The 72,089-nt window shown below is 36.0% G+C and overlaps 1 protein-coding gene across 6 annotated transcripts; it reads right to left on the reverse strand.

Annotated features, from left to right (window-relative positions):
• Positions 1-21,808: 21,808 nt before the first annotated feature.
• On the reverse strand, positions 21,809-50,527 carry PWWP3B (PWWP domain containing 3B). Of its 6 annotated transcripts, none has more exons than XM_011772486.3 (7): positions 50,382-50,527; positions 50,203-50,273; positions 47,688-47,819; positions 30,534-30,717; positions 28,943-29,050; positions 26,588-26,773; positions 21,809-25,535 (listed from the first exon to the last, which is right to left on the reverse strand). In XM_011772486.3, exon 7 carries the CDS (start codon positions 25,320-25,322, stop codon positions 23,241-23,243), a length of 2,082 nt encoding a protein of 693 aa, XP_011770788.1. In that variant the 5' UTR covers positions 25,323-25,535; positions 26,588-26,773; positions 28,943-29,050; positions 30,534-30,717; positions 47,688-47,819; positions 50,203-50,273; positions 50,382-50,527; the 3' UTR covers positions 21,809-23,240. The 6 variants fall into 6 exon arrangements, with proteins under 6 accessions (XP_011770788.1, XP_011770787.1, XP_011770783.1 ...); XM_011772485.3 differs by having other exon boundaries at positions 28,943-29,074; XM_011772481.3 differs by lacking the exons at positions 28,943-29,050; positions 30,534-30,717.
• Between the last annotated feature and the right edge of the window lie 21,562 nt (positions 50,528-72,089).

A 72,089-nucleotide genomic window follows, 5' to 3' on the forward strand; every position in this document is an offset into this window, starting at 1 on the left:
TCCTATATGAATAAGGAGATTATATCAATAACTAAAAATCTCCCACCAAAGAAAATTCCAGGACCAATGTTATGCCCACTGTTGCCACTTTTATTCACTGTAGCACTAAAAGCCCCAGCAAGAGCAATTAGGCAAGGAAAAGAAATAAAAAAGGCATTCAACTTAGAAAGGAATAAGTAAAATTGTTCCTGTCTGCAGATGACATGACCATATATATACTTGTAGAAAACCCTGAAGACTCCACCCAAAAAATTTAGAATAAACAAATTCAGTGATGTTGTAGGATGTAAAATCAACAGTCAAAAATGAATTGTATTTCTATACATTAAGAATAAAGTATTTAAAAAGGAAATTAAGGAAACAATCCCATTTACAACAGCATCAAAAAAGAGTAAAATATTAGAGTGTAAATTATAGAGGTAGTATATGAAAACCAGAATGAGGGTTCCTTAAAAAATTAAAAATAGACCTACCATATAATCCAGTAATCCCACTTCTGTATACATATCCAAAGAAAATGAAATCACTATCTTATTAATAATAACATAGTGCATACTTGAAGTTTGCTTAGAGTGATCTTCATTATTATCACCACAAGAAAGATAACTATGCGAGGTGACGAATATGTTAATTAGCTTGATTGTCATAATTACTTCACAATGTATACATACATCAATATGTCATGCTCTCCACCTTAAATATATATAGTGTTTACTTGTCAATTATATCTGAATACAACCGGGAAAAAACAACTGCCACCTGACCACTTCTAACTCTTCCGGTCTCCAAATCAAAACACAAAGAAGTGAGCTATTGTGCTGGCTGGGGTGATTGATCCTGACCACTAAAAGGAAATTAGACTTCTACTTCACAATAGAGGTATGGAAGACTATGTCTGGAATACACGAAGTCCCTCAGGGCAGAAGTCCCCCATTTTTTTGGCACCAGGGACCAGTTTCATGAAAGACAATTTTTCCGCAGACTGGGGGTGGTGGCGATGGGGGTGGATGGTTTCAGGATGAAACTGTTCCACCTCAGATTATCAGGCATTAGATTCTCATAAGGAGCATGCAACCTAGATCTCTTGCATGAGCAGTTCACAATAGGGTTTGCGCACTTCCATGAGAATCTAATGCCAAGGCTTATCTGACAGGAGGCGGAGCTCAGGTGCTAATGCTCACTCGTGTGCCACTCACCTGCTGTGCAGCCTGGTTCCTAACAGGTCACGAACTGTTTCCAGTTTTGAACCAGTCCACAGCCCAGGGATTGGGGACCCCTCCCTTAGGGTGTCTCTTAGTATTACCAAGCCTTGTGATTTAAGTGAATAGAAAACTATAACAACTGAATCCAGACAGGGCTACTAATGAACCCAGACCCTTCAGAAATGCAGGTTTTCGTCACCCCACCAGATAAAGAGCCACAACCAGCTGAACTGCTTGCTAAAGGCAAAGGGAATACAGAAGGGGTAGCAGAAGAAGGGGGTTATAAATACCAGCCATGACCATGTGACAAGTTACAGAAATAATGACTGCAATCGATATGAGTATTCCTCCTTATTTCATGAATATGTGCATGTATATATCTATTTTCGTAACTCTCTTATTCCCTTATTGTGCAACATAAGATATGTTGACAGTACATAACAGTATTTAAGTATTGTTAAATTTACTTTATAGTATTTAAGTTACAGGGTATCAAGGAGAGGAGTAAACATCACTCAAGGGCTTTACCTCCTTTTCTGGGGAAGGGGTTAGTGTGTTTTTGGTTGTACACAGGATAGGTACATCCTGTTAGGGAGAATTATGACCTAATTGTTGTCTTTATTTGGAGATTAAGTATGGTTTAAGGAGATGTATATGGGTGCCAAGCTGAAAAATGGTTGAACCTGTGCTTGTTAATTTTATGTGTCAACTTGACTGGGCCACAGGTCCCCTAGATAGTTTGTTAAACATTATTTCTGAATGTTTCTGTGAGGGTGTTTCTGGATGAGATTAACATTTAAATTTGTGGACTGAGGAAAGCAGATTACACTCCCCAATGTGGGTGGTCCTCATCCAATCCATTAAGGACTGACTAGAACAAAAGTCTAAGTAAATAAAAATTATTTATCTTTGCTTGACAGTGTTCAAGCTAGGAAGCTCGTCTTCTGCCTGCAGACTTGGACTTGGGGCTGGAAATTACACCATTGGTTATCCTGGTTCTCACGCCTTGGGACTGGGAGTTTAGAACTATACCATTGCGTATATGTGCCACATTTTCTTAATCCAGTCTGTCACTGATGGACATTTGGGTTCATTCCAAGTCTTTGCTATTGTGAATAGTGCCGCAATCAACATACGTGTGCATGTGTCTTTAGAGCAGCATGATTTATAATCCTTTGGGTATATACCCAGTAATGGGATGGCTGGGTCATATGGTACTTCTAGTTCTAGATCATTGAGGAATCGCCATACTGTTTTTCATAATGGTTGAACTAGTTTACAATCCCACCAACAGTGTAAAAGTGTTCCTATTTCTCCACATCCTCTCCAGCACCTGTTGTTTCCTGACTTTTTAATGATTGCCATTCTAACTGGTATGAGATGGTATCTCATTGTGGTTTTGATTTGCATTTCTCTGATGGCCAGTCATGATGAGCATTTTTTCATGTGTCTGTTGGCTGTATGAATGTCCTCTTTTGAGAAATGTCTATTCATATCCTTTGCCCACTTTTTGATGGGGTTGTTTGGTTTTTTCTCATAAATTTGTTTGAGTTCTTTGTAGGTTCTGGATATTAGCCCTTTGTCAGATGAGTAGATTGCAAAAATTTTCTCCCATTGTGTAGGTTGCCTGTTCACTCTGATGGTAGTTTCTTTTGCTGTGCAGAAGTTGTTTAGTTTAATTAGATCCCATTTGTCAATTTTGGCTTTTGCTGCCGTTGCTTTTGGTGTTTTAGATATGAAGTCCTTGCCCATGCCTATGTCCTGAATGGTATTACCTATGTTTTCTTCTAGGGTTTTTATGGTATTAGGTCTAACATTTAAGTCTCTAATCCATCTTGAATTAATTTTCGTATAAGGAGTAAGGAAAGGATCCAGTTTCAGCTTTCTACTTATGGCTAGCCAATTTCCCCAGCACCATTTATTAAATAGGGAATCCTTTCCCCATTTCTTGTTTCTCTCAGGTTTGTCAAAGATCAGATGGCTGTAGATGTGTGGTATTATTTCTGAGGACTCTGTTCTGTTCCATTGGTCTATATCTCTGTTTTGGTACCAGTACCATGCTGTTTTGGTTACTGTAGCCTTGTAGTATAGTTTGAAGTCAGGTAGCGTGATGCCTCCAGCTTTGTTCTTTTGATTTAGGACTGTCTTGGAGATGCGAGCTCTTTTTTGGTTCCATATGAACTTTAAAGCAGTTTTTTCCAATTCTGTAAAGAAACTCATTGGTAGCTTGATGGGGATGGCATTGAATCTATAAATTACCTTGGGCAGTATGGCCATTTTCACAATATTGATTCTTCCTATCCATGAGCATGGTATGTTCTTCCATTTGTTTGTGTCTTCTTTTATTTCACTGAGCAGTGGTTTGTAGTTCTCCTTGAAGAGGTCCTTTACATCCCTTGTAAGTTGGATTCCTAGGTATTTTATTGTCTTTGAAGCAATTGTGAATGGAAGTTCATTCATGATTTGGCTCTCTGTTTGTCTGTTACTGGTGTATACGAATGCTTGTGATTTTTGCACATTAATTTTGTATCCTGAGACTTTGCTGAAGTTGCTTATCAGCTTAAGGAGATTTTGGTCTGAGACAATGGGGTTTTCTAAATATACAATCATGTCATCTGCAAACAGGGACAATTTGACTTCTTCTTTTCCTAACTGAATACCCTTGATTTCTTTCTCTTGCCTGATTGCCCTAGCCAGAACTTCCAACACTATGTTGAATATGAGTGGTGAGAGAGGGCATCCCTAAAAGGATGAGTTCGTGACCTTTGTAGGGACATGGATGCAGCTGGAAACCATCATTCTCAGCAAACTATCACAAGAACAGAAAACCAAACACTGCATGTTCTCACTCATAGGTGGGAACTGAACAATGAGATCACTTGGACTCGGGAAGGGGAACATCACACACCGGGGCCTATCACGGGGAGGGGGGTGGGGGGAGGGATTGCATTGGGAGTTATACCTGATGTGTAAATGACGAGTTGATGGGTGCTGACGAGTTGATGGGTGCAGCACAGCAACATGGCACAAGTATACATATGTAACAAACCTGCACGTTATGCACAGGTACCCTAGAACTTAAAGTATAATAAAAAAAAGAAAAGAAAAGAAAAGAAAATACCCATGAAGTAAATTCACCAAAAAAAAAAAAAAAAAAAAAAAAAAAAAGAAAAAAGAACTATACCATTGATTTTTCTGGGTCTCCAGCTTGCCTACTGCAGATCTTGGAATTCTCAGTAGGCACCTAAAAATTTACTTTATAAAGTCTCTTAGGGGATATAAAATGATATATTGAACATAAGTGAATAGACACACCACAGCAGTAATAAATTATACCCGACCAAATGCAATTTAAGACCAACCATTCTCGAAAGTTCTTTGAGGGCTATCTCATATTGGTTCAAAGAATTTTTAGATATGAAAATTTATGTATCAAACACATAGCTTTAAATTTGGAGAGCAAAGTCTGATAGAACTAAAAAAATTAAAACTGATCCAAAAGAATGTTCTTTATCCCAGAAGAAAATTTTTTGAAATGAAATACCTAAAATGATTTTTTAAATAATGTACCCAAGGATTTTATTCAATAGCAGCTTAGACACAGTAAGTGGTATAAAAGCAATTTGAAAGAGAGGTAAGCTATAATCCGAACAGCAACATGGAGTGACAACAAAGTTGGAAAATGTGGAAGAGTTAATGAGTGATTTACAGGACAAAAAATTAAGAGATATGTAATTAGAGTGTGAAACGGAGAGGGGAGAGAGAATTTGGAAAATGCATTATTTGTAGGATATGTGTTCAAGAACTTTCCACAAAGGATAAAAGGCATCAAGCAGTGGATTTAAGAAGTGCTAGAAAACTCACACATACCACATTAAAAACAAAGAAGTATTTAGTTTATGATTATTCTTTAAAGAACTGCCAAACTGCTTTCCAAAGTGACTTTGGATGTACGATTTCACACTGCCACCAGCAATAAATGAGAGTTTCTGTTGCTCTGAATCCTCATCATCATTTGCCATTGTTAGTTTCTTTGATTTTTAACTATTCTAATAGGACTAAAGTGGTAAGTCATTTATGCTGCCACAACATGTGTTTTTTTGCAATTTTTATATCTTCTTCGGTGAAGTGTCTACTCAAATCTTTTCTAAAGCTACTATTGGGATGTTGTCTTCTTGTAATTGAGTTATGTGTGTGTGAGTGTGTGTGTGTGTGTGTGTGTGTGTGTGTGTGTGGACATATGCTTTGCCAAAGTTTATCCCAGTTTGTGTCCTGCCTTTTCATTTTCTCAGTTGTGTCTATTGAAAAAATAAACTTAAAATAATTGGCTTTGATGAAATATAATTTACTTTGTTTCTTTTTATCATTCCTGATTTTTGTGTCCCATTTTTAAAATCTTTACCTAAACAAAGTTCGCTATGATATACACCTTTGTCTTCCCCTAGCAACGTTATAGTTTTCCTGTTATACTTAGGTCTATGATCCCTTTGAAGTTAATTTAAAATATTTAAAGTTTTATAAATGTATATATACACACTTTTTTTGAGCAGTTTTAGATTTAAAGTAAAATTGAATGGAAAGTGTAGAGATTTCCCATAAAGTCCCTGCACTCATAAATTCAAGTTAATTTTTTATGTAAGGTAGGTATAGGTCAAGGGTCACTTCTTTTCCACACATAAGATGTTCAAGCACCATTTATTGAAACGACTATCTTTTCTTTCTTGAATTGTCTTGGTATCTTTGATGAACAACGACTGACATTATGTGTACAGTTATATTTCTGGATGCGCTCTTTTGTTCCATTGTTCTACGTGCCTATATTTTTGCCAATAGCACATTGTCTTGATTATTGTAGCTTTATATAATCACAGATACAGTGAGTCCTCCAAGTTTGTTCACTTTCAAAATTGTTTCGGCTATTCTACGTTCTTTGCTTTTCCATTTTCTTAGTTTGTTTACTGTTACTATAAAGGAATACCTGAGGCTGGGTAATTTATAAAGAAAAGGGTTTATTTGGCTCATGATTCTGATGTCTGGAAAAGTTAATGTTTGAGCATTTGCATCTGGTAAGGACCTCAGGCTGTTTCCACTCATAATGGAAGGCACATAGTGAGATAGGACGCAAGAGAGAGGGGAAGGAGGTGCCAGGCTCTTTTTAACAACCATCTCTCTCAGAAACTAATAGGAGTGATAATTCACTTACCCCCTCTCCCAGGGAGAGTATTAATCTATTAATGAGGGATCTATCCTGATGACCAGAACACTTCCCATTAGGCCCCCCTCTGTCAACATTGGGGATCAAATTCAACATGAGGTTTGAGGGCACAAACATTCAAATTATGGAATTCATAAACCTTCTAGAATCAGTACTCCCATTTCTAGAGAAAAAGCCTATTGGAATTTTGATTAACAATGGGTATTTGATAACAACAGGTGTTTGATAACAATTTTGATCTAAGTATCAATGGATCCAGTCTGGGACATTTTAGAAATTTTTAGAATTCCAATGATAACTCCTCTCATGGAGTTATAATCTGTGAACACATTATAATTCTTTTTTATTCGGGTCTTTGACTTCCTTCTGCAAGATTTTGTACTTTTTGGCATAGAAGTCTTGCAAATAATTTGTTAGATTTATGCCTAAGTATTTCATCTTTTGATGCACTTGTTAAATTACTTATTGTTCATTTCAATGTCCAATTTTTATTGCTGGTATATAAAAATATCATTGATTTTTGTATATTTTCCTTATATCCTGAAATCTTGCTAAACTCAATTTATTAGACAGAATAGCTGTTTAATAAGCTCTTTGGCATTGTCTGCATAAGGAGTCATGACATAGAAAATAAAGAGAGTTTTATTTCTTCCGTTCAAATCTTTGTTTTTTAATCTTTTTTTGTTTTCCTTATTGCAATATCTGGGAACACCAGTATTATGTTAAATATATTTGGTGAGAGCAGACATCCTTGTGTAGCTCCCAAACTTAGGAGAAAAGCACTCAGTCTTCTATCATTTTATATCACTAACCATTACAAGTTGGAGGAAGTCCCTTTTTATTTCAAGAGATTGAAGATTTTATCACAAATGGATGTTGAATTTTGTGAAATGCTTCTTATGTATTGGTTGATATTCCCTTGTATATATATGGGTATAGTAAATTGTATTAATTGATTTTTAAATGTTTGAGCAAGTTTGGATTCTTGGGTAGTTCTTATCTTTGATAATATATTATCATTTTATACGTCCTTTAAATAATTGCACTTGATATTTTCTTAAGGATATTTGCATCTACATTAGTAAGAGTTATTGGTCTGTAGTTTTCATTTATTTTAATGTTGTCTGTATGTCTTCAATGAAATTCTGTTCTCATAAAATAAGATGTAAACTAATACTTTCTTTTCTGTTTTACAGAAATATTTCTATAGAATTAGTAATATTTATACCATAAATATTTCATAGAATTCCCCAGTGAAGATATCGGGATCTGTAGTTTTTATTGTTGGAAAGATATTTACTATGAATATAATTTCTTTAGTAAGTATAGAACTATGAAGGCTATAAATTCCTTTTCGAGTGATCTTTGGTAGTTTCTTTAAAGGAATTAGTTCATATCATTAATGTTGTTAAATTTGTTAGCATAAACTTTTAAATAATATTCCCTTATTATATTTTTAATGCCTGTAGTACCTGTAGTGATGTTAAACCCTTAATTTTATAATTGGTAATTTGTTTTTTCCTTATAGTTTTTTTTTGTACCTTTTAAAACAGTAAGCTTGTGAATTCATTCATTTTCTTTATTGATTCTCTGCTTTTCAGTTCTTACTTTTACTTCTGCTCTTACTTTTACTATTTCATCCCTCTTTTTTCTGTAGGTACAATTTGCTCTTCTTTTTCTAGTTTCTTAATGTGGAAGCTTAGATCATTGATTTGAAATCTTTATTCTTTGTTATTCTGAAAATGTAATGCTATATATTTCCCTCTAAGTATTGCTTTAGAAGCATCTCAAAAAACAAGAATTGTTATGTTTCATTTTTTTTCCTTTAATACATTTTCTAATTCTCTTATGTCTTCCCCTTTGACATATTGAGTTATTTATGAGTACTGCTTAATTCTGAAATGATGAGGATTGTGAAATATATTTCTATAATGTATTTCTAGTTTGATTCTGTTTTGGTCACAGTAGGTACTTTGTACAATTTTAATTATTTTAATTTTGTTGATGTTTGTTTAGTGGTCCAAATAGGGTCTATCTTGGTAAATGACCCATGTGCACTTGAAAAAATGTTTATTATGCAAGTTGTTGGGTGGAGTGCTCTATAAGTATTAATCAGATCAGTTAGTTAATAGTTTTGTCTAGATCTGCTTCAAGCTTAAACTCTTTATTCTATTAATTAAGATAATCTTAACAAAATCTCCAACTATAACTGTATATTTTCCATTTCTCATTTAATTTTTGCTTTTTGCTAAATATATTTTAAAGCTTAGTTGTTAGGCACATATCCATTTAGGATTTTTAGATCTTCTTGATCAATTTATCCTTTACTATTGTTATGTCTGTCTTTATACTTGTTAATTTTTTTTTGTTCTGAAATCTAAGTTTTCAGATGTTAATATATTCACTCTAGCATTCTTTTGCTGAGTATTTGCATGGTATGTATTTTTCATTACTTTATTAAATGGCTTTAAGTGGATATAACTGACATACAATAAACTGTATGTATTTAAATTACATAATGTAGTTTTTGACACAGGTATAAACCCATGAAACTATCAGCACACTCAAAATAGTGAATATTTCAATCATTCCCAGAAGTTTCCTCATTCGTCTTTGTATTGTCTTACTATTTCTAGTCCCTGAAACTCCTGTCTTCTTCCCCAGATACCTACACATTTTGCATTTACTGTGATGTCATATTAATATAATCATATAGTAGCTACTTTATTTTGTGTGGCTTCTTTCACTCATAATAATTATTTCGAGATTCACCTATGTTGTAATATACACCAACAATTCATTTGAATTAATCAGATATATTGATGGATGATAGTTAGCTAACTGGATACATGTAGCTATATCAAAGTTTGTATTTTATTCATCTACTTCTTAATAGACATTTGGGTTCTTCCCAATTTACAGTATTTGGCTAATTTAAGTGAAGTTGCTATGCACGTTTGTGCACAAATTTTTCCCACCAGCAGTGTATGAGAGTTCTAGTTTTTCCATATCCTCACCAGAACTTGGCATTGTCAATCCTTTAATTTTACTCATTTTGATAAGTGCACTGTGTTAATTCATTGTGGTTTTATTTTTTAATTTTATTTTATTTCTTTTTATTTTTCTTTTTTATTATACTTTAAGTTCTAGGGTACATGTGCACAATGTGCAGGTTTGTTACATACGTATACATGTGCCATGTTGGTGTGCTGCACCCATTAACTTGTCATTTACATTAAGTATATCTTCTAATGCTATCCCTCCCTCCTCCCCCCACACCCCATGACAGGCCCCGGTGTGTGATGTTCTCCTTCCTGTGTCCAAGTGGTCTCATTGTTAAATTCCCACCTATGAGTGACAACATGTGGTATTTGGTTTACTGTCCTTGCGATAGTTTGCTCAGAATGTTGGTTTCCAGCTTCATCCATGTCCCTACAAAGGACATGAACTCATCCTTTTTTATGGCTGCATAGTATTCTATGGTGTATATGTGCCACATTTTCTTAATCCAGTCTATCATTGACGGACATTTGGGTTGGTTCCAAGTCTTTGCTATTGTGAATAGTGCCACAATAAACATATGTGTGCATGTGTCTTTATAGTAGCATGATTTATAATTCTTTGGGTATATACCCAGTAATGGGATCACTGGGTCAAATGGTATTTCTAGTTCTGGATCCTTGAGGAATCGCCACACTGTCTTCCATAATCGTTGAACTAGTTTGGTTTTAATTTGCATTTCCTTAGTAATTAATGATGTTAGGCATCTTTTGATGTGCTAACTTATTGTGTATATCTTCTTTAACAAAATGATTGTTGAAAATTTTCTCATTTTATGTTGTGTTGTTTATCTTATTATTGAATTTTTAGATATTATTTTATGCTAGGGTTTTGATCTTCATATTGAGTTCTGAGGTTTTTAAAATATATTCTGGATATACGTCCTTTATCTGATACCTGATTGAAAAGTATTTTCTCTCTGCAGCTTGTCTTTACATTCTCTTAACCATATCTCTTGAGGAAGATAGCTTTAATTTTTATCATGTCCAGTTTGTTTATTTTTTCTGTTTTGAATCTTGCTTTTAGTGTTACACCTAAGAAAACTTTGGCCTATCTTTTCTTTTAGATGTTGTGCAGTCTCAGGTTTTACATTTAATTTGGTGATGCATTTTGTCAAAATTTTTCATATATGGTGTGAGGTATGTATCAAAGAAGGAAAGAAAAAGGGAGATTATCTGCGCTCTCTTCAAATATTAGGCATTTGCAATTCCTTGAGCCAGAACTAGATGGCGTTCTCTGGAGTTCTCATTTTCTGTGCCACAAGGCTCACTTCTCGGTTTCCGAGTACATTACATTTGAGTTGGAGGATGCCAAAACAAGAAAACATTAAACTCGCTGCCAGTTCAGGATACTTTGAATGTGGGCGTTCTTTCCCAAATTGCCTTCTGCTATTTACATTTCAGAGTCCTTACATAACTGCTCCATGCATTCTATTCAAGTTTTATGTTGTAGTCAGCGGCAGAGATGAATGAAGTGTCTTTATTTTATATTACCTGGAATCAGAACTGATATTCTAATTTCAAAACATTTCTACCACTACTTTTATCTCACAAACACACACACAACCAACAAACCAATGCCTTCTTTCCAAAGAGAATGAAATATCAGTGTTGCGCATACGCAGGAGCCAGTAACCAAGGCTGGCATTAGATGACAGAAACCCTGGCAAGTAAAGATATGTAAAATACTCTCCATTATTCAATGAACAGTCCCAGTAATACAATGGAAGAATTCTGTTTATCACAAATGTGCCACATAAAACTCTCCCTTGCATTAAAAACAAAATCCTCACATTTTATTATACTAAGTAGTTCAACCACATATTTTTTAGCTGGACTCTCAATCCAGAAGCAAAATGTTTTTATTATTTTATGTCAGTCTGTGCCAGTAACTCACTACAAACTTTCCAAATTTAGAGAAAGATTTTTTTAAACTTCTCATTTAATACTTCTTTGTATCCTAAAATCCCAAATAAAATTGAATGTTCCCTTTTAATACAACGGCAGATTTATATTAAATGATATGTAAATACATCTGAAGATAATTGCTTTTGAAGTACACTTTGGGATTAGAAGTATCTCAGACTAATTGTTTCATCTTGCTCGTTAAAGAATAGAACTGACAAAAGCCTCTCAAGGGAAATCCCACAGAAAGAGGAATATGCTCTCATGTCCAGTAGAGTGATTTTTATATTTCAAACTTTGTCTGAAATATCCCCCAAAGTTTCTAAAAAGTAATAATCCACAAAATTGTATTTCTCACATTTCTCTTCATGCTTATTATTTATATTTATATTAAGCCCTTCTGGAAAACTCATGAAATTTAAACTACCTTTTTTTTTTCTTTCTGAGATTAATACAACAGAGATTTGCTAAATACTTCTGTGTTCCCTAGGTCAGAATTGACTAAAAAATAAAACTTGAGTGACAGAGAGATAGACATAAAAATTTTGGCTTTATTGCTAATAATCTATACCCAAAATGCTTGCAAATACTTGCTCCCTGAACTAAACAGATTTACTTATCCCGTCTCTGGCACTGCTAGAAAATCACTGCTTTCACCATCTTTCAGATGCACAGGACAGGTCCATTTTAAATTATGGCATAGAGAAAACCAGAATGAATCCTCCTTGCAGACAGCCAAAAACAAAAGAAGGGTCTAATCCAGTCATATTTAATTTTTTCTCCTAAAGTTCACCAAGCACTTCAATCATTCTTCCTAAGGAAGGAAAGTTGGGAGAGAGATTAGGAGTGTTGCTCTGAAATCAGTTTCCTTCAACAGTGAAACAAGCAGTAAGGAACATGGAGGATCTCCATCCCACTCTCATTCCAATGTTCCACCAGGTTTTTGCTATTTTAACACATATCTTAACCATTAATTAAGTTTTTGGTAAACCAAGTGTGTAGCTGCAACCTCCTGTCACCAGATCTAATTAGAGGTAACTTTTCTTCCTATCCAGCATATTTAAACTTTCCTACTTGTCTGTTGAGCCTTGTGTTTCTGGCACTACAGTCCTGAATTGACTGTGAACTTCATCTAGCCACTTCTCCACACTCTCAGAAGCAAGATTTCCCACATCTCTAGCAGCAGACTATCCATTTACAAGCATAGTCTTGCTGTCTCTGTAGTCTCAATGTCTTGCTGTAAGTTTACTCCCTGTTCTACTTCCCATCCTATGTCCAGCTATGCTTCTCAGTGTGGTACGTTAGAGGTTCTAAGATTATAAGATCACATTTAGATAGACCAATAATAAAATGGCAACAATATGGAGATGCTCCAAATTTGGAAAAAAAAGCTCTTTTTCCTTATGAATTTCCAATAAATAAATTCCAAAAATTAATAAAATTATTCTGCTTTTGTGTGAAATTAAGTTAAAACCCAAAAAAATCTTAAAGTATTGCACCGTATCTTTTTTTCTATTTACTTTTGGCCAAAAGTTTTCCTGATGCTTGGATGGTGCAGAGCTTGCTTTAGCAGCTACATTCTGAGATGTGTTCTATTGGAATTGGATAGTGCTTTTAAGGTCTCAGAAATCACAGGAATTTTACCTTTTTTCCACATGCAAGAAAGAGCAGCATTCAAGAGATTTGACATCTATACTACTATACTACTCATTCATTCAATTCTTTCAACAAATACTTACTGGGTACCTCTTATGTGCCGGGCACTGTTCAAGGCACTATAGATGGAACAGAACAAAAGTAAAAATCTCTATAGTCCTGAAGCTGGTATTCTAGAAAGCTCTTCGTGGGTATGAGTAAAAAAGGAGAAGCAACTTCCAGAGTTTAAGACAATTATCCTATGCCAAATTATGTTCCCAGAACATAGTACATGGTTGTTGCCAAAGACCGTAGCAGCAATTGAATGATATATGATGAAAGGGGGGTACATGGGCAAAATATTGGCTTCATTATTGCCAAGTTGTTTTGATGATAAAACCTAATCAATTCAGTGTGAGATTCAATTCTAAAGTTCCAAAAAATGTTGATTCTGACAGTTTTTGCTAGCATTTGTATTGCCCCTGTGGGTTGATAGATCTTTGGAGTTCCCTACTCCACAATTTCAGTGATTCCAATAATTTTTTTTTTTTTTTTTGACAGAGTCTCACTCTGTCACCCAGGTTGGAATGCAGTGGTGTGATCTCGGCTCACTGCAACCTCTGCCTCCCGGGTTCAAGCGATTCTCCTGCCTCTCGAGTAGCTGGGACTACAAGTGTGCACCACTACGCCTGACTAATTTTTGTATTTTTAGTAGAGACGAGGTTTCACTGTATTGGTCAGGTTGGTCTTGAACTCCTGACCTCATGATCTGCCTCCCTCGGCCTCCCAAAGTGCTGGGATTACAGGCGTAACCCACTGTGCCCAGTCTCCATTAAATAATTTTTAAACTTCTACATCACATATTGAAATCAACATTGTAAATGTTTATAATGTATTACAATTTTTATTTTTAATTATCTTGAATGAATGTCTATCTCTCTATTAAAACATTAACTTACTAAGTGACAGGTAAGTGGGTAATGTCCCATCAAACAGGAAATGCAATATAATTTTTATTAAGGGAGTTTCTGCAAAGTGAAAGGGAAATTATGAAAGAGGTCTCATTTCCCCCATAAATCCAGGAGGATAGACTTCAACTATAATAGTCATTACTGTGAAAAAAAGAATATGTGTCAATGTCATCACAAATAAGGTGCAGTTGACTTATTCTACGAAGTAAAAATGCAGGTAGGTCTGGGTTAAGACCTTAGCATTTGTTTTCACATTCAGTTTTTTAAATAAATTGGACTTTCTAACATTTATTCTCACAAAAATCTTATTTCAAGTTAGGAAAAACAATTCATTTCAGATTTTAACTTTTTAATTGTGTGTATTTAACTATATTAATTGTCATATTTCCCCAAATGAAGGCTTTTTCTGTGAGCTATTTTCAAAATTCTAGATTCTGGTCCATATACTCCTTCTAGCAGTTTGGAATGACTTACTAGTCAACATTTGTATTATTGGAACCAATTCAAACTATTCTACAATTAAGCAAGATGATAAACCTTGCTTGGTTTGGGACAAATGACTATTTGGAGCTAAAAGACTCAAAATAAAGTGCTTGCTTTTTCTACAGTTTATATTAGAATACAGGAACTCTTAAGTCAGCATGGAGTCATAGGTCAAGAGCAGCCAGTTCATGAATACAATGATGCTAGCTGCCTTCCACATAGGAGTAGATGGCTGTATTAAGAGAATCTCCCTCAGTGTCAGTGAGGAAGACAGCCAAAAAAGGCTGTCTGTTTTAAGAAACAATTCAATTGTTGAATAATGGATACTCCCAAAAATGGAATTTCAGGAAAATGTGGATGAACGATCTTGCTGACGGCTGCCCAAATGATTTATTGCATGCTGAGATTTTATTCACACACATATAGACTGCATACAGATAATGCATCAACTATATCTTTTAATTGCAGGTTGTTTTCTTGCAAAAACTGTTGAAATTAGGGATAATATATAAGAAAGTTTCTCTGCCATTGTTTTAAATTTTCAGAAATTTTCTTAAAAATAAAATCTAACAGTTTATATCAATGAGGTAAAAAATTCAATTAATATTTCTGAAAAAATGCATTGAAATTTTAAATTATTGTTGCTTAATATCTGACATCAGTGCTTTTCATGTAAAAAACGTGAATTCCATATTAAAATATCAAGTGTATTTCAATGAAATATTATAAAATAAAATGATATTTTCTTTAAAAATATTTGAGGACTTGGTCCATTTCATTTAAATTATTAAATTTGTGTGGATAATGGTGTTGATAATATTTTATTATTCTTAACAACCATAGGGTTAGTAGTGATGTCTCCTGTTTTATTTCTGTTATTGATAATTTGTGACTTTTCTTTCTCTTCCCCTTTTTTTGGTTACACTGGCTAATGTCTTACCAAATATATTAATCTTTTCAAAGAAACACCGTTAGGTTTTACTAATTTATTCTATTTTTTCCTGTTTTTAGTTTTGTGGATTTCTGCTCTAATAATTATTTTCCTTCTTCTGCTTATTTTAGATTTAATCTACTCTACTTTCTCTAGATTCCTAAGGTGAAAAGCTAGGTTATTGATTTTAGTAGCGGGAATGGGGTGGAAATGTGTATACTTCGTCTTATCCAGAAGTGGAAAACTTATTAACTTTTAATAGCTTTCATTTATGAATGTTTAAAATGTTTATTATGTTACTATACAGTGGTACCTATTTATATTTTCTAAAATATACACATCATTATTGTTTTTCATCATTGCCTAAGTGTCCATAAAACAGAGCCTGATACAAGAGTTTGCATGCAAATAGTTTATTTGGCAAGTGGTTTTAGTAAGTCAGAGTGAGAAAAATTAGTGGCGAAATAAGGAAAGAAGAAAATTCAAACAAGGATGTACTATTAATTTAGACATCACTACAGGCCGGTCATGCTCGATCTTATAGGATAGAAGTTGGTATCCACTTTTATTAGGATGAATAACTACTATGGGTGCAGTGCATTCAACATGGATCCAAGTAGCTGGATGGTGTCTTTGAAGGAAGGTATAGAATTGAGGGCACAGCGTCAGATGTTGCTCTTGCAAAGATATACATTGAGCAGTGGCAGTAGCTTGATCACCTTTGACAAGAGCAAACCAATGCTGTTGAGCTCATGCTTAGGCTTAATCCCTGCCACCAAGACAATTCATGGATTTATGTGCCAGAAATAAGATAACTGAGGAAAGAAGTTGTTTGACATTCATGGCATGAGTCATTAGATCCACTTGGTTGTTGAGTGCCTTCTCTACAGTCAGTTCTCTTGCATGGCTATTAATATTGAGTCACAGAGATACATATGATTTGTTTTCATTCCCGTAATTCCATCTATGTGCCTTTAATCCAGATTTTCTTTTTTTTTTTTCAGTTTCCAGCCCTTCTCATTCCAAGACTCAGACACAGCAGCCACGTTGTTCTCCACAGTCCAGGAAATAACTTCAAGCCACTAGTCCCTTTGTAAAGTGAAGTAGCAGGTGTACTGTTCACAGCTTTGCCAACTAAGAGTTTCTCCTTCGACACTAATCTTTAGGGCTACTCCAACTGAGGCTAAAGTGTAGTAGTAGTACATTTACAGCTATCTGTAGTGCTGACATCTGTGCATTCAGCTTGACATTTTCCTCTTCCGTCAGTTGGTCATAGATAACCTCCTAACCCATGATCATAGAAGTGTTTTGAGGGGGGCATTGTTGCAACAATGGTCAATGTCATGGCGGTTTTGTGTAATCTGCTGATTTATTGATACCTTCTCATGCTGGATCTCATATATGGCATTTCCATCATGGGGTGGATTGCTGTTTACCCTGTCAGACCTTATCACTTGGTGAATCTAAATGTACAACTTATGATGGGCCGCTCATGTCACTTGCTATCTCTTGATTAGGCACTCTATTTCTATTATGCCTTAATAGCATATGAGGGTATGTTTTTAAATGGCAAGTCGTTACAGGAGATATGGGTTTTCTTCAGAACCTCAGAATTCTGTGTTATAGCACCTGTATAATGGCTAGATACTTCATCCTTAACCACCATAGATACCTTAAGCATTATCAGTTGTGCTGAGTCATATGGCTTAAGTAGCAGGACAATTGAGATGGTCTCGATCTCCTGACCTTATGATCGCCCGCCTCAGCCTCCTAAAGTCACATCTTTTATTTTTGTATGAAAGAAGTTGTACAGCCAGCTGTCTGTACATCTAGCCCTGGAATACTACTATCTATAAGGCATTGTCACAGCTTCTGACATTTCTGTCAGTCAAGTTAGCCAGACTCCACTCTGACCTTGCTTTCCATTATGGTAATGATACCTACCATGCCCCTGAGGTTTTATGCTGTCACCTGAGCCCTACCATCCATTTTAGAATCTTATAATCTCCATTGCAGCATAGTTTACTTCCAACCATGGTTTGCAGAGGAGAGCCAACATCAAGCTTCTAAAAAATGTCAGTATTCCTCCTCATCAACACATTCCTTATCGGAATATCTTCTCTGCCCTCTTAGGGAAAGTAGTTCAGAGATAGGTCCTCTTGTCTCACTCAGTAAGTCACTTCTAATACTGCCACTTCATTTCACCTTCTCACCAATTCCTCAGTACTCTGGCAAGAAAGTTTGGGTGGGCTGTCATGTTAAGGCTTAAAGATGACACCCTAGCAGTGTATTAGGCCAGCTCCAAGTCAGTGAACTCTGAATCACAGGTGTGTGATCCCATGCCAATAAGTTCTCCCCTATGATTGCATATTCTGCTCCCTTTCCTTGCTAGTTTTACAATCTCAAAATCCGTTCTAACATATATTATCCTAGTTGATGCTAATGCATATTAGCCAGTTCCTGTATTTCCTTCTAAATATAAGGTGTTTTCCACCTGTTTAGAGATTATATTTTGCTCCTTGTGCTGTGTAACATGTTACTTTTGTCATGGGTTGGAAGCAATTAAAAATATCAGTGCTGGATATTAACACAAGCTATTTCTTTTGAGGTAGGTGTCTTAGATGAAGTTATTGGCTTGTCTCCAGGAACAGGGAGGCTGCTCTCCAATAGCATGGGTTTAAGGGGGCTGCTTCTGCTAGGCTGTGGGTTGAGGGGATTGATTCTTACACTCGGCTATTACCAGATTCATGGTTTTATTCTTTCCTTATCAGGATATCTCTATTTCTATGTATCTATGTATCTATGTATCTATCTATCAATCTATGTATCTATCTATCAATCTATCAATCAATCTATCTATCTATCTATCTATCTATCTATCTATCTATCTATCATCTATATATCGATCGATCTATCTAAATCTGTAAGCATTATGTATGTGGTGTTCTTGCAGCTCTGTAGACCTGGGCCAGATTAGAAGCTGGGCCTGATATTCAGCAGTCTGCCTTATGACTAGAAAAGATGAGGGTTTCCTTAACCCAGTGGGTTAGGGTGGATAAGAAGTCAGGCTCTCCAATCAGACACACAAACCTACATTAGAGATCCAGCTTAGGGCAATCTTAGAGTTGCCTTAACAGCTACTCAGGCTGGAAGGGATCTGAGTCCACAGTGTGTTGGAAGCCAAATTCATCCATTTTCACATCTCAAATGCCATTCAGTGATTCATTCAAAGAGGAGAATGGATGCATGTTTGAGGCATTCCTCCCTTAACTTCAATATGCCCCAAAATAAATGACATCTTAAGAGGGATCAGGTGTCCAATCTTTACCACAAACAAAACAGACACTTGGGAACTCACAGATATGAGGAAACTTGGGCTCTGGTTTTCAAGTACAGGCAGTCTGTGCACAAAGTTAATCAAAATTTCTCACTATGATGATGTAGTGCATCCTACTCATCTTAGAAATTAGATTTTCATCTGGGTCACAGAAGTAATATTTCCCTTCTATGGCACCTGAAATCTACCCTTGAAGTTGAGCTTTAGTCACATATCACTTGCTCTCTTGACTCACAATGCTATGAATGAATGAATGAGGTAATAACACAAATATTAGAACCAGGAGACAGAGATAGCTCCACTGAGAGAACTAAAGGTGGGTATTATATTGAAATCAGAGGGACACAACATTATTGATATGGTTTGGCTGTGTCCCCACCCAAATCTCATTTTTAATTCCCATGTGTTGTGGGAGGGACCCAGTGGGAGATAACTGAATCATGGGGGGAAGTCTTTTCCATGTTGTTCTTGTGATAGTGCAGTCTCATGAGATCTGATCATTTTATAAAGAGGAACTCCCCCACACGAGTTCTCTCTTTGCCTGATGCCATCCATGTAAGATGTGACTTGCTCCTCTTTGCCTTCTGCCATGATTGTGAGGTCCCCCACAGCCATGTGGAATGGGAAGTCCATTAAATCTCTTTCTTTTGTAAATTGCCCAGTCTCTGGGATGTCTTTATCAGCATTGTGAAAACAGACTAATACAGTAAATTGGCACCAGTAGAGTGGGGTGTGCTGTAGATACCTGAAAATGTGGAAGCAACTTTGGAACTGGGTAACACGCAGATGTTGGAACAGTTTGGAGGGCTCATAAGAAGACAGGAAAATGTGGAAAAATTTGAAACTCCCTAGACTTGTTGAGTGGTTTTGACCAAAATGATGATAATGATATGAACAATGAAATTCAGGCTGTGGTCTCAGATGGAGATAAGAAACTTGTTTGGAAATGGAGCAAAGGTGACTCTTGTTATGTTTTAGCAAAGAGACTGGTGGCAATTTGCTCCAGGCCCAGAGATTTGTGGAACCTTGAACTTAAGAGGGATGATTTAGGGTATCTGGTGGAAGAAATTTCTAACCAGCAAAGCATTCAAGAGGTGACTTGGGTGCTATTGAAGGCATTCAGTTTTATAAGGGAAGCAGAGCATAAAAGTTCATAAAATTTGCAGCCAGACAATGTGATAGAAAAAAACCCCTCCATTTTCTGAGGAGAAATCCAAGCCAGCTGCAGAAATTTGCATAAGTAATGAGGAGCAGAATGTTAATCCCCAAGACAATGGGGACAATGTCTCCAGGACATGTCAGAGGTCTTCACAGCAGCACCTCCCATCACAGGCTCAAAGGCTTAGGAGAAAAAAGTGGTTTCAGGGGCCAGGCTCAGGATCTCCATGCTGTGTGCAGCCCAGGATCCCTGTGCAGTGTGCAGTGCTGGTGCCCTGTGTGCCAGCCACTCCAGCTATTGCTGAAAGGGGTCAATGTAGCACTCGGGCCATGGCTTCAGAGGGTGCAAACCTCAAGCCTTGGCAGCTTCCATGTGGTGTTGGGCCTGCCAGTGCACAGAAGTCAAGAATTGGGGTTTGGGACCCATTGCCTAGGTTTCAGAGGATGTATGGAAATGCCTGGATGCCCAGGCAGAAGTTTGCTACAGGTGTGGGGCTCTCATGGAGAACTTCTGCAATGACAGTGCAGAAGGGAAATGTGGGGTTGAAGCCCCAACACAGAGTCCCTACTGGGGCACCACCTAATAGAGCTGTGAGAAGAGGGCCACCATACTCCAGACCCCAGAATGGTAGATCCACCAACAGCTTGCACCGTGCACCTCGAAAAGCCGCAGACACTCAATGCCAGCCCATAAAAACAGCCAGGAGGGAGGTTATACCCTGCAAAGCTGCAAGAGTGAAGCTGCCCAAGACCATGGAAACAAACCTCTTGCATCAGCATGACCTGGGTATGAGGCATGGAGTCAGAGGAGATCATTTTGGAGACTTAGGATTTGACTGCCCTGCTGGATTTCAGACTTGCATGGGGCTCATAGCCCCTTTGTTTTGGCCAAATTCTCCCATTTGGGATGGCTGTATTTACTCAATGCCTATACCCATATTGTATCTAGGAAGTAACTAACTTGCTTTTGATTTTACAGGCTCGTACACAGAAGGAACTTGCTTTGTCTCAGATGAGACATTGGACTGTGGACTTCTGAGTTAATGCTGAAATGAGTTAAGACTTTGGAGGACTGTTGGGAAGGCATGATTGGTTTTGCAATGTGAGGACATGAGATTTGGGATGGGCCAGGGGTGGAATGATATGGATTGGCTTTGTCCCAACACAAATCTCATCTTGAATTCCCATGTTTTATGGGAGGGACCCAATGGGAAATAATTCAATCATGGGGGGATGTCTTTCCCATGCTGTTCTTATGATAGTGAATAAGTCTCATGAATTCTGATTGTTTTATAAAGAGGAACTCCCCTGCATGAATTCTCTCTCTCTTTGCCTGCTGCCATCCATGTAAGATGTGATTTACTCCTCCTTGCTTTCTGCCATGATTGTGAGGCCCCCACCCAGCCATGTGCATCTATAAGTCCATTAAACCTCTTTCTTTTGTAAAATGCCCAGTCTCTGGTGTATCTTTATCAGCAGTGTGAAAATGGACTAATACAATTATAGAGCAAATAAGTGTGTTTTATCCAGGGTATAAAATCCACATACAGTGTGATGATGGTTTGTTGTAAATCACTTCTTAGGGCAATGAGGAAGGTATTTGGATTGATAGAGGCTGTATGTCTAAGAAGTCTTGGTCTTTTTTAGTCAGGGTCCAGAGAGGTTTTGTGGGACATGCGGCTTATAAAATTCAGTAGGCTTTCTATTAAAGTAATACAAAATCAACATGAAAGGGAATACTTATTTAGAATGACAACTTATAGCAAGTGTTAAGATGATGGCAACTACAAGAACCAAAAATTCCAAACAAATCATATATATACATTTTATGTGTGTGTGTGTGTGTTAAATTTGGAGAAACACCACTTATGTAGCTGCACAGTTTCAAGTAGGATGATGTAAAAATCCAAGGTGAATAATATAATAGTTTTATTGTAAATCAAAACACCAAATTTTTGCAAACTTTACATAAACGCGTAGCCATGTGAATGTATAACAAGAGCCCAAGGGCGACCATTGTCTAACAGGTAAAAATGCAGACAGCTTCATGTTAAGCCCTTAGAATTTCCTTTCACAGCAAGTTTTTTAAATAAACTAACTTTTCTAACATTTTTTCTCACAAAAATATATTTCAAGTTAGAATAAACAACTCGTTGGCTTCAGACTTTTAATTGTGTATGTTTAACCATACTCAGACATTGTCATATTTAGCCAAATGGAGGCTTTTTCTGTGACCTATTTCCAAATTCTCAGATTCTGGTCCATCTACTCCTTCAAGCAGTTTGGAATGACTTGCCAGTTGGCATTTGTATCATTGAAACTATTCTACAAATAAGCCATTTTGATAAAGCTTGCTTGGTTTGAGACAACTATGTATTTGGAGATAAAAGACTCAGAACAAAGTGCTTGCCTTTTCTACAGTTTATATCAAACGAGATGGGCACTTAAGCAGTCAGCCTGGATTCATATGTCTAGAGTGGCCAGGCTGTAAATACAATAAGTCTAGCTGCCTTCCACATGTGGTCAGACACCTATATTAAGAAGACCCACTCACTGTTAGTTATGAAGATAGCCAGGAGCTTGACTGATTTAAGGAACTATTCAGCCATTGAAGGACAGACACTCCCAAAAATGGAATTTCAGGGAAGTGTAGAATGAACAATTCTGTTAAAAGCAGCCAAAATTATTTTCTGCATGCCAAGATGTTATTCACACACATAAATACTACATGCAGATAATCTTCATTTTTGAATTACAAGTTGTTTTATTGCAAAAGCAAGTGTAGTTATAATATATAGCAAAGCAAATCTATCTTTGGTTCTATACATCAGATAATTTTTTTGCAAAAATAAATAGGCATGGCAAGAAAAATAATTCAACTACGTGAGGGAAAACCCAATATTTTATAAAAATTAAGCGAGGAATATAGAAATGATGTATCTTTTAGACTTTTTTCCAATCATCTTGGTTAATATCTAACACCAGTGCAATTTTAACATTAAAATAATTGTGCACAATATATTTAACAATACAGCATAGATTCTAAAGTGTCATAAAACAAAATGGTACTTTCCCTTCTAAATCATTTAGGAATTATGCTTTCTAAAAATGTATGGGAAAGTAGAACTGCTGAAATATGTTGACAAAATTAACTTTGAAGAAGCGCAAGAAAAGGAAATAAAGATGTAATTATAACCACAGATCCTAGGTATCTCAAAAAAGAAGTGAACACATTATCCATTCTCCCATTTGCAGAAAATATGTATTAAGAGAGAATTGTTCAGAGATTTTTTTCAACTAGTATCTATGAGAGCTCCCTGTCATGGTTTCAACTTTCAGCACATTTAGTGAGCTTCATTTGTTGGTGGTTTTCGTCTCTTTTCATATATTATTTTTGCATCAAATAATTCTCTTTCCCTGTAGCCTAGACATGGTCCTTTTAGATACTTTGCTTCAGCTGCCTCGTAATCTAACCCATCAACAGCAGAAATTGAACAAATAATTGCTTCTGGCAGAAGAACTTCTAGGATAAATTTAATTTTGTCATCTTTTATCCAAGTTGGCATTATTTTATCTATTTGATTGTAGACTTCTTGTAAATATTTCACCACTTCATCCAACTGATCTTCATCCTCAAAGTATGTTTCAATACAGGGTGTGAACCTATTTGCATTCAAAAATGATTTCAGCCATCTGGATCCTTTAGTGCCATTTACAATGGCCAGAAGATGGTTCTCTGCTCCCTTCGCATTCACAATGAAGTCCACCAGGTTCTTGTTGGCTCGGTCCCGAGCAGCCTTCATCCGGTCAGGGAGAATTTTTTGGAAGGACATTTTCTTGGTCTGGGAAGTCACAGCCATCGGTTCCCTGGCATCTTCATTATGCAGCTTTGGAAATTTGTTCCTGAAAGTATCCTGTTTTATTTCTTTCCTAACTGGGTAACTCATATCAGCAGCATAATATTCAAGCAAAGAGCCTGTGAAAGAACCACAGCCTATTCTAACTCTGTAGTCACAAATTAGTGAGATGCACCAGTCAATACTCTCACTATAATCCTCCCTGGCTTTGTCCACTAGCATTTGTTTCTCTTTACAATCAAATTTCTTTAATCTTCTAAAATTTACTCTAATGCCCTTCTTTTCAGAATTCATGTTTGCCTCAATAAAAAGCACACTTGCTTTCCTCTCTTTTCGTCTGATACTTTTAATCACTGCTGGCCAAAATGGGTATTTCTGATATTTAAACCAGACTATCATTCCTGCTTCAAATGGACGTGTCTCATAATGTAAAATGAAGCGTGGAAGTTCTTCGTCTTCCTCATCATCATCTAATAGAGAAAGATTAATGCGACTTGGAAGCAATGACTTGTCAGAGGCTTGACCGTCTTCCTCAAGTTCTTCAAAATCCACTCTCTGAAAATTTCTTTCACTATTCATAAGACGTGAATAATCCCAGACAGGGTTAGAGGCACTAAATGAAACCTGGCATTCCCTTGAACAACTCCCAGGGCATGCTGCAGCCCCCATCTCTGATTCCACAGAAGGTTGATTCTGACTGGTATCTAAGCATGGATTTGAGGGACCCTCTCCAGGATCTTCAATATTCTCTGAGAAAGCAGAGCATTCAGAAGGAACAGCCAGGGTCTCTGGGCATGTATCCTGGCTCTCTTCTTTCAAAGTTTTGGGCATAGTGAGGATATCTGATGACAAGGGTGGAGCAAACTTTTCATCTTTAACATATGCACTTTCCTCTTTTACTGCAGAATGCACAGACATAACTGCTGAGATATCAATCTTATTCTTGTTCTCTTTTTCATCATTATCTTCTGAAAGTGAATGGAAAGTCTCGCACCAGCTAGAGTTTTGTAATGACTTTGTTTCCACTTCACTTGGAATAGTATTGGCCATTGTGTGCACTTGTGATTTATCATCATACAGGGAATCATCACTCTCTGAAGATGCTAATAAGCATGCTGAGTTTTCACTTTCCTGAAGACACTCTGGTAAGTCGGCTTCATCCTTCCGGTATTTTTTATGAGGGGGCGAATCAGACTGTTTTTGTGGTACATTTTGAGACAGCATAGTGATCTCCTCTTCATCTGAAGTGCTTGCTTGACTCAAATTTGTTCTCTCATTCAGAATATCCAGTGCCACTTTTAGTGATCTTCCATAGGCAGTTTCCTCTTTAGGCAGAGCACTGTCCTCTGACTGTAGTCCTAATGAGGCAGCAATGGCTTCAATTTGAGATTTATTTAGGATTTCTGTTTCTGTGCTGTCCATTTTAATTTTTTCATCTAGTGAGAGTATTTGAACTTCCAGAGAAAATCCCATTTTCCTCTTACTGTTTGATGAAGTTTCAGATCTGGACAAAACTTTTGCTGGCCATAACTGGTCTTTCCAGTGGCACAGGACATACTCAGACTCCATTATGGTTTATATTTGTGTGCCAAGGGTTATTACCAAAGTTGAGGTGGCTGTCTTTGTAACTGCTAATGCAAGTTCTACCCAAAACAATACTCTTAACAAAGCCTCTTTCGTCTTATGACTACAAAGGGTTTACAGTTTGTGTGGCCTGTTCTCCACCTCAATTTTCCAAGGAAGCTTGAAAACGTTGTTTGAATGGGACAATACCGGAAGATACTGAAATAGGGAAAAGGAAAAGAAGAAAAGTATCAGCAAATACAATTATTTTGCCAAAACAGAAGGTGAGTAATTACAAGTGGAGAGTAGATAAAAAAAACAATGCTCAGTGGGGCATGAGACAGAGGAGGCAGCATAATATAAGATTGCAGGGGCGGGGGTGGGCAAAAACCAGAAAAGTTGTTTTATAATACCTCAAATTCAAGAATTTGCCCTCATTATTGAACATGCTTACTAAGAAGGGAATGCATGTACATGGAAGGAGAGGTGGGAGAGCTTGTGATGGGATGTCAGGAACTCTATTTATGTAAGTACATACTTTGGTACTTTTGTGTCCCTAATGTCATACCTATAGCAGTGGGTCTCCAAACTTAACATGTGTCAGAATCATCTGGAGGACTTATATTTCTAGGCCCCATCGTGAGAGTTTTATTCAGAAGGTTTGGCTTGTGCTCAAAAGTTTGTATTTCTAAAAAGTTCTTAAGTGCTTCTAATGCTACATGTTTAAAAATAACTCTTTGAGGAGCAGTGTTCTAGTTGAAAACACAGCTTTATGTTTTTTAAGCTGCAAGTGCTCCACTGTTCACCCAGAGCAGGCAGACAAAGACAACAGGGTCTGTATCTCCTGGACCCAGACAAAAATACAATGACTCTTCTAAAAGCATAATTTTAGAAGGCAGAGAGTCAGAATTACTGCTATGACAACTTGTTGGATAGGATCATTACAAAGGATTGGAGAGTCAGGCCATTGGCCTGAACCTCAGGAAGACACCTGAATAGCCTCTTGGGTGATTTCTTCATAAAGGTTTAAAAAGTGAGATTCTTCTCCAAACTAGAAGTTACAACTTTTAATTATAAAGTGTCATGGATGCAGAACAGGGAGCAAAATGAATTGTACCCCAAATTATCAACCTAACATGATTCTAACAGGAAATATGACTTTTAATTTAAAATGCTAGGATGGCTGTAGAGCAGGAGGCAAAATACATTATTCTCCAAGTTCTCAACATGTTTCTACCGTGAAATGTTTTGTGACATTGGAAGAGTCTTACCCACTGTCACGTGGATCCTGGTGGGTCTGGTCCTGTGGTCCAGTTGTCTTGATTCTCACTCCAACTGCTTGTCCAGAAGGGCCTTCACCAGACTCAGCACTTCTGTGGCTGTACTGTCTTCCCGGGGCTTGGCTGGTATCACATGCAGATTGCCCAGGTCATGTGCATCTCTGATATTAACCTATGCTGTTCAAAAGGAAGGCAGGGAATAAAACCAACGAAATGGGAAAGGTGTCAAGAATTTTCCCTACCTAAACTCTAACAGGTATGTAATTCTAAAACATAGGAATGAGGCAAAATTTCATCTGTGATGTAGATGCCATGTTTATTTTCCTTCTGATTTTTATAATTTGAAATGCTCTCTGGGATAAATTTATGCTATTTAGTTTATGTTGAAATCATCTCTGAAGAAAAGTATGGTGGAGTGGTATGAGTCAGCATGTAGATTTTGTTTGAATACTCACATCAGTTATCATGTGGAAGTTTTCTTCTTTACACATACAGTTTTTTTTCAGTGGAATTGCAATTACATGCTGTCTCATAGTTTACTAATACAAAATAGATTCATTGCTTTGTTTGTCTACTTCATAACAATGGTTGGCTGGAGAAAATTTAGAAAATCTGTCAAGTGCCCTCTTATGATGACAACCAGAATTACTCATGAGTTGAAGGGAACTTCACTCACTATCAGATGTAGTTTCCATCCTTATTCCATAAGGACTACATCCAGTTAGCCAGGAGTCTTCTCAGGCTTCTAGAATTTTCTATGTTAAATTTAAGGTTTTGTTGTGTGGGATTCTAACCAGATCATAATGTCTTCAACTACAGTGTTTCTGATTATGAAAACATCCAGAAGCTTATTAAAAATTGAGAAGATGCAGAAAGATATATGCAAAATAAAGTACAACCCTAGACAAATAACTGCTAGGAATATTTTCTATATGTATTTCTAGAACATTTTTACATATAAAGATAAATGTATCTCATTTGAAAATTTGAAACCAGCCTCAGATCCCACTCAAGAGCATAGCTTGAACATCTTTCACCTCAAGATTTTCCACATAATTTGATATGTTACTTTAAATGAGGTTTTCCCCCAAGCCTGTAGCATTTTATCTCAATATTTCCCTGAAGATTTAACAAACCCCAAATAAATATATATAAATAATTTTAAAGAGTAGAAAATGGTAAAGCCATCCCTGTCTCTACAACTATACAAGTAATCCTGTTAAAACTTTCATAGATATGTTTTTCCTGATTTGGTTGTAGTAACATACATAGGTATACTAACATACATACTTTTTCTTAAGTGAGAACATATAGTATGTGCTATTATATAATTTTTTTCACCTTATACTGTTTCTCAGACATTTGCCAAATGCATAGTATTTCATTGTATAGATGTACCATGCCACATATTTTGAAAACTGTGTATAGAAATAAACCAAATCCTCTGTTTCTCACTCTTAAACTTAGATGATACAGAAAAATGGCTCTTCCTGACCACGCTGGTATCTGTGATCTGAAAGAATAAACTGCAGGGAGGACACATGCAGGACTGTAGTTGACACGGCAACTACACTACCCACTTGATCAGGTCCTGGAAAATTTCCACTATTGGCAGAAGATGGGGGGATATGGGAGCATGTCTTTGTGTGTCTATGTGTGTTTATGTACTTGAAACAAAATGGGTATGCTGCTTCAGCTTCATTTTTCTTTCATGATTATAAAAATAATCACTGAGTAATCTACTCTAAAGATGCTGAAATAGGTTAAAAAATAATATTGCAATGGTGACCTGGTCACACAGAAATGCTGTTAACATGAGAGATTATTTTCTTCCAGATTTTAAAAATCACATATATACATGCATATATTATGTGAAAGTATCTTCACTCAACTACATATTTGATCCCTTTTCCATGCTCATGAACATGTGACACATACAGTCTTTTTATGTATCAATCAACTTATAGGTGTATTTCCCCCCATGTTGTCAAATACTTCTAAGTTATTTTTCTGTGCAAATTAATAAATGCCTAAACATTCAAACAATAACGGAGTGTCTAACAATATAAACAGGGAATGCCAACTCAATAAATTAGCAGGAAAAGTCATGCTGCACTGAAGCCTTAATTTAGAGGCTGTAATCTGATCACCCCTTCTCCCACTGTGGACTTGTAAAGCATTGGAAGATACAAAAATTCCAGAGGATTAACTCCTTGAAAATGCCAGCACTTCTCAAAACCACACACCTTTCCCACCACTGCAAGACTGCCACTCCTATTTTTCTCATCTTTACTCTAAGATCCTGAGAAGTCACTAGAAAATAAATAGCTTTAAGACAGCCATTACCTTGAAGCTTCTTGTCAGCTGCAGCCTGGTGAAATGCAGCTCCTCCCCCAAGACTGGCCAGGCACAGCTCCTTTCCTAGAGGCTCAGAGAAGGGTCCGCCCCCTGGCTCTATGAAGAACAGAAAGCCCCTCCCTGAATCAGGGGAGGGGGAATTGCCAAGAGAAACCGCTGAAGTGTTGAACTGCAGGAATGTTCCTTTTTAAAAAACTTTTGAGTGAAATGTCAACAAGTGTGCTTAATTTCTATTCAAACCCTTAGGGTGTGTGATTTCTTGAAGAAAAGAGGCAGCAAATCACTTTATCATATAATCAAAACCCAGGTACTAATATTCCTTACATATTTTTTTCTTGCCATCTCTGGCATCTTAACCTCATAGGTGAATTTTAAATCCAGCCGGTCAAGCTCCATTAAAATGGACCGCTAAGGATATTGATTTGGATTACACAAAAACTGTACATTATTTGAGGGAGACTTTATCTCTTTATAATTCTTTTTTTTATCTTTCTGTTTCCAGGACATGGTATGTCTCTACTTTTATTCAGTTCTTCTCTTAAACTCTTCAGGAAAGTTTCAGAGATCTCTTCACATATGTGATTATTTCTTGCTAGATGTTAAAATCATTGGCTTACCAGGAAAGCACTCATTTCATATGTCCTCATCAATAATCGACAATTCTGTTTCTTAAGTTTTGTTGTTTTTACTTGGGTGATTCAATGTGAGGGGAATTAATTTTTTTAGATTTACGTTTTTATTTACAGGTCTGAAATATATTTTGCACATTCTGTTCATCAAAATTCTATGTTAAATTTAAGTATAGATTTCTGATTTAACTCAGAAAGTCAATTTTAATTATCACTAGTGATAATTTGGGGAATAAAGCATTTTATTTGGCCTCTGTATCATATAATATGTAGTATTACTCATATATATATAATTACAATTTTAACATTTACCTTTATATAAGCATTAATATTAAAATAAAAATATCAATAAATCAATGAAAGCCATCTCTAGGCTGGTGTATTACTGGGGACTCTAATAATTAAGAGTATACAATGCTTTGTGCTATAAACAACCCTTAAATCTCAGAGGTTCAATCCCCCAAAAGTTTATTTTGCTGATGTCAAGGTTCAAGGCATCACGGGGCCAAATAGGGGCAAGTTTCTCTGTTCTAAGCAGTCATTAAGAGATCCAGTCTTCTTCCATCCTGTGGCTCTACCATCTACTTGGGTCCTAAAGACCTTCATTGCATTCTTTACATCTAGCTAACAGCCTAAACAAGAGGGAAGATGGAGAGCCATATGGAAGGTTTTAGTGGTCAGGTCTGGCAAACATCACTGCTAGTTAACAGTCCACTAACCAGAATTTAGGCATGGAGCCCTAACAGGCATAGAGGCTGGGGAATGTAATCTCCCGGTGACTCCAGGAGAAAAATGAGACAGAGGTTGACAAACATGTAGTGTTCTCTCTGCCATAGGAAATTTTCCCTTCCAATCTTTTATAGACTTCTGTTACTGGTTTAATGCTTTTTTTTTTTTTCAATTGTATATCATATTTGTAATGAATGAGACAGAAGCTTCTAGTTACTCACCCAGGATCCACTCTTTGCATTCTTCCTCATTAGCAGAACACTAGTTGTATTGAAGGTGGCAGTTTAATCTCCTAAAATATTGTCTTTTCCAGACTCCCTCACTGCAAGCCATGGTCATGTGATGGAATTTCTTGCCAAAGAACGCAAGCAGAAATTTGCTGTGAAGATTCTAGAGACGGCATCTCTAAAGGGGGATAAACAGCCAGCTTGGGCATTTTTTTTTCCACTTCCCCCCTTTCTCTTGCTTCCCAGAATTTGATCATGATAGAGAGAGTTCAGGCAGCCTTTCTAGACCACAAAGTGACTTCAGAAAAGGATGCAACTCACTAGGGACGTGTGACCCTAAACCACTCAATAATGGGATCACCTCATTCCAATCTCTTTAAGTTAGTGGAACATTAAACTTCTATCTTACCAAAGTCTCTCTGTTTTCCAGTCTTTTTTTCTAGTACGAGAACAAAATAGTTGATCTTACAAAAATTACAATGAAAAGGCTGGGCACGGTGGCTCATGCCTGTAATCCCAGCACTTTGGGAGGCTGAGATGGGCGGATCACGAGGTCAGGAGATGGAGACCATTCTGGCTAAGACGGTGAAACCCCATATCTACTAAAAATACAAAAAAAAAAAAAAAAAAAAATTAGTCGAGCATGGTGGCGGGCGCCTGTAGTCCCAGCTACTCGGGAGGCTGAGGCAGGAGAATGGCGTGAACCTGGGAGGTGGAGCTTGCAGTGAGCCGAGATCAGGCCACTGCACTCCAGCATGGGCGACAGAGCGAGACTCTGTCTCAAAAAAAAAAAAAAAATACAATGAAAATAATATAATTCTTATTATACAATTAATTCTTTCAATGCTTTTGAGGTATTAATATATAATCTAAAGAGGATTATCAGGTCAATATATATATGGCTTTATTTAAATGATGAAATTTATTTTACTATATATTTTATAATGTAATATTTTTCATTCTGTCTTCATTTCACATGTTTGGAAAAAAACAACTGCATACAGACTATGATAATTATGTTAAAATTTTTTTTGCTTTATTTTGGATATTTTCTAGATTGCACATAATTCAGGAAATGCTATACTATGGCACCATTTTCAAAATGAAATGCAAAGGAAAAGATTAATTCCATGAATAATATTTTCTATTTCACCAATTTGTAGAAGGAGGTGGAGAAAAATGATAACCAATAATAGCAAATGCTAATATTGTACTATTAATATTTTTATGATAAAGATAGATATCATTACAGATATAATGATATCTAATACCTATACAAGTTTTCTATATGCCAGGCAATGTTCTCAAGCACTCGATATATGATCTTATTTAATAATTAGATGGTTATTTCCTGGAAGAGAGGGCCATAACGAACTCACTCTGTATAACAACATTAGTATTATTATTAATAATGACAACAATGATAAAAGCCAAAAGTGTTTTCTTACCGTGGGGAATATATAAGGGGTGGGTCACCTAGGGTGTGTTTATAATACCTTATGATTTCATTTATATGACATTTTCAAAAATACAAAAGTATAGCTGTGGTGAAAAGATCAGTGTTGCCAGGTGTTACAGGTGGGGAAGGGTGTGGCTATAAAAGGACAGGCCAAGGAAGTTGTGAGGGTGATGAAACTTTTTTGACTGTGGTGGTGGTTATATGAATCTTTATAAATGTTAAAATCCAGAGAACTGTATACAAAAAATGGTCAAGTATAGTGTATCATACTTTAAAGTATAATTTTAATGTATAGCAATTCAAATAATAAAAATTTAAATGAAAAACTGTAGTAATAACCATTATATAAAAAGCAAGTCTTTGCAAGTATGCCTTAGAAAGCATCTGCTTCTTCCTAAAGCATACTTAATAACAAAAAATCCCCAAATAACACCCATACACATATTTTTTTCAAAAGCACCAATTGCACTTCCACTTAGGATATAAAAAGATGTAAGAGAAAGTCATTCATAACTTAATAATGATAAATGTCTAGACAACCTACAAAATCATAACTTTCCTTGAGCCTATCAGGGAACTGAGTTAAAGTGAATTCCAAAGGGTGACCAGCCCCTTTAAAGAAAGACAAAACATATGAACCTTTGTCCAAGCAAGGAGACAGAAGTGACTGTCATACAAGCTGAAATTTTAATGAACTTTTAAAAGTAAAGCAATGGTTAGCTTTGTCAGTTTGGAATATCTGGAACCCCAGACACTTACACACTTACTACCAAGTTCTTTTTCACAGTCTTTAACCAGAAGCTCAGAAAAATTACTCGGGACAAAGGAGGAGACCTAAAAGAGTCCACGTCACTGGTTCTGGTATGCAGAAGGTAATCAGCTGTTGCTGGGGGACAGACATACAACCCCACAAAACCCTTCTGTCATGAGAAGCAAAGACACTAGAGGAGAAGCAGCAAACCCTCTCCTGAACCCAGGCAAAAATCTCTTGCTTCTGGTGGAGGGGTAGAAGCAAAACTTACTTGCCTGGGAGGGAGAGATAGGAAACCCCCTAATTTCCAGGACAAAGGCAGAGATCCATTGCTGCTCCGGGAGAAGTAGAAGGGAAAAACCCCTGCCCTGGAGGAAACCCTCTGTAACCCAGTTCTTACATGAATGAAAAGCAGTGTTCACCTATTGCTGAGAAAGAGGCAAGAAGATATATCTGACCAAAGACCAACCACATATACAAATCAGAGGTTAGCTGCCATGGGGAGAGGAAAGAATGCTGAGAAAGGCTTACCCTAAAGGTCCATGTTCATAGAGCCCCGCTAAGACTGTAGCTAGACAGGACAACAGACAGTAGTTCTACCTTACCATGAGCCTAGCACCTGATAATAACGGCAGTGAGCTGCTGTCATGTGAATAAGAGTAAGAAGAGAGACCCTCCGCTGGTGGCACAAGTATGAAGAGACTACTGAAAATTTAGAGTGGAGAATCATTGAAAAAAATCCTGTAGCACTCCAGGCTCCAACTGAAGCACAAATAATATAAGTTATGCAAGCCAGATGACAATTGAGTGAGGAAAGGAGGAAAAACTCTCCAACATATTTTATAATACCAGCATTAACCTGATACCCAAACTAGAAAATAACAAATAAAGAAAACTTCAGATCAATATCTCTCATAAACATAGACACAGAAGTCCTTAACGAAATGCTATTAATCAAAGCTGATGATAAAGAAAAAGAATAATACATTATGACCAAATGGAGTTTATCCTGGGAACGTATGGATGGTTCAATATTTGCAAATCAATCAATCAATATTATTCACCATATCAACAGATTCAAATGGAGAAAAAAAATCTCAATTTTTACAGAAAAAGCATGAACAACATTCTACAAATAATGATAAAAGACATTTAGCATAGTAAGAGTTTAATGGATCTTCCTCAACCTGATTAAAGGCATCTACAAAAAAATAAATAAATAAAATAAAAAACCTATGATTAACATATAGTGAAACACAGAATGCTTTTTCCCTAAAATCAGAAACAAAGCAAGGATGTTTGCTTCCACTGCTTTTATTCAGCATTACATTGGTGATCCTAGCCAATACAATAAGGCCTGAAAAATAAATAAATTGCATATGGATTGGAAGGGAAGAAGTAAAATTGCATTTACAGACAAGATGATCTATGTAGAAAATCCCAATAGATATACCAAAAAAAAGCTACGAAACTATGAAACCTAATAAATAAGTTTAGCAATAATGCCAGACATAAAGTCAATATAAAATAATTAATTTTATTTCTATACAATACAATTTGGAATTTCAAGTTTTAAAAAGTACCATTTGTAATATCATCAAAAACTGGGAAATACTAAGGGAGGATAACTATGTACAAGATTTGTATGCTGAAGACTTCAACACACTGATGACATAAATTAAATAAGACCTAAATAAATAGAAAAATATACCACGCTCTTTGACAGAATAATTGAAATACTGATTTTTAGGATGTTGTATCTCCCCAACATTCCTGTAGAATTATTGCAATCTCAATAAAAATCCCAGTAGGTTTTTCATAGAAATTGAGAAGTGAACTCCAAAATGTATGTGGAAAAAGCAAAGGAACCACAACAGCCAGACAAATTTTGAGAAAAAAATACAAAAGTTAGAAGATTCATACTACCTGATTTCAAGACTATGGTAATTAAGAGAGTTTGTTATTGACATAGGACTGACCTATAGATCAATAGAATCCAAACAGGCCATCAAATATGACCAACAGATTTTGGACAAAGGTAATTAAATGAAGAAATGGTAGTCTTTTCAACAAATGGTACTGGAATAACTGGACATCATATGCCAAAATATTCTTCTTTTCCCTTCAGCTAAGAAGATATACAAAATTACTCAAAATGGGTTAGTGACCTGAATATAAAATCAAAAATTATAACTTGTAAAAAAAGTAGAAAATCTTTGACATTTTGGTCTAGGCAAAGATTTATTAGGATTTAAAAAGCATGGACCATCAAAAATTAATAAATTGAACTTGAAAACAACTTCTTTTCAAAAAATGAAAAGGAAACCCAGAGTGGGAGACAATACTTGCAAAACACCTATGTAATGAAAGACTTTTATCCAGAATATACAAAGAACTCTCAAAATTCAAAAATAATATTATTATTGAATAACCAAATAAAAATAGACAATTTAAATAGACACGTCATCAGAAAAGACATATGAATGGCAAGTGAACACATGAATATATGCTCAACACCATTAGTAATTGAGGATATGCAAGTAAAACCACAATGAGACACCACTAACACCTTTATAAGAATAGCTAATATTAAAAATAAAATAAAATCCTGACAGTATGGACTTCTAGCAATGATGTGTAGCAACTGGAACTCTCATACACTGCTGGTGGAAATGTAAAATGTCACAGTTACTTTAGAAAACAATTTGACAATTTCTAATGTAGTTAAGCACACACCTATAATAAAAACAAGAAATCCCACTCCTAAGTATTTACTCAAGAGACATGAAAACTTGTGTACACACAAAGACCTATTGTAGAATGTTTAACAACTTTAATCATAATTGCCAAAAACTACAAATCTACTGGTGAGTGGATACTCAAATTGCAGAACATCCATATGATAGAATACCTCTCGGCTACATTAAGAAATAAACTACTGATATATGCAACAACATTGGTGAATATTTTAAAAATATGCTAAGTCAAAGAAGCCAGATGTAAAAGGCTATATACTTTATGGTTCTGTTTGTATGACATTCTGGAAAACTAAAAACTATAGGGACAGAAATCAAATCAGTGGTTGTCAGGAACTGACAGAGATAGGGATTGACTACAATGGGGCAGGAGGGAACATTTTGGAGTAAAGGAAAGGTTATACAGATTGTCTGTATTGGTAGTTACATGATGGTATATGTTTCTCAAAGCTCATCAAACCGTACATCTAAAAGAGTGACTTTAACTCTATGTAAACTATACCTCTTTAAACCCGAGTCTTAAAAAGTCATCCAATCAGAATATGACAATATAAGACATTTGTATTTTTCTGTGAGAGTAATCTGGATACATACAGGGATTTTGATTTGTACTTTGAATCAATGATTGCCAAAGAAGACTGTAGGTTCCACAAGATATGTGTAAAAATACCCTCTGTAGTGCAGAAATAATATGTTAAAAATGTAAATTATTTTGATCTATTTTATTAATTTTTATTAACTTCTATTTCTGAATTGCTTTAAAGCATGGGGGGCATCTACAACATGTGACTTTTGATGCAGTTATATAACTTTTTAAAAATACATGTCTTCACTAATTATCTCTTTCATTGAGAGTTAGTTAGCACAGGACATATGTCAAGAAACCAGATGACATCAGCATTATACAGTACATGAAATTTATCCCCACTGGCAGAGCCTCTAACCACACTGAAGTTCTCACATGCCACTAAACCATATGAGTGGAAAGAGAGGAAGGAAGGAAGGAAGGAAATAGGGAGGAAGAAAGAAGTAGAAAACAAAATGCTACAATCTGGAGATAATGATCTAGTTAAGAATATGTACCCAGTTAAAAGCAGAAGCTGAGTAACATATGACAGGGAAACAGAGTGGTTATAGAATAAATAAAAGTCATTATTTTAGTGCATAAGGCCCATACAACAAGCATAAACAGTCCAGTTAGAACACTCCCAAAGACAATGAGGAGGCCACGGACATTGGTAAAGCAAGGAATCTTAGACATTTCATAGATAATCAAAATATTCAGTGACCTCCCCAAGGCAGAAGCACAGACAAGTAACAACTGAATCTCACTGTAAAAAAAGAGTTCAATCTTATTAATGTCAACTGGCTGAATATCAGCCCACCTGAAGAGGAAGAACATCAGGAAAACCTTAGTAATAATGTGCATCCCAAGTTTAGAAAATGGTAAGCCAGATATAGTGATTCACTGCCAGGGTGAAAGAGACTCCATAATCCCTGGTAAAATGTATATGAATAAAAAGAAAAATTACCAGCTAGTGACTTAGAGGGATAAAGGGATAAACCTGCCACACTGGAGATTTTATACTTCCCAGGTAATGTGTAGATATTCCCAGGCAAAACTTACACATGCCAATAAATAAAACTATTAGGAGTCAAGACAGGATGATGGAAAGGGAAACATTTTTTAAAGGAATAAAATGGAAACAAGTTTGATGAGGGCCTCACAATCCCATCATTACAGTGCATAGACAAACAAAGCTCTACTGCACGCTGCATATTCCAGTAAACAGACTAAACTGCAGTGTTCTTCCTGGCATAAACAAGCAAGAAGGAAAATCCATCTGGGGTTTGCCCTGGGGAATTTAAAGTAAAAAGGAGTCCTCTCTTAACTCCACCATTCTCTGAGATACCCATAGAAAAAGAGCCAGGACAGGACAAAAATTATTCCTGCCACTGAGAGATGAAGCCAGCTGGACTTCCTGGTTCAAGTGGGGACTTGGATAACTTTTCTGTCTAGCTAGAGCACTGTAAACGCACCAATCAATGCTCTGTGTCTAGCTAGAGGATTGTAAATGCACCAATCAGCACTCTATAAAAATGCACCAATCAGCGCTCTGTGTCTAGCTAAAGGATTGTAAATGCACCAATCAGCACTCTGTAAAAATGCACCAATCAGCACTCTGTGTCTAGTTAAAGGATTATAAACACACCAATCAGCACTCTGTAAAATGGACCAATCAGCAGGACATGGGCGGGGACAAATAAGGGAATAAAAGCTGGCCACCCCAGCCAGCAGCGGCAACCTGCTCAGGTCCCCTTCCATGCTGTGGAAGCTTTGTTCTTTCACTCTTCACAATAAATCGCTGCTGCTCACTCTTTGGGTCCATGCCACCTTTAAGAGCTGTAACACTCACCAGGAAGGTCCGCAGCTTCATTCTTGAAGTCAGTGAGACCAAGAACCCATCAGAAGGAACCAACTCTGGACACACCACCACTCTAAATAAAGGTACTTATCAGTTCTTTAGTAAGGAGATATGAGACACTGTTAAAGATTCAGTGTCTAAACCTCAGAGTTCCTCAGGCAAGTATTATGGCAAAGTTCTTACGTATTACAAATTCACAAACAGACATAGAGACATGGGTTTAGGACCGAGTTCTGACTTTACTAGCAGACTGGAGGAACAACTAGTGCTACCAAATATCAAAATATTTTAGAATAATTTTTTAAAGTTCAATGACAATTTAAGTGTGAAGCAAGAGGTAGATATGGACATATAAAAAAAGGGGACAAGAAAAAAGTTTCAAATAAACCATAGATCTGAATTATTATCTGGATACAGGTTAGAAATCAATCAGTGAACTTTCAATCATCTAACAAAAATTCTTACGTCACTAGTCTGTGTTTGTCTGGTTTAACCAGAAAAGCAGTGGTTTTAGAGGCCTCTATTGCCTTAGGGCTACTAAATAGTTTTCTTCTTCTGTGGCTTGTTCATGCCTCCCTGAAAACTGACAAGGAAGCTTGAATAAGTAATTTCAAATAGGCAATACTAGAGGGTATACATTTAAAGGAAAGGCAAAGAAAAAAGAATAAGCAAATGGATTTCTTCTCTCAAAGGAGTAGGAAGATGGACAATGGAAATGGAGAAGACAAAAGATGAATAAATACTGGGCACAAGACAAATAAACATATTGTGGTTGGGGGAAAATATTTAAAAATCTAAGAAAAGAAGAGTAGTTCTATAATGCCCCAGCTTGTAGCCCTTATTATAGTTATTACATCTAAGGAATGGATGTATGTGTGTATGAGAGGGTGGTGGGAGATGTCCAGGGAAAGCTGGGGAATATGTTGGGGACACTATTCCTATTAATGAATATTTTTGTACTTTGGAGACTCTTAAGGCTTACTCTAGAGGAATCCTCTTTCGACTCTTCTAAGCTAACAGTGCTGCCCTGTATACCCAATGCAGCCAGACACAGATACTGGGGGTCTGCGCCCCCTGGACTAATCCAGACAACAACGACCTTATTAAGAGAATAAGCTTAGAAGTCAGAGACTCAGAATGGTTGCCATGGCCACCCATTGGAAAGGATTGTTTTTAAGGATTTCTTGAGAGTCAGGCAGATGGCTGGGACATCCAAGTCTTCCATAATTAGACATCATTATGACTGGTTGCATACTTTTCCTACAGGAGTTTAGCATATATAATTCTTTCCCAACATTAGAATCTGTAGTTTTTAATTTAAAATGTTATGGCTACTGAGCCAGAGTGAAATCAGTTGTATCCCACATTCTCAACTTAGAATGTTTTTACCATGAAATGCTTTGTGAAATTGGAAGAGCCTTACCCACTGTCACATAGATAGTAGTGTGTCTGGCACTGAGATTCAGCTATCTTGATTCTTACTCCAACTGCTTGTCTGACAGGGCCCTTACCCTGCTTGGCACTTTTGTGGTTCCATTGTTTTTCTGAGGCTCACCTGGCATCACACTCAGATTTCCCATGACAAGTGCATCTCTGATAAAAGCAGGCAGAGAATCAAACCAATGGAATGGAAAAGGTGTAAATAAATTTCCCTGCCTAAACTTTAACAGGTATGTCATTCCAAAACACAGGAATGAGGTGAAATCTCATCTGTGATGTAGATGCCATCTATTTTTACTTCATGTTCTTATAATATGAAATGCTCTCTTTGTCAGTTATGTTATTTGGCTCATGCTAAGATAATATCATTCAGGAAAATTACAAGGTGGAAAAAGGAGAGAAGGGAAAGGACAATTGACTTGTTTCTACTATGGGGCAGATTATGTAGCAGCATTTTTTAAGATTTCTGTTTAAGTCCTCACATCAGTTCTTGAGTGAGGCTTTTCTTCTAGACATATACAATTTTTTGAGTGGAATTTGAATCACACTCTACGTGCTGTCTCACAGTCTGATAATAAAATACATTTCATTGTTTTGTTTGCTCACTTCATAAAGATAGTTGTCTGGAGAAAATTTAGGATATCTTGCAAGCGCCATCTTGTGATGAGAAACAGAACTGTTACTACAACATCCTTGTGGGAGAACGGTGGGAACTACATCCTGCCAGCAAGCAGCTTTCTCAGGCTTCTAGAATATACCATGCTCAAATTTAGTTTTGTTATGCATTACGTAAAAAACGGAATCCGAATCTCTTCACCTACAATGGTTGGATTGTAGAAATATAATTGCATGGTTACTGAAAATGGAAAATATGAGTAAGATATATAAAAAGAAAGTATAATTCTGGAAAGATATTTTTCCTGTATATCTTTCCATATTTTTTCTTTACATAAACATGAATGCATATGATTTCAAATCAGCTTTTTGTCCTGCTTAAGCTCATGGTTTAAACATTTTTGCATACTAATAAGTATTTTCAATGTGATTTTTTTAGTGAATCACTTCAAATGCAATTTTCCCCCAACTTTGCAACATTTTACCTCAATCTTTTTTCCGATTTTGTTTTAAAAAAAAGACTAAATATGTATTAAGAATTTTTTTTTAAATAGTGATAGTAAAGCCTGCCCTATCTCTTCAACTGAACAAATAATTCCAATAGCAGGCTGGTTTATATTTTTTCTGATTTGGTTACACATATATTAATGTAGTCTTTTATGTTTAAATGACATAATATGGTGCTTAGCATTCTGCAGTTTGCTCTTTTTACTTCTCAGACATCTTTTCAAGTCACTACAAGTTCATACTTTCATTTGTCAGCTATATAACATGCCATTGTATGGATGCACCATAGTACATAATACTTTTAAAACTGTTCATAGAAATAAACCAAATCCTATCCGTTTCTCACTCTTAAACTTAGATGATATAGAAAAGTGGCTCTTGCTGACCATGGCTGTACCTGTGGACTGAAAGGACGGGCTGCAGGGAGGACACATGCAGGGCTGTAGTTGACACAGCAACCAGGCTACCCACTTGATCAGGTCCAGGAAAAATTCCACTATTGACAAAAGACAAGGGAGTATGGGAGCGTGTCTGCGGTGTCTATGTGTGTCCATGCATTTGAAACAAAATGGGTAAACTCTTTTGGCTTTATTTTGCTCTTATTATAAAAATGAGCACGAATAAAAACAACTCTAAAAATGCTGAAACTAGTGAAAAATAGATTTTAAAAAAACTTCCATAATCTGAACACTCAGAGATGAACACTCAGAGATGCTGACTTTAACTCGGGAGTTTAGTTCCCTTCCTAAGGAAAACTAATACACATCTTTACAAGTGTTATCACTCGACGGCATATCTGAATCCCTTTCCATGTTCACGTACATTTATATTTGTGTCCCTATATGTCATTCTCTTTGTGTGTTTACATTTTTCTATCATTTTTTTTTTGCGTAGAATAATGCGTTTAAGTCAAAATATAATAAAATCTGTAACAAAGGTAGAAATATGTAATGCCACGTAAAAAATTAACAGGAACAGCACGTCTTACCGAAGTCTTAATTTAGAAGCTGTAATCTGATCGCCCACTCCCACACGGAGGACTTTAAAAATATCGGGCGAAACAAAAATTCCAGAGGATTAATTCCGTTCCAATAACAGCAGTTCAAACAAAACCATATTCCATTCCCACCTCTGTCAGGCTACAATCTCTATTTCTTTTTTTTCTTCTTTCTTTTACTTTAACACCAAGGCCCGAAGAAATTCCCAGAAAATAACTGGCTTTGAGACAGCCATTACCTTGAAGCTTCTTGTCAGCTGCAGCCTCTTGAAATGCTGCCCCTCCCCCAATACCGGCCGGGTACAGCTCCCTTCGGAGCGGCTCCGACGAGGCTCCGCCCCCTCCCAGTGATGGGAATAGCAGGGGGCCTTTCCCTCAAAGGGTGGAGAATCACCAAGTTAAACTGAAATTCCCTTAAAGCGAAAAGATTATCATTTTTAAAGCAATTGAAAGCGGAATGGCAACATGTGTCTGTGTAATTTACATTCAAACTACAAGAGTGGGTGATTTTCTGCGGTAAAAAAAAGGTAGAAATGCCTTTATCATAAAGACTCAGTAAAGAACATCTTTTACATATTTTTCTTGCCTATTTTGGCAACTTATTTCTTAAAACGATTTCAAGATCCAACTGGTCAAGCTCTATTAAAAAACCCCTCTACATTCTTATTTGTACTGCAATGAATTAATACATTATTTTGGGGATAAACAATTCCCTGAAATTTTAATTCTCCTGGCCCTGGCTCATGATGTATGTCTCCCTTTTTATTCAGGTCTTCTCATTCATCTTTCAGAAAGTTTCATCGTTTTTTCAACTAAAGTCATTTCTAAATATAAAACATCAACAAAGATCCTTAAAGAGATATGTATGTATCTGAATATCCTGAAATTGGAGACAAAAAAATTCTTATTGGTAAAAACACAATAAGCCAAATTTGAAAATATAGAACAAACTTGAAAAAAACTGTTTTCAATGCAAAAATATTGCTAAAGTAGCTCTTACATATTAATAAGAAATAAATTAGAGTAAAAATGGGCAAAAGACATAAATAGACCATTCACAATGTTCTGAGATAAAAATTTTTCCCCACTCCTAATATTTACTTCCTTGAGAGCAAGCTCATATGGTGCCACCACAGGAATCTCTGTCCTTTCCTGTACAGCTACAAACCTCTAGGTTATTTGGGTAGGTTTGCTTAAATTTGGAGTTCTGTTATCATGCCTGTAATCCCAGCACTTTGGAAGACCTAGGTGGCAGATGATTTAAGGCCAGCAGTTCGAGACCAGCCTGGCCAACATGGTGAAACCCCAACTCTACTAAAAATACAAAAATTAGCCAGGCGTGGTGGTGGGTGCCTGTAATCCCAGCTAATCAGAGGGCTGAGGTGGGAGAAAGACTTGAACCCAGGAGGCGGAGGTTGCAGTGAGCTGAGATCGTGCCACTGCACTATAGCCTGTGCAACAGAATGAGACTCCATCTCAAATAAAATAAAATAAAGTAATAATTAATAAATAAGCCCATTTGATTCTCACAATAATCAATACCCTGCAACTTCCTCTTCCCCTTGTACTAATGTTGACATTTTGGCTTCCATCTGCAACTCCGTTTGTTTTATATCTGTCTATCCAGTTTGTTCAGTGGAGAAAGGGAGGTGCTATATATCGGGACTCCTCAAAACCCAAATATTCAAAATAAAGATGAAAACTAATACATAAAAGATATTCACCTTCCCTAATAATCAAAGAGATGCAAATAGAAAACAGCAATAAGATGGCATTTTTCTACCTAAATTGACTGACAAAGAAGCAAATAAATGATACAACTAATAGAGATCCAGGAAACAAGGAAATGGGCACTCTTGCTAATAACCATGGTCACAAAACTAGGAAGAGGGTGAGACAAAATCAGAGCCAAAGTCTAACTCCAAAACAGGAGGTATGCCCTCTCTCCACCATTATTCACTCCCTCCTGGGCTTGGAATCCTGTCTCTTTGGTAGAACCAAAGATGATGTCACTCACTTTCGAACTGTGAGGAAATTGGTGAATATAACTCCAGCGTGGTCGGGTGCGGGGGCTCACGCCTGTAACCCCAGCACTTTGGGAGGCCGACGGGGCAGATCACGAGGTTTGGAGACCGAGACCACGATGAAACCCCGTCTCTACTAAAAATACAAAAAATTAGCCAGGCGCGGTGGAGGGTGCCTGTAGTCCCAGCTACTCAGGAGGCTGAGGCAGGAGAATGGCATGAACCCGGGAGGCCGAGTTTGCAGTGAGCCAAGGTCGCGCCACTGCACTCCAGCCTGGGTGACAGAGCAAGACTCTGTCTCAAATAAATAAATTAATTAATTAATAAAAGAAATAACCCCAGCGTGAGTATTGCTTAGTCTCACGTCTCTGTGAACATATTGGTGAACTACAACCATCTTCGGCAACTACCATACTTACTATCCTTGACCTCTTTCTATCTCTTACATCCATCTACATTCCCACACAAATTAAAATGTATTTTCATGTACTATGCTTTTTTTCTTTTCTTTTCTTTCTTTCTTTCTTTTTTTTGACAGTCTTGTTCTTTCACTCAGGCTGTGGTGCAGTGGCACAATCTCGGCTCACTCTGCCTCCTGGGTTCAAGTGAGTCTCCTGCCTCAGCCTCCTGAGTAGCTGAGATTACAGGCATGTGCCACCACACCCAGCTAATTTTTGTACTTTTAGTAGAGATGGGGTTTTGCCATGTTGGCCAGGCCAGTCTCAAACTCTTGACTTCAGGTGATCTGTCTGCCTCAGCCTCCCAAAATGCTAGGATTACAAGGTGTGAGCCACCACTCCCGGCCTGCACTATGCTTTTGCACTGACCGTATCTGCATGATAGCATTCACTTGGCCTTAGATCAGTTATGAGAAGTATCTTATGTGTTATAGGGCCTGGCAGCAACTTCCCTTTCAGATACGGTGATTCCTGGATAGGGGTTGAAAATCATTTGTTATACAGAGAAGTGCCATTTTCATTCTACCCTCATTAACAATTGGCAATTCCTTGCTCCTGTGCTTTGCGGTTTGCAGCTGCCAATTCAGTATGGGAAAGTTGCATTTTTATCCTCTTTTGCTGGGCTTTTTTATTCGCAACATACTCACAAAATTAAGCTTTAAATTTAGACTTTTATTGCCTTTAACGTTCAGGTGTTATTTCCCAGGAAGCATTAAAACCTACACATTGCTAATGGATAATGATTCTGAGGTTTAGGTCTCTTAAGATAATGTTATAAAAATTCATAAAACTAGGTAAAGTTGGTGAGGCCCTCATAGCCCCATTTATTATCACAGTGAGTGGGTAAACACATCTCCTGCCACATTCTCGCTATTTAGGTTAGAGACACAGAGCTGCATTTGACACATCTCTTCCTGTAATGATGAAATGGAAAAAAAGAAAACTGTCTGCGTTGGGGACTCTAAAGAAAGAAGCCATCATTCTTTCAGAGACTCATAACAGAAGGGTCAGCCTGGGTCAAAATTTTCCTGGTAACCAAATTTAAAATGACACAGAGTTCTTTGGTCAGATACGGATTTCTGTTGGCAGGACCCAGTGTTTAGCTTTTAAGAGTTTATCACCAAGGCATTATGACAGGGTTATGTTTCTTAAGTTTTCAGACAGCCAGCCAAAAAATCAGACAGTGCGGGTTTGAAACCTTTATTAGCTCAGTGGAGAGAAAACTTCCAATCCTTGACAACAATGCTAGGTTGTCATCTCCCATATCCTAGATAGCATAGTCAGCAAGGATGCATGGGTCACCTGTATCTCTATATTAACCTAGATTGTCCAAATATTAAATATTAAGCCATTAATATATTTAAAAATATAATAATAAAAAGAGTTTTAGCTACCTACTTGTCTAGAAAAGCCGTTTTTTGTTTGTTTTTGTTTCTGTTTTTGTTTTTTAAGAAGGCTCATTCTATTGCTCTGGGGATAGTAAACGTTTCTGGTCTGTTGTAGCCTCTTTTATCCCCCTGAACCTTCACAAAGTAGCTTGAATAAAGTATTTTCAATGGGTGATAATTGGATTGCATTAAAACATGGCAAAGAAGAAAAGAGATCACATAAAAAATTTACTTTCGTAAGTAGGACGAAGGTAGACGATCAGAATATAGACAAGATACAAGTCAGAAGAATGAATAATGGGTATCAGATAGGTGGTTTTAGATATGTGGAATATATTTGGGGGGGTACAAAAAAGAGAAGTATAACACAAACGCAATATCCCATCGTTATTTTCTCTGTTGTGTAATAAAAAGGGAATTGTGTGGGAAGAGCTTTGGCGGTATCAGGGACATTGTTTTTGTTCTTGGATAATTTGACCTTTTGTAACCCTCTGAGTTATCATAAGTGAATGCTGGGTTCTAATCTTTTCTAAGCTGCCACTACTGCCCTGTCTATCCAAGGTAACCAAAGGAGAGCTCACGGACACAATGAGGCTCAGCATCAACAATCTCACTGAGAGCACAACGTTACGAGGCACAGATTTGTGACAGTTGCTGGGAAAGAATTAAGTTTGTCAAACCACTACAAAATATTAAGAGAATATAGTCATGTGGTGCATAGTGACATTTCAGTCAATGACAAACTGCATATATGACGATGTTCCTGTAAGATTATACTAAAGCTGCAAAATTCCCGTTGCCTAGTGATGTCGGTCACAGCCATCGTAACACTGAAGCACAACTCATGACTCACCTGTTTGTGGTGATGCTGGTGTAAACAACCTACTACACTGATAGTGGCATAAAAGTATAGCACATACAATTATATGATGTACCTAATACTTGATAATGATAATAAATGACTGCTATTGGTTTATGTACTTCCTATACTATACTTTTTAATCTTATTTTAGTATATTCCTTCTACTTAGAAAAAAAAGTGTTAACTATCAAATAGCCAAAGAGCAGGTCTTTCAGGGGGTATTCCAGAAAAGGGCATTGTTATTCTAGGAGACAACATCACCATGAGTGTTACTGTCCCTGAAGACCTTCCAGTGGGACGAGATGTGTAAATGGAAGACAGTGTTGTTGATGATCTTGACCCTGCGTAGGCCTAGGCTAATGTGTGTGTTGGTGTTTAACAAAAAAAAGTTTGAAAACAAAAAAAAATAAAAAATTTTCAAAAATAGAAAATAAGCTTATAGAACAAGGATATAAAGAAATAAGTTATTTTATTTTATTTTTTACTGCTGTACAATGTGTTAGTGTTTTAAGGTATTATTACAAAAGTGTTAAAAGATTTAAAAATTTAAGCATTTATAAAGTAAAATGTTACCATAAGCTAAGGTTAATTTATCATTAAAGAAAGAAAATTTGTTTTAATAAATTTACTGTAGCCTAAGTGTTCAAGTCTACAGTAGTGTACATAATGTTCTAGGCCTTCACTTTCACTCACCACTCACTCACTGACTCACCCAAAGTAACTTCCAGTCCTGCAAGCTCCATTCATGGTAATTCCCCTATACAGGTATGCTGTTTTTTGTCTTTTATGTCATATTTTTACTGTAACTTTTCTATATTTAGATACGTTTGGATATACAAATACTATTGTGTTGCAACTGCCTACAGTATTCAGTACAGTAACATGGTACACAGGGTTGTGGTATAGAAACAATAGGCTATACCATATAGCCTAAGTGTGTAGTAGGCTATACCATCTAAGTTCATGCAAGTACACTCTGTAATGTTCTCAGATAAAATCGCCTGTTGAAGCATTTCTCAGAATATGTCCCTGTCATTAAGCCATGCATGACTGTACAGGTGATTCAAGAAGGTCGTGAGACCTTAAGCAGGTTCTAAGAAACCTTTAAAACTATGTTATCTAGTTTATGGTATGACAACCTAACATAGTTGTCAAGGACTACAGAGTCAGTCCTCAGGGAGACACCTGAATAGCCTCTTGCATGATTTCTTCATAGTGGTATAATATATAAGATTCTTTCCGAAAACTAGAAGTTATGACTTTTAATTACAAACATGATAGCTGTAGAACAGGAAACAAAATGAAGTATACCCCAAATTCTCAACCTATCATGATCCTTACATGAAATGTGGCTTTTAATTTAAAATGCTATGATGGCTGTAGAGCAGGAAGCAAAATACATTGTTCTCCAAGTTCTCAACATGTTTATACCGTGAAATGTTTTGTGAAATGGGAAGAGTCTTACCCACTGTCACGTGGATCCTGGTGGGTCTGGTCCTGTGGTCCAGCTGTCTTGAGTCTCACTCCAACTGCTTGTCCAGCAGGGTCTTTACCTGGCTCAGCACTTCTGTGGTTGAACTGTCCTTCTGGGGCTCGGCTGGCAGGGAATCAAACCAACGAAATGGAAAAGGTGTAAATAAATTTCCCTACCTAAACTCTAACAAGCATGTCATTCCAAAACACAGGAATGAGGCGAAATCTCATCTGCAATGTAGATGCCATCTGTTTTCCTTCATGTTATTACAATATGAAATGCTCTCTGGGTCAGTTATGTTATTTCATTCATGCTAAAATAATATCCTTCAGGAAAATTATGAGGTGGAGAAAAGAGAGAAGGGAAAGAACAATTGACTTGTTTCTACTATGGGCCAGACTCTATGTAGCAGCATTTTTTATGATTTCTGTGTGAATCTTTATGTCAGTTATTGGTGGGGATTTTTCTTCTAGATATTTACAATATTTTGAATGGAATTTCAATCACACTCTACATGCTGTCTCATAGTCGGCTAATACAAAACACATTTCACTGCTTTGTCCACTTCATAAAAATATTTGCCTGGACAAAGCTTAGGAAACCTGGCAAGCACCATCTTGTGACCAGAACTAGAACTGCAGACACTCAGGCTTCTAGAATTTTTCATTCTCAGTTGAAGAGTTCTGTGCATGTGTTATACAAAAGTGGGATCATAATGTTCTCGTTTTAATATTTTTCATTATAATATATCTCATGCATATTGTATATATATTTCTACATCTTTTGGATTTCCAAAGAAGAAAGGAAATCTCCACAACAATGGTCAAAATGTAACGGTTTGCTCTGTATATGTCTAGATTTTTTCCTGTAGATACTTATCAATGTGGAAGCTTTTTGAAACTAGACCCTTTATTCCTCCAGTAATATATTTGAACATCTTTCCATATCAATAATTATTTTCCATATCATGTTTTTGTGAATTGCTTTACAAAATTCTTTCCACATTTCTAAAATTTTGTTTTTCTCTTGATGAAAATTATTCAGGCTTGCTCTTTTCAAAATGAAATTTTTAAAATGGGGAAATGTAACAGATAGAAGGTTAAAATATTCTATTAATTGGAGATATGTGTGGAGATACAAGAACACTTATATCTCCAATTAATAAAGTGGTATGTATATTTACAGATTTTTATTGCATACGCTGTACTAATGCATGCACATTTTGTTTTTGGTAAACAAATAGGAGTACATGATACAGGACATTCTTCAATTTGCTTATTTTTAGAAACCACCTTGGACATTTATTCTAATCATTGCATTTAGAGTTAGCTCATTCCTTTTACAGCTGCGTAGTATTCAACATTATAGATATACTATACTATACTATACTATATGACTGTATCACAATATGTTTAAAACATTTTATGAATTATTCCTCAGGAGTATAAAGATAAATATGTTCTGCTTGAATCAGAGTCTGGACTATAGCCTCAATAGTTGAATTGCAAGAAAAGCACAAGCAATCAGGTAATGAGCCTTCTCAGACCCACAGAAAAATCCTACTGCAGCTAAAGACAATGGAATGTGTGTGTAGCTATTCGCTCAAGTGTCTGTAACAAAAGTGATTATTCCCTTTTCAGCTCCACTATCATTTCCAAAAGAATCTAAAAGTACATAAAAATCTAAAGATGAAAATACACATCATCAGTACTCAAACTGAGTTGTTCATGGCGTACATTTGAGTCTAATCCTTTTAATTTTTTTCCTCATCACATACATGTTTGAATATACTATTTGAAATGACATTTATTTAGCCACATATTTGAACACCTTTCCCTGTTTATATGAGTTTACACTATTTTGGGGAAAGTAGCTTTTCCCCCATGATTTTAAGTTCTCATCTCAGTTTCTATGCTGACATAGGAACTACATGCTAAGTAAAATGTGGAAGAAAGAAGTGGAAAATTTCCTCCTTTTTCCCCTAACATCCTTTTTTATCAGGCATCCTTTATTACTAAGTATATTGTTTGTTGTGTTTTATTATATTAAGGTATGTCTGTTATTGTTATGATCTTTTAGATTTTTTCTATTGCAGTACAAATAGGAATGTACAATTCTCTTGACAGATAAGTAGAAATACAGACAAAGATCATATTTTGCACATTATTTAAAAAGCTATTATATTAAGTTATTGTGTATCCCTTGACTAATAACCAAACTACTAATTCTCAGAGATACTCGAATTTGTACAGTTATTCATTACTTTAAATTACTAACATACTCCACCAAAACAGTAAGATTTGTTAGAAACACAATCAATACATTCAAAGTAATATAAAAAACCAACATACCCAACCAACAATTTAATTTTCCATTTAAGCCTATTATAACCTTTTTCAAAATAAGGAAAATTAACCTCCCAAGTTTTGTTTCATCATTTATCTCAGCCACCACTGCCTTTTGATGGAAACATAAAATGCTCTATTAAAAAGTTAGCTTTTGCTACCTCTTTAAGAATATTTTTCCGCAGGTGTAATGTTGATTACCACCTCTCCGACTGTGGACTTTTAAGATAATCTGAAGGAACACAAAACACAGATATTAATTCCCTCACAGAAACAGGGACTCTCACAAAACGACACTCCTTTCCCGTTATTCCTAAGCAGCACTCTCTTCTTTTCTCACCTTTATTCCAAATCTTCGAGAACTCTCTGAAAATAACTAGCATTTACGACAGCCATTACCTCCAAGCTTCTCCACGGAAGCCTCCGAAGCCTGTGTGTAATGCAGCTCCTCCCCGAAGACAGGCTGGGCGCAGCTTGCTTCCAAGCTCCTAGAGGATGCTCCGCCCCCTCTCCGTGATGGGGAAAGCACGAGGTTCTTACTTCATTTAGGAGAAAAATGACCAACTTAAACCGAAATACAGTTAAAGGGAAGAAATGTTCCTCTTAAAGTACTTTAAAGTGTAATGGTAACCTATGTCTGTTCAATTTCCATTCAACCCCCTAGGATAGGTGTTTTCATGGGGAAAAAAAAGAAGCAGCAGCAAATCTTTTTTTCATACAATAAAGTTGTGGTTAAAATGTTCCTTACATGTATTTTTTTCTGATCCTCTTTTGTACTTTATTTCTGGGAAATTTAAGACCTACTGGCCAAACTTCACACACACACACACACACACACACACACACACACACACACACACACAAATACGCTAAGTATTTTAATTTGGATTACAGTGAATTAATACTTTATTTTAGGTAGAATTAATTCTTTACAATTTTGAATCTGAACCTGGGACATAATATATCTCTCCTTTTATTCAAGTTTCTTATACTTCTTTCCTTAGGTCATTTCCAAAGAAAAATCCTCAAACAAAATGTGATTATACTGAAATCGGAAAAAAAAAACAAAAAAAAAAAAACAAAAAAAAAACGTATTAAGAGTAAAATCACCATAGGCCAAATTAAAAAATCAGTTGCAAACTTAGGAGTGCTTTTCAAGTGCTTTTGATTGCCCATATGATTGCGTAAACAAAAATATACCCAAGCTAGTTCTTACATTTCAATAATTAAGAAATGAACAACAAAGTAGAGAAAGGGGCAAAGAATACAAGCAGAGAATTCCCAACGTCCTTACCTACTCCTGATATTTACTTCACTGTGAAGAAAGCTCAAAGCAGCATAATTTGAGGGCTCTCTGCGTCTTCATCATTTCACTCTCACAAGCAAAGTCCTGCAATTTATCTTCCCCTCTTAATAAAACTGACAATTTTGGTTTCATCTGCTATTCAACTTATTTTTACCACATTTTCTTCATTGTTTTTAATATATGACAATTGTAAACTTTTTGCACCCACGAAATTACCTCAAAATGTATAATAAGGCAAAAATGGATAGAAATGCATTTTTGGGCAAGTAAGAAAATTTTGATTAGCTCTTATAGAAGTAAAAGGAACTGGTGGTCAGTGCCTCCTCCTGAGGCTCTTTTATCTACAAAGTATTTTGATCTCTCCCAGATTAATGTCTGTCTAGTTTGGTCTTGAAATGTCTCATATGATTTCTTTGTACAATTGACAAAAATTATATATATTCAAGATGAGTAATGTGATGATTTGACATATGTGTACACTGTGAAATGATTACCACAATCAAGCCAATTAACATATCCATCACCTCACATAGTTACCATTTCGTGTGAGATGAGAACGCTTTAGATCTACTTTCTTAGCAAATTTCAAATATACATTACATATTATTAACTACAGTTTTTTCATGTACCTTTTGACTGTTTGTACGTTTTCTTTGGAAAAATTACTACCCAGGTCCTTTGCTCATTTTTAAAATCAGGTTACTTGCTAGTTTTTTCTTGACATTGCATTTTATAAGTTTCTTGTTGTGGGTATTAATTTTATAAGTTTCTAATTGTGGATATTGACTCCTTATTGGATGCATGGTTTGCAAATATTTTCTCCCATTCCATGAATTACCTTTTCATTCTGTTGACTATTTTCTTTGTTGTGCAGAAACTTTAGTTTGATGTAGTCCCACCTGTTTATTCATGTGATTTCTAATAGCAAGTTATCTCAAGAGCTCTGATATAATTTAAAAGCCCAAAGCTTCTTAATATTGCAATTCTATAAAAACCACTTCTGTTCATGAAAAATTCTGCAAAATTTGGGACAAATTCTGCTAATGTGTAACAAGGACATAATACTAAGAATAATTGTTTATTGAAATACAGCAACATCAAGAACAGAGAACTGATAAACTGTATTCTATAAAGTCACAAGACCTTGAGAAATATTGCTATTCAGAATGAAAAGACTCTACTCTAAAGAGTTGCTTTTTTATTATTGTTGACATTAGTTTTATTTTCTTTGGTATTAAAAAGTGCTCTAAAAAAATGGTTGGGGCGGGGGGAGGGATTGCATTGGGAGTTATACCTGATGTAAATGATGAGTTGATGGGTGCAGCACACCAACATGGCACAAGTATACATATGTAACAAACCTGCACGTTATGCACATGTACCCTACAACTTAAAGTATAACAATAACAAATAAATTTAAAAAAAATGGTTGTAGAACATAAACATACCAAAATATAAAATAGTGAAAATACCAAATATTGGTAAGGATAAGGAGCAATTGGAAGGTTCATACACTTTTTACAGAAATGTAAGTTGGAACTCACATTTTGGGAACTGTTTTGGCACGATTTGCCTAAAGTTGAGCATTATAGAGGTTAAGAGAGAACCATTTAGTGCTTTAAGTAGCAGACTGGAATATCTAAATTGGTAATAGAGAAATGGTCTCCACAGAGACCTATGGGTACCCAGATGATGCAGTGGGACATAGAAAGTAAATGTTTAAAATTCAATTTCTTTCATTTTGATTTATTTTATAAGCTTCTACTTGTAAATATGTTAAATGCAGATAAATACTGTAATGTATTATATATTTTATAAAAATGTCGAACAATTGGGAGATGTCAATTTTTTTTTACAGTGGTGATAAAAATATATGTGGACATCTCTGCTTTATGGCACTCACATCCCACATAGGCTTCCCACTTGTCCTTTCCCAAGCCATTTGCATGGTTTGGGATTGTTTTCTCATAAAAAGACTAAGCTGAACTTGCTAAATTTTCTGTGTACTGTTTTCACTGCTCAGGTAAGCTAACGTTACTGCCATTAAATGTTTAAGGTAATAATGAGAAACTGAATTATAGTAAGCCATGTATTTGCAAAACTATTGGTTCTCTCAAACTTCAGGTAAAGCCACAAAATATGTGGGTATGCAGTAATTCTATTTGGACTCTGTAAGTGTTTTCACTGTAATATTGTAAAGCCAAAATTCTTTGTTTTAAGTTCAAGGGTACATGTGCAGGATGTGCAGGTTTGTTACATAGGTAAACATGTGCCATGGTGGTTTGCTGCACCTGTCAACCTATCACATAGGTACTAAGCCTGGCTTGCATGAAATCAAAATTCTAATACCAACAGTGATTGTATTTTTCTTTAATGTCAACCTAAATTTAATTTCTTAGTTCTGTAATTGACTTTGAGACCTTGAAAATAATGAATAAATTTTTTTGGATATCTGGACAATTCCTAAGAAAATCAGAATTCATAAACACAAAGCACCAAACGTACCAAATTCCAATTAACAATTTTTATTTAGATTCTTACATATAAAAGTATTCGTATAAAGCTCAAAATAAAATAGTAAAATCAATATTGTATATGTATCCTCTACTAATATGTTGAGAGGTTAATTGTATTTTAAAGCTCATATTTACACCTTTCTATGATATGTATTCATGTGTGTGTATTTGGGTCTGTGTTTAAATATACACATATGATGGTACATTAATTTAAATAAGAGTAGTTTAGGAACAATAAAGAGGATTAAATAACTAAAATGAATAATGATTTTAGAATATGTAATCTGACCTCATAATGTGGTTATATAAACTTATTATTATCATTTTATTTATTTATTTATTGAGACAGAGTTTCCCTCTGTCACTCAGGCTGGAGTGCAATGGTGCTTTCTCAGCACACTGCAACCTCCACCTCCCTGGCTCAAGTCCTCAGCCTCCCGAATAGCTGGGATTATAGGCATGCACCATCATGCCCGGTGTTTTGTATTTTCAGTAGAGACGGGGTTTCGCCATGTTGACCAGGCTCGTCTCTAACTCCCAACCTCTAGTGAGTCACCTGCCTTGGCCTCCCAAAGTGCTGGGATTACAGACTTGAGCCACCATGCCCGGCATAAACCTATTATTTATATTTCACATATTCTATCATGATGGCGAAAGGTTTAATATGCCTCACCTTCATGTACACTTTCAATCCACACAAGGTTATTCGTATCCTTTTGTGCTACCTCTTGTGCTCACAGACTCTTAATTTCAGGAAGAGCTAAATTTTTATTTATCGTCGTGCTTCTTGCTGCTATGTTTATTTTAAATATTGCATTGTCACTATAGTTAATGAGGTATCCATGGATAAAACTGTTTCTTGCTGTTAGGTGTCTATTTTCTAATTTTAATTAAGCAGCTGATTTCCTCTAGTAGTCTCTTTAGTTATTTTCTTCCCCCAAATTTTATCCTAAATTGATTAATCAATTATCAATTTATTTTTTGTAGAGACGGGGTCTCACTATGTCAACCAGGCTGGTCTGAGACTCCTGGCCTCAGGCAATCCTCCCTCCTCAGCCTCCCAAAGTTCTGGGATTAGAGGCATGAGCCACCATGCCTGGCCTAACCCTAAATTGTCTTTAACCCTAAATTGTCCCATTGTCTTATACACCCAAATCATCTTTGGCAGTTTTCAGATGGCTAGAAAATAACACAAAAGGCATACTCCCTCACCTAATAAAATAAGGAATGAAAATATACTTAGGTATATTTGGCATGCTATTTTAGAAGTAGATTTACAGTGTTAGAAGAGCTACTATCTTTTTTTACACACACATTTTGGAAAAACTGCCAAATCAAAAAAAAGAAAATCAGCCTCTCCTAGATTAATTTTGTATAGGTAAAGGGCTATTGATATAAATGTTTCACTGTATCTTTTTCAGATAGATATAAGCATGCTCTTATTCATGTGTACATGCTGACACAATAACATTTTACAAATTGATGTACATTATAAGATTTCATTCCTAGGTTCTTATTCTTTGCTTTTTAGTGATAATTGTGGTCCACACTTTATAGGAAGATTTATAAAACCCTATAGATTTGTCAATCACAGTCCATAAAACATAGACCGACTGACTTACACTTACTTATGATAATTATTACCTAAGTTCTCAAGAAAAGGTCATGGTTAGGTCCATATATGTATTATACCATATAGGGAAATCCATGCTCTTCTATCTGATATATTCAATCACTCTACTAAATTAACCCAAACCTGTCAGTCTTGCATCTTTCATTGTGACAGTCACAAGGGCATGTGTCACAAACTACAGGTCAAAGATTGGGTATTATGAAATACAGGTCTAAGAAAGTTAACCTTAGAGCCACAATGAAATGCACTGTACAAAGGACCCAAAATTCAAAATTTCCCAGAGTATGTCAGCCCAGAAGCAGGGGACTTCAGGAGGTAGACCATGATTCCAAAACAAATGGAACGAGAATTTGTTGCATGAGACTAGGGGAGGGCTGAATGAAAGGAGGGAAAAATCTAATTATGATTATTTTCATGGGGATGTTTTAGATACTGTGTTTATAGGTATTCTCTATTCTGATGGTTTTATGCCATAGTCTTTTCTTTTTCTTTCTCCCTCTCCTTTTCCTTCTCTTTCTCCTCCTCCTCCTCTTCCTTTCATATTTTAACTCTCCACATCACAGCATACCAGAAATATCTCACTCTTTAAGGTAAATTTCTTGATCTTTATTCTCTAACTTTGGAGAAAGTAAGTTCATAAAATTGGTAAAGAACATTTCTGGAGTAACTGGGACTTTTTAAAATAGAGCTTTGGATTTTTTCACAATCTTCAGAGAAACAGTTATCAGGGCTTCATAGTTTCTCACCATGAAAGGGTTGGCAACAATATAACAAGGAGATGTGGGTATGTTCAGTAACACATAATGCACTTATGTAAATATATCAAGATATGTAAATATATCAAGATATATAAATAAAATACTCTAAAAGCCAAGGTGAATTGACAAATTAATTTGTTACCATTAAGATTGATTTACTTGGTTATTTAATTTGGAAATTGCTCCAAGATGTTGGAAACTGAGTTAAATGATTAATATAAATAAGTACAAACCTTGCTGATAATCATGGTTCTAACAACAGTGTATAAAGTAAGACTGTCTAAGTTTCACTATATTAAAAAATTATAACAAACATTTAATCAAGCAATATGTTAAAATGTGAATGATTATTGTCTTTTGGGAGAGGATACCAAAAAAAGAGATAGTCAAAAGGAAAAAAAAATATTGCCAAGCTAAGAAATGGGCAAACTATATATTCTACGTATTTATTTTCAGATTGAAAGAAAATCACTGGCAATAACTTGCATTTTGGTGCTCTGCTTCCTATTTCTATTGACTTGATTTCATGCCTTCTTGTTAGATGTCCCTATTCTACACTGTTGCTGGAGGATGAAAACTTTTAATCTCAAGCAGATAAATTCTGAACGTTTGCTGCTTAAATACAAATGTTTTTTGTTTGTTTTCTGACTGATAGCATGTACTGAAGGTGCTTTTTATTTTCTGACTAATGGTCAGCATGAACTGTACTGCCACAAGCTTCCTTTGTAACAACTGGAAAGGACATTAAGTCTTTTAAGACTTTATGAAAGGACACTTTCTTCATTATTATGAAAACCTACTTGTTTATGTAAGCATTCTTAGTTTCCAAATTTTTAATCATTTGATTTCAAAGCCCTTTCTCACCTGGCATGCTCTCTTTTACATGTTTCTGTTGTTTTGCTGGTTCCCTTGCTGGTAAATTAACAAAATTTGACACATGGTAGAAATAAATTTGTCCAAAGCAAATTTGTATCAGGTGATATACAAAGTATATAACAATTCCGAAGGCATAGACTTTCACCTATCTAACACTGGCTATGAACAAACAATATGTAAGAATGCCAGCCGGCTGCGGTAGCTCACGCCTGTAATCCCAGCACTTTAGGAGGCCAAGGCGGGCGGATCACGAGGTCAGGAGTTAAAGACCAGCCTGGCCAATATGGCGAAACCTGGTCTCTACTAAAAATACAAAAATTAGCCAGGCGTGGTGGTGCGCACCTGTAGTCCCAGCTACTCAGGAAGCTGAGGCAGAAGAATTGCTTGAACCCGGGAAGGGGAGGTTGCAGTGGGCCGAGATGGCGCCACTGCACTCCAGTCTGAGCGACAGAGCGAGATTCCGTCTCAAAAAAAAAAAAAAAAAAAAAAAAAAAAAAAAAAATTCTACTGGCTGAGTGTCTGGCCACCTTAAGCACAAGAGCAAGAAAAGAATGTACTGGAGTTGAGCTTCTGGATACTGAGAAAGGCAAACTAGTCAACGACTGCTAGGGCCAAAGGAACCTGAGAAATCTCCTGGAAAATGTGTGGGAACAGGGTGGAGAGGGAAGAAGTGCTTCCAGTGCTCCAGTGAAGAGAGATGAGCTCCCAGTGAAGAGAGATGAGCTCCCACAAAGAATCTGCTGACACATGACCCACAGGAATATAAGTTTGAGTTTGCCATATTTGGGAATTTTTGTGTTTCTGAGTCAATATGTAAAACCTGCACATTGCCAATGGCTAATAATAATATGAGTTAGACTGCTTAGGTTAATATTATACTAAGATTTTAAAACAAACTGCTAAGGTTTCTGAAGACCTGACAACTACATCATCACAGTGTACACATAATTACAAACAAACAGTCCTAGCTCTTGCCACACTCTGAGATCACATGTTAGAGAGACAGAGCTTCAGTGAGACACAACTCTTCTTGGGATTGACAAGCAAAGAGCAGGACCTTCTGCGATCAATCTTGGTGATTCTAAAGCAAGAAAGAGTCATCTTATTCTCTAGGGGATCCATAAAAGAAGGGCCATCTGGACCAGAATTATTCCTGTATCTACTCTGCGTGAAGGTCATTATCATTTTCTAGTGAGGATATTTGGAGACTGTTCACAAGTTGAGCTGTTTAGCTTTAATAAATTGTCAGGGATGCGTATACCCAGATGGTTACATTTTTGATTTATCAATATTACAGGCAGTCTGATAGATATGAATTTATTTCCCAGCTCTACCACTTGTCATGTCATCTCAAGTTTCTTAATTTCTGTGCACCTCAGTTTCCTCATCTATAAAATGTGAATAATTTTAATATCTAACTCTAGCGTTGATAGAAGTAATCAAAACAATACTATAGTTCACCTGAAATAAAAACATGTTGGAATTTCCAGGAAACTTTTGAAAAATAAGTGTAAGTAGGGAAAACTAACACTGCCATATATAAAGCCATATAAGCGAAATTACAATAATTAAAAGTCTTTAGTACTACTAACCCTACCTAGGCATGGAGCAAGCAACTAATGAAGACACAGCAAGAATGGGAGAATGGGAAAAAGAAATTCAAATGAATCGTGGAGCATCTGAAGATATGCATGGTTTGTTGATGTACAGTCATGCATTGCTCAGTGACAGGAATACATCCTGAGAAATGCATCATTAGGCAATTTCTTAGTTGTGTGAACATTATAAAGTGTACTTACACAAACCTAGATGGTATAGCCTAACATACTCCTATGCTATAAACCTGTACAACATGTTACTGTATCCTATAGGCAGTTGTAACACAATGGTAAGTATTTGTGTATGTAAACATAACTAAACATATAAAAAGTACTTTTAAATAAAGTATAAAAGACAAAATGTGGTATACCTATATAGGGCATATACCATGAATGGTGCTTTCAGGACTGGAAGTTGCTCTTGGCGAGTCAGTGAGTGAGTGGTGAGTGACTGTGAAGGCCTAGGACATTACTGTACACTACTGTAGATTTTATAAACACTGGAAACTTAAACTGAACTAAAATTATTTTTCTTCAGTAATAAATTAAACTTAGCTTACTGTAACTGTTTTACTTTATAAACTTTTTAATTTTTTAACTTCTGATTATTTTGTAATAACATTTAGCTTAAAACACAAACACATTGTATAGTTGTATAAAAATACTTTCTTCTTTTATATCCTGATTCTATAAGCTCTTTCCTATTTTTACAACTTTTTTTTTTTTTTTTTTTTTTTTTTTTTACTTTTAAAACCTTTTAAAAATAACTAAAACACACGCACATTAGCCTAGGCCTATACAGGGTCAAGATCATCAATTTCACTGTCATCTAGCTCCACAACTTGTTTCACTGGAAGGTCTTCAGGGGCAATAACAGGCATGGAGCTGTCATCTCCTATGATAACAAGCCTTCTTCTGGAATACCTCCTGTAGGAACTGCCTGAGGCTGTTTTACAGTTAACTTTTTTAACAAGTTGAAGAAATACGCTCTAAAATAACAATAAAATGTATAGTAAATGCATAAATGAATAGCATAGTCATAATTATTATTATCAAATATTATGTACTGCACATAATTTTATGTGTTAAATTGTGCTTTTATACAACTGGCAGTGCAGTAGGTTTGTTTTCACCAGCATCACCACAAGCAGATGAATAATGCTACTACAGCTACTGTGGACTTCACTCAGCCATGGGAACTTTTTAGCTCCATTATAATCTATGGGACCACTGTTGCATATGTTGTTTGTCGTCGACCAAACCATCGTTATTCAGTGCATGACTTTACATAAATATACAGTAGAAATCTATCATAAATTATTAATATCCTTGGAAAATCCTTGGGATATTGACATGTTTTAAATTCCTGGTTCTCTACTAACATGAGGCTTTTAATATGGCTCCTTTGTTTTAGGATTACTGATATCAACTTTGGTACCCTCATCTTTTCCTCCTAAAACTCCAAAGAGGTTTAAACACTTGTTTTGAGTGGGCAATACTTGAAGATACTGGATTAAGTCCAAGACAGAAAAGGAGAATCAGAAAAAAAAAGTTTTATATCAGAAAAAGAATCTTGTCAATAAAGATGCAGTAGAGATATGAGAATAAAAAGAGTGGGGATCATACAGAGGAGATCTCATACATGGAATATATGTTAAAAAAGAACTATAAGGGTACTATCATAACACCCTAAGACCAATATATTCTTATTATTGTTCATTTATTTTAAGTTGTGAGTATATTTGTACTCGTGTGTCACAGCAACACTGATGTTACAGAAGCCCACAAGCTCAAAATCACCTGCCACTTTTGTCATCAGAGCCAAAGCCCATGAGTGCCATGAAGCTATAGGGATCAAAGTTAACAAGTGCTGTGCTTCCAAGCCTGCTAGAACTCCCACTGCCTCTTTCAGAGCCAGAGCTAGGAGCACACTGCTGCGTAGGCTGCCAGACCATCTGTGACACCACAGCCAGGACCATTCTGCCTGAGCAGGAACCCAGGAGACTACATTTCTACTGGGGAACCCACAATCCTGCTGAGGAGTCTACCTCCCCACTCCTACTACTGCAGTTATAGGAAACTTATATTGCCAAAAAAAAAAAAAGAGAGAGAGAAAAAAGAACAATGGCTTCTCTCCTTCTTCCACCTTCTCAATCTCTTACCAGTTTCTCCCATTTACATAATCTAACAGATATCAAGGTAGCAAGGGAGTCTGGGCAAAGTAGTCTATGAGCTTCCATCACATAATACCGAAGAACGGAAAAAGAACTGAGAGAATCAGATACAATAGGATTATAATGTCTTTATTGTCAATATTTCTCTGTAAAATAATTATATATGCTCATAGAAAATATAAAAATGCAAAAATACAAGATATATGAGGAAGACAGTATAACACACCAGAGATGCCCACTGCTAATATTTGTGGTTTTTATCCTTAATAAATTTTCACACATATATGTGAATATTATTTGATACTATGGTTTTTAAGTTCAATGATTTATTTAAATATTTTTGTATCAAAAGTATTATTTTCATCATGTAAAGATTATTTTGAACAAGACATTCTTTATATTTCTAAAATATCTCATTTTTCTGGTAGCAAAACTAATGTAAATTTTTTAAGAAAAATCGAACCAGGAGAATGTTATAATATAGATGTTGATATAATCCTGTATCTCCATCACCCCTGGTCTCTGCCTGCTTATCCAGATATGTTCTATTAATTATTGGCATATATTTTCTAGATTTCTTTTACACATTGTTGAAAAACAAGTATTCTGCTTTGAAAATGGGGCCATATGATGATACATTCCATTCTGCATTTTGCCTTTTTAAAAACATAACATGACATTTCTATATCACTACATATATAGCAACTTCATAGATTTTAGAAACAACATATCGTAAAATCTTGTGGATAGGCTGTCTACTATGGTTTGAAAGTATGTTCCTCCAGAATTCATATGTTGGAACCTAAACCCTAAGGTGATGGTATTAAGAGGTGGGGCATTTAGGGAAGAGATTAAGTCAGAAGTTCTCTGCCCTTGTGAATGGGATTGATGCCCTTAAAGAAGAGGCTTCAGTAAACTGCCTGGCCCTTCCACATCTTCTGCCATGTGAGGACACAGTGTTTCTCCCTTTTGCCCCTTCTGCCATGTGAAGATGCAGCAAGAAGGTGCAAGCCCTCATCAGACGGTGAGTCTGCTGGCACCTTGATCTTGGGCTTCCTAGCCTCCAGAACTGTGGGAAATATTTATATTATTTATCAATTACCCAGTCTAAGGAGTTTCTGCTATAGCAGCAGGAAAGGACTAAGATACCTTACTTACTGTTTAATAACCTGCTTTTTCTTTAAACTGCTTTACTGATGTATAATTGACCTAAAATAAACCACCTGTATTTAAATTACATAATTTAATATGTTTTGACATATGTGCAAATTGTTAAACTGTCACCACAATTAGCATAACGCCTTTTCCTTGCACCTCTTTTTAATCACCCCCCCACTCAGTCCCTATCCCTAGTCAACCACTAATCTGCTTTCTGTCACTATAGATTTGTTTTTCTAGAATTTTATATACACACACTTGTGCAGTGAGCCACGTTCTTTATCAACTTCTTTTACTCAGAATAATTATTTTGAGATTCATTCTTCTTGTTATATGTGTCAATAGTTTATTCCTTATTATTGCTGATTAGTAGTCCATTGAATTTGCACGCAACAGTTTTTTTAGCGACTCACCTATTAATGGGCATTTTGGTTGTTTCCAGTTTGGGGCTGTTACAAGTAAAGCTGCTACAAAATTCATGTAACAGCCTTTGTGCAGTCATATTTTTTCTTTTGCATAAATACCTAATGGTGGAATGACTGGATCATATAGTAGATGTATGCTTAACATTTTAAGAAACTGCCAAGCTGTTCCAAAGTGACTGCATCATTTTACATTCCCATCAAAAATATATGAGAGTTCAGTTCTCCACATTTTCACCAACACTAGGTATACACAATTTTTAACTGGTCTATTAAGTGTGCAGTTGCTTCCTTATTATGATGTTAAACAACTTTCATGTTCTTATTTGCTATTCATTTATCTTACTGAGTGAAGTGTCAATTCAGATATTTTCCCTATTTTTATTTGGTCATTTGTTTTCTTGTTATTTAATTTTGAGAGTTCTGTATACATTCTGTATAGAAGTCCTTTATCAGATATATTATTTTAAAAATTTTTCTTGCAGTTTATGAAGTCTTTTCATCATTGTATAGCTCTTCAAAGAGCACAACTTTTAAATTTTGATGAAGTCTGATTTATTATTTTATTCCCTTAAGGATTATGCTATGCCGTCATATATAAGAAGTCTCTGCCTAACTGAAAGCCATCAAGGTTTTCTTCTTTTTGTTTTCAATGTTTTGTGGTTTTATATTTCACATTTAGTTCTATGATTTATTTTAATTTTTTGAACACAATGTGAGATTTTTATGTGTATATTCAATTGTTCCTGTGTCACTTGTTGAAAAGAATGTTTCTTCCTCTGGATTGCCTTTGCATCTTTGTAAAATATCATATCAATTGTTCATGTATGTGTAATGTATTTCTGAACTCTCTTCTATTTCATTGCTCTACTGTTTATTTTTACGATAGCACTACACTATTTTGATTAATATACCTTTGCAAGACATCAGAAAGTATGTTCTCCAACTTTGTTCCTTATCAAAGTTGTTTTGGCTGTTCAACTTTCTTTGCATTTTCATGTGAATTTTAGAATCTCCTAGTTAATTTCTACAGAGAGACTGCTGGGATATTGATTGGAATTGTTGTCAGTCTAGTGATCAATTTAAGTGGAATTGAGACCTTAAAAATTGAGTGTCCTGATACTTAAACACTAATTATGTCTCTAAAATCTATATTGTTGTATATCAATATAGTCATTCCAGCTTCCTTTTGATTACTGTTATCATGGTATATTGTTTCCATCCTTTCACTTTTACTTTTTGGTGTGTCTTAATGACTGTAGTGGGTTTCTTTCGATCAACCTATAGTTTAGTCTTGCTTTTTTACCCAACCTTACATTTGGGTTGTTTAGACTGTTTATATTAGATACGGTTGTTGATGTGATGGGGTTAAAACCGACCATCTTGCTATTGTTTGTTTGTTTGTTTTATTTTAACCTATGGGATACATGTGCAGAACGTGTAGGTTTGTTACATAGGTATACATGTGCCATGGTGGTTTGCTGAACCCATCAACCTGTCATCTAGGTTTTAAGCCCCACATGCATTAGGTATTTGTCCTAATGCTCTCCCTCCCCTTGCCCCCACACCCTGACAGGCCCCGGTGTGTGATATTTCCCTTCCTGTGTCCATGTGTTCTCATTGTTCAACTCCCACTTATGAGTGAGAACATGCGGTGTTTGGTTTTCTGTTCCTGTGTTAGTTTGCTGAGAATTATGGCTTCCAGCTTCATCCATGTCCCTACAAAGGACATGAACTCATTCTTTTTTATGGTAGGATAGTATTCCATGGTGTATATGTGCCACATTTTCTTTATCCAGTCTATCATTGATGGGCATTTGGATTGGTTCCAAGTCTTTGCTATTGTGAATAGTGCTGCAATAAACATATATGTGCCTGTGTCTTTATAGTAAAATGATTTATAATCCTTTGGGTATATACCCAGTAATGGGATTGCTGGGTCAAATGGTATTTCTGGTTCTAAATCCTTGAGGAATCACCACACTGTCTTCCAAAATGGTTGAACTAATTTACACTCCCACCAACAGTGTAAAAGTGTTCCTGGTTTTCCACAGCCTTGCCAGCATCAGTTGTTTTCTGCCTTTTTAATAACCACTATCCTGACTGGCATGGTATGGTATCTCATTGTGGTTTTGATTTGCATTTCTCTAATGACCAGTGATGTTGAGCTTTTTTTCTTATGTTTGTTGGCCACATAAATGTCTTCTTTTGAGAAGTGTCTGTTCGTATCCCTTGCCCACTTTTTGATCAGGTTGTTTGTTTTTTTTCTTGTAAATTTGTGTAAGTTCCTTGTAGATTCTGGATATTAGATCTTCGTCAGATGGGCAGCTTGCAAAAATTTTCTCCCATTCTGTAGGTTGCTTGTTCACTCTGATGATAGTTTCTTTTGCTGTGCAGAAGCTGTTTAATTTGATTAGAACCCATTTGTCAATTTTGGCTTTTGTTGCAATTGCTTTTGGTGTTTTAGTCATGAATTATTTGCCCACGCCTATGCCCTGAATGGTATTGCCTAGGTTTTCTTCTAGGATTGTTATGGTTTTGGGTTTTACATTTAAGTCATTAATCCATCTTGAGTTACCTTTTGTATAAGGTGTAAGGAGGGGGTCCACTTTCTGTTTTCTGTATATGGCTATCCAGTTATCCCAGCCCCATTTATTAAATAGGGAGTCCTTTCTCCATTGCTTGTTTTTGTCCGGTTTGCTGAAGATCAGATGGTTGAAGATGTGTGGTGTTATTTCTGAGGTCTCTGTTCTGTTCCATTGGCCTATATATCTGTTTTGGTACCAACACTATGCTGTTTTGGTTACTGTAGTCTTGTAGTATAATTTGAAGTCAAGTAGCATGATACCTACAGTTTTGTTCTTTTTTGCTTAGAATTGTCTTGGCTAAATGGGCTCTTATTTATTTATTTATTTATTGGTTTCATATGAAATTTAAAGTAGTTTTTTTTTTTTTCTAATTCTGCGAAGAAAGTCAATAGTAGCTTCCTGGGAATAGCACTGAATCTATAAATTACTTTGGGCAGTATGACCATTTTCACAATATTGATTCTTCCTATCCATGAGCAGGGAATGTTTTTCCATTTGTTTGTGTCCTCTTTTATTTCCCTTAGCAGTGGTTTGCAGTTCTATTTGAAGAGGTTCTTCATGTCCCTTGTAAGTTGTACTCCTAGGTATTTTATTGTCTTTGTAGCAATTGTGAATAGGAGTTCACTCATGATTTGGCTCTCTGCTTGTCTATCGTTGGTGTATGGGAATGCTTGTGATTTTTGCACATTGATTTTGTATCCTGAGACTTTGCTGAAGTTGCTTATCAGCTTAAGGAGTTTTTGCACTGAGACGAAAGGATGCCCTCTCTCACCACTCCTATTCAACATGGTATTGGAAGTTCTGGCCAGGGCAATCAGGCAAGAGAAAGAAATGAAAGGTATTCAAGGAGGAAGAGAGGAAGGAGAAATTGTCTCTGTTTGCCAATGACATGATTGTATATTTTGCTAATTGTTTTCTATTTGCCCCATCTTCTCTTTGTTCCTCTTTTCCTCTTGTTCTGCCTTCTTTTGAATTAATTGGCTATGTTTCATGATTCCATTTTAAATATGTCTTTAACTTATGACAGTGTATCTTCAAGTTATATCATATAATTTCATGCCTTAAGAATCTTTCCATGGTATACTTTTATTTCTCCACCCCCAAACTTTGTGCTATTGTTGTCATACATTTTACTTATACATATGTTTTAAATTCCACAATATCTTGATAGCATTTAAACATCTTCAAAACATTCAATTTTGAAGACATTTAAGAAAAAATCTGTTTGATTTATTCATGTGGTTACCATCTCCAGTACACTTACGTTACTTTGTGTAGCCAGATTTTATCTGGAATCATATTCTGTTTCCCTGAAGGACTTCCTGTAACCTATCTTGTAGCAGAATTTTGATGGCGACAACCACTTTCAGCTTTATATGTCTGAAAGCCTATGTATTTCCCATTTCATTTTGAAAGCTATTTTCACTGAGTTAGGTATTCAGGTTAATTTTTTCTTAAAGATGTAGTTACAATGTCATTTAACTTGCATTGTTTCCAATGAGAAATTGGAGATCATCTTTCCTTGGTACTCTGCACACAATGTGCTTTGTTTTCTTGCTTTTGAAATTTACTTCATCACTAGTTTTGAGCAATTTGATTATGACATAACTTGCTAAATTTTCCCTCAATCTATTAATCATTCTTTTCTTCTTTTTTTCTCTCTTTGATCATTTTGGATAGATAGTTCTATTGCTCTGCTGTCAAGGTCACTAATCTTTTTATCTGTACTTCATAATCTGCTGTTAATCCAATCTAATGTATCTTCAATCCCACAAACTGTAGTTTTCTTCTACTGAAGTTGGATTTGGACCTTTTTATATCATTCATGGGTATCCTTGACAGATCCAATTGTTTCTCCAGTTTTTGGCACATCTTAATCCATTTTCCAGCACTTACAACAGAATACCTGAAACTGGATAATTTATAAAGGAAAGAAATTTATTTCTTGCAGTTCTAGAGGCTGAGAAGTACAAGGTTGAGAGGCTGCATCCGGCGAAAGCTTCCTTCTTGGTAGGGACTCTTCACAGTCCCAAGTTGGTACAGAGCATCACATACTAAGCATGCTAACAGGGTCACTTAGGTCTCTCTTTCTCGACTTAAAGTGACCTTTTTAGGTGCTCAATATTGAATTGCTATAAATATTCTTGTGGTTTGTTCTGAAATGTGGTTATGGTTTTTTTTAAAAGAGTTTGATCCTCTCAGATCCTATTTTTAAACTCTTCTTTAAAATTGAAACCAAAGCAGGCTTTAATCTAGAACTAACTTGCCCTACACTTGCAAAACTTTCTGAGTATTCTTACTGGATGCCTGTAAATTATGAGGTTTCCCACTCTAACTCATGGGAACAGAAATATTCCTTGTTCTGTTTGAGCTGTGGGAACAGATATTTTCCTTCCCTCCCTCCCTCCCTCCCTCCCTCCCTCCCTCCCTCCCTCCCTCCCTCCCTCCCTCCCTTCCTTCCTTCCTTCCTTCCTTCCTTCCTTCCTTCCTTCCTTCCTTCCTTCTTTCCTTCCTCCTTCCCTCCCTCCCTCCTTTCTTTCTTTCTTTTTTTTCCTTCCTTCCTTCCTTCCTTCCTTCCTTCCTTCCTTCCTTCCTTCCTTCCTTCCTTCCTTCCTTCCTTCCTTCCTTCTTTCCCTCCTTCTTTTTTTTTTGTCTTACTCTGTTTTCCAGGCTGGACTACAGTCACGAGATCATGGCTCACTACAGCCTCAACTTCCCGGGCTCAAGCGATCCTCCAGCCTCAATCTCCTGAATAGCTGGGACTACAGGCGCACACCACCAAGGCTGGGTAATTTTTCTTTTCTTTTTTTCTTTCTCTCTCCTTTTTTTTTTTTTTTTTTTTTTTTTAGAGGCAGAGTTTCACCATGTTTCCCAGGCTGGTCTCGAGCTCATGGGCTCAAGCGATCTGCCCACCTCCATATCCAAAGTGCTGGAATTACAGGCATGAGCCACTGTGCCTGGGCCTATGTGATTCTTTCTTCTGCCAGGGGGAACATGCTCACACACACTTGCTGATCATTACTCAGCTAAAGACTATAATAAGACTATGGCAGATATGTGGAATTGTCTCTTTGCAATTAGCTCTTCCCCAAAATTCTGCTCTCCCAACTCTAGCCTTTCACATCTGATACTGTCTTCTTGACTCGGGGAGATTACTAGGATCTACTTGGGTACCTGCCTGCCATACAGGCCTGAAAACTTTCCAGACTGTAAGTTGGAGTAATCTTAGGGCTCACATAATTTATTTCCTGTATCTCAAGGATTGATGTCTTTTTTTATCCAATAGCCAATGTCTTAAAAAGCATTTGTTCATATTTTTTCAGTTTTTATAGGTGTTTCAGGAGAAAGGGTACACCAAGTCACTATTATTCAATTCTTATCCAAAGTGTAAGTTGCCACATACTTTTTCTAAGTAAACTTTTTGATTTCAAGATAATGGTAGGTTCACATGCAGTTGTAAGAAATCTTATGCACCCACTACCCAGTTTTCCAAATGGTAACATCTTACAAAAATATAGTACAATATTGCAATCATGATATTGACATTTGATACCGCCAAAATAGATATCAGTTCCATCAGTACAAAGATCCCTCATGATGTCCCTTTTATAGCTATGCCCAACTTGCTCTCTCATCCCATTCCCGACTCCCTGACCATGGGCAATCATGAAATTGTTCTCAATTTTTCCTAATTTGGTCATTTCAAGAATGTTATGTAAATGGAATTATACAGTTTATAATATTTTAAGATTGGCTTCTTTTTCAGTCAGTACAGTTCCCTGGAGATTCATCCAAGATTTTGTGTATATCAATAGTTATTTCTTTTTTATTGGCAAGTAATATTTCATAGTGGGGGTATGCTACATTTGTTAAACATTTGCCCATTGAAGGGTATCTGGGTTATTTTCAATTTTTGGTATGTTATATATTTGGCATGTTAATTCGTTAAGTAAAGATGCTATAAAGCATGTACAGATGATTTTGTTAATATAAGTCTTCTCTGAGACAAATTCCCAGGAGTATAATTGACGGGTTATGTTAGTTGAATATTTAGTGTTATAAAAACTGCCAAACTTTTCCAGAGTGGCAATACCATTTTACATTCCTGGTAGCAATATATCTAGTTTCTCTGCATCCTCACCGGCATTTGGTACTATTGCTTAAAAAAATTAGCCATTCTGATATACAGATAATGATATCACATTGTGGTTTTAATTTGCATTTCTCCAGTGATCAATCTTTTCATATGCTTATTTGCCATTTCAAATCCTATTCAGTGAAATACCTGCTTATTTTCTAATTGGATTGCTTGTTTGTTACTATTAAACTTTGAGAGTCCTTAATATATTCTAAATATTAGTCCACTATCATATGGGTGTGTGCAAATATATTCTTGTAGTATATAGTTTATTCTTTCACCCTCTTAACATGTCTTTGTCAGAATCAAAGTGTTTAATTTTGACAAGTTCGAATTTTTTGTTCTTTGTTTTCATGGATAGTGGCATTGGTTTCAAGTCTAACAATTGCTTAGCGCTAAATACTGAAGATTTTTTCCTAAAAGTTGTATAGATTTACATGTCAGACTTAAGATCACGATGCACTTTGAGTTAATTTTTATATAAGGTGTGAAGTTTAAGATGGATTTTGCTTCTTTGCCTATGGATGTCCAATAGCTCCAGGACCCTTTGTTGAAAAAGATTATCTTTTTCCACTTAAATTGCTTTTGCTTATCAAAACTTGATTGAGCATATTTGTTTGGGACTATTTCTGGGTTCTCCATTCTGTCTCATTGATCTTTGTGTCTATGTCATTGCAAATACCACATTTTGATTGTTTTGATTACTGTGCTGTATATTAAGCACTAATGTCAGTAGAGTAATTCAGCTACTTTAGTTTCCTTGCCTTTCCATACAAATTTAAAAATAAGCTTGTCTATGCCTGCGAAAACATGCTGGGATTTTGATAGGAAATCAATTAAATCTAAGATCCATTTGGGGATAACTGATATCTTTATTGAGACTTTCAATCCATGAACACAAATTTCCAATACTTTCTAAGCTTTCAGGTCTTCTTTGATTTCTTTAAACAGCATTTTGTAATCCTCAGCATACGGAATCTACACATGTTCTGTTAAATACATACCTATATATTTTTATATTTCATTTACTTTGGAGGGGTTGTAAATGATGTTGGCTTTTAAAATTTTTGGTCTCTGCATGTTTGTTGTTAGCATGTAGAAATATTATTATGTTTTGCATGTTGATCTTTTATCTTGAAACATTGCCAAACTCACTGATTAGTTCTAGGAGTTTTAGTAGACTAATTGGAAATTTCTACTTAGATAATCATGCTATCTGCAAACAAGGCCAGTTTTATTTCTTCCTTTGCAATATGTATGTCTTTTGTATCTTTTCCTTACTTCATTGCAGTGGCTAGAATTTCCAGTACTATGTTGAATAAGAATGGTGAGAACAGACACCCTTGGCTTGTCCCTAATCTTGGAGCAAAAGCATTGTCTTTCACCACCAAATATGATGTTAGTTATAAGTTTTTTTATAGATCTCTTTATCAAATTAGAGTAATTTCCTTGTATTACAATTTGCTGAATTTATTAAGATGGGTTTTATCAAATGCATTTTTGCATTGATTGATATGATCATATGATTTTTCTTCTTTTGTTTATTGATATGGTAAATTATATTGATTAATTTTCAAATGTTGAATGAGCCCTGTATAATTTGAATAAATTCCACTTGATCATTTTTAATGAAGCTTTTTTACATATTGTTGGATTCAGTTTGCTAATATTGTATTGAGAATTTTTGCACCTAAGTTCATGAGAAATATTGGTTTGTGTTTTCTGTGTCTACTGTGTTTAGTTTTTATAGTAGGGTAATACTAGTTATATAAAACCAAATAGAACGTATTTTCTTCCTTTTCTTTTTTGAGAAAATATTGTGTAATATTGGTTTTAATTCTTCATTAAATGTTTGATTAAATTATCCAGCTTGGCTTAGATATTTCTTTTTCTTGTATCATTTAACCCTATTTTATTGAAATTTAAAATACACAGCCTTTATTTTCTTTTTTTTTTTTTTAACTTTTAAGTTTAGGGATACATGTGTACGTTTGTCATATAGGTAAACTTGTGTCATAGAGGTTTGTTGTACCAATTATTTCATCACCCAGGTATTAAGCCTAGTATCCATTAGCTATTTTTCTTGATTTTCTCCCCCCTCTCAACCTTCACCTTCTGGTAGGTCCTGGTGTCTGTTGTTCCCCGCTATGTGTCCATGTGTTCTCATCATTAGCACCCACTTACAAGCGAGAACATGTGTTCCTTGGTTTTCTGTTCCTTCATTAGTTTACTAAGGATAATAACCTCCATTATCCTTAGTAATTGTCCTCTAGCTCCATCCATGTTCCTGCAAAGGACATGATTTTTTGGTGTCTGCATAGTATTGCACGGTGCATATGTACCACATTTTCTTCATCCAGTCTACCATTAATGGGCATTTAGATTGATTCTATGTCTTTGCTAGTATGAATAGTGCTGTAATCAACATACATGTGCATGTGTCTTTATGACAGAATGATTTATATTCCTTTGGTTATATACCCAAAAGTGAGATTGCTGGGTTGAATGGCAATTCTGTTTTTAGCTCCTTGAAGAATAATTATATTACTTTCCACAATGGTTGAACTAATTTATGCTCCCATCAGCAGTGTATAATTTCTTTTTCTCCAAAACTGTGCCAGTATCTGTTATTTTTTGACTTTTTAACAATAGCCATGCTGACTTGTGTGAGATGGTGTCTCATAGTTTTGATGTGCATTTCTCTAATGACTGGAGATGTTGAGCTTTTCTTTATAGGCTTGTTGGCTGCATGTATGTCTTCTTTTGAAAGTGTTCATGTCTTTTGCCCACTTTTTAATGGGTTGTTTAGTGTTTGCTTGTAAGTTTGTTTAGGTTTTTTGCTGGTCACATTTTATTTACCAACTAAATATTTGGTAAGTAA

The sequence above is a fragment of the Macaca nemestrina genome, chromosome X (assembly GCF_043159975.1).
Source record: "Macaca nemestrina isolate mMacNem1 chromosome X, mMacNem.hap1, whole genome shotgun sequence".
NCBI lineage: Eukaryota > Metazoa > Chordata > Mammalia > Primates > Cercopithecidae > Macaca > Macaca nemestrina.

What these genes read in the sequence shown, in the direction of transcription:
- PWWP3B (XM_011772482.3), bottom strand. Translation starts at nt 25,322, where the DNA reads ATGGAGTCTGAGTATGTCCTGTGCCACTGGAAAGACCAGTTATGGCCA.